Below are 72,089 nucleotides of genomic sequence, written 5' to 3' on the forward strand. Positions count from 1 at the left end.
GATTTCTATTATATATTCCGTTTTACATACTATGACTAATTACTTGAAGTATTAATTTAACCATTGTATTCTGTTATACTTTCTTCATAATGGTTCGTATTCTCACCCTTCTGTTTTAATGTTGCCCTCGTTTGGCGACATGCAGGTTCTGAAGTTTAGTAGCCGCGTGTAATCTAGCCGGAGGTTCTTCCTTGGTTATTGGAGACTAGGTAGTGAGTCGATGCTCTGGTCATGTAACACTGGGTAGACTAGGTGTATTGAACTCATGTTATATTTGCGTATGTATTATGCTATGACTAGTGAACTTATTTATTAGTTACATGTCTTTTGAGAGGTTTACAAGCCAAACCATTTTGATTATGTTTATGTTGAATTGAGATTTATTAGTCGATGTATGATCATGGTATGGGACATGAATCATTATAAATCACATGAGTATCATATATTTCCGCTGTGAATGCATATTCAGGTTAAATTGTGATTTGATATTGAGTGTTATTAAAAATGACCAGGAGTATTGTGCTGTATAGATAAATGGTGTCAGTTTTTTTAAAGGTTTTTAGTTCTTCTAAAAGCATCAATGTGACGCCCTTTTGAATTATATGCATGTTATTCTCTGATTATTTGTTAAATATTTTGGGGTATAGAAAGGGGTGTTACATTAGTGGTATCAGAGCATGGTCGACCAGTTGGTCAAGGTTATTAATGTCTTTTATCCTGTTGTATTTGATTCGTGTATCTGACACGATCGATACTGTTTTTTTTCTGGTTGTTTGGTTGTTTAGGACGATGGCTGCGGGAAGGAATGTTGACATTAATGTTGAGGCAATGATGAGGTGGACTGGTGCGATTGGACAAGCGCCGCAAGAGAATGTCGGTTATGGAGGAAAGGATGAATTCCCTGCTTTTGGGGACTTTCGAAGGTTCTAACCGCCGATCTTTGAAGGAGGGTATGGACCGGACAAAGCGCACGCATGGATGAGAGAAATCGAGAAGACCTTTCAAGTCGTGAGTTGTACTGATGTACAGAAGGTACAGTTTGGTACTCACATGCTGACAAAAGAAGCTGACGTTTGGTGGAGTAATACTGTGCGGAGATTTAAAATAGAAGATATTGAAGTTACTTGGACTCTTTTCCGTGATGCATTTTTGGGAAACTATTTTCCAGAAGATGTGCGTGAAAAGAAAGAAGTGAGGTTTCTACAGTTGAAACGAGGAGGAGAACAGTTCCGTGAGAAATCGTATGATGACATGAGGGAACAATCTGGTCTTGGCAAGAAGTCAAGTGGGGGAGGAGCTTCTACTCCGATTAAGTGCTACAGGTGTGGCGAGACGGGTCACAAAACTGTTGATTGTGGAGTTTGTTCGAGTAGGATTTGCTACAGTTGTGGTGAGCAAGGACACAATTGTGCCATGTGCGATAAGCCAAAGAAGGATCAAGCGAAAGGAAAAGTGTTTGCGTTGTCTGGTGCTGAGACTACTTCTAAGGATAAGTTAATCTGAGGTACGTGCTTTATAATTGATAATGGTGCAACGCATTATTTCATTTTTTTTGGATTGTGCTGTAAGATTGGATCATGTTTTATCTGTTATGCATGGAAGTGTAGTTATTGATGCAACTGCGGTGGCTTTGTTTCTATTTCTTTTACGTGTTTGAATTATTCGTTGAGCATCTTTGGTAGAGATTTTGAGAATTGATGTAATTTGTTTTCCGTTAGACTAAGTTGATGAGAATTTTGGTGTGAATTGGTTGGAGTTGAATCAACTAATTATAACTTTAAGAGAGATTTTGAATCTTGGGGTTTTAAGTGACTTCGAGTGTGAGTTCTGAAGGAATACTATTTTGGTTTAGTAATGATGGTTTATGTTTCATTATGATTGTCGACTGTCTATTGGCAAATTGAGGACTTGATCACCCTTAATCTATTGTTGATAGAAGACGAGATCGTATTGGACGAGATAGACTTGTCTTACTAACTTGGTAGCGTGTAAAGCGACTAAGGAGAAGTTGAAGAGTAGATTTGAAGAATTGTTTGAGAAGAAGTTCATTGTCTGAGTGTATAGTCGTAGAGTTACCCCTGTTCGTCGAGTAAGAAGAAGGAAGGTTCTACGAGGTAATGTTTCTTGAGGATATTTGATTCAAAGAGCGACGATGATCATGTTTAACATTTAAGGATTGTGTTATCGGTGCTGAAAGAGAAGAAGGTTATGTAAAGCTTTCTGAATGTGAGTTTTGGTTGGAAGAAGTGAATTTTCTTGGATATGGGATTTCGAGTTGAGGTGTGTTGATGCTGATATCGATGAGTAGTAGCTTACGCTTCAAGGTAACTTAAATTTCATAAGAGGAATTATTCGATGTATGTATTGGAGTTGTTCACAATTGTGTTTGTTTTGGAATGTAAGAGGCATTGTTTGTGTGGATCCAGGTTTGATGTGTTGAGTGATTACAAGAGTTAAATATGAGGTAAACAAGACGAGTAGAATTTCGAAGGATTTTAATCTTTGGTTTGAATTACCACCCTGGAAAAGTGAAGGTTGTGGCCGATGCATTGAGTAGGAAATGATTTTATATAAGTTATGTTGAGAATTTAAGAATTGGAAATCGTTGGAACGATTTAGAGGGTTGAGATGGTTGTGTCGACTGAATTTTCGAGGGCGAAAATATTTTAAGTGGGGGAGAGTTGTAACAGCCCGAATTTTATTATTTGGCTAATTAAATTAAATAAGGATTTATTTACTTAATTTGGACGAAGTTTAATAATTAATTGGATCGTCAGTGTTATTGAGAAACATGTTCGGATTATTAAGTGAAGTTGGAATTTATTCAGTTAATCGGGAATTAATAAAGTGGAGTATGTAGAGAAATAATATTAGAAATAATATTATTATTGGATTTTATTTATTTGAGATAAAGTCGGATTTAATTGGATTAATCGGAAAATAATATTAAGGGTAATAATATTATTTGTTGGAGCATCATTAATTATTTGACTACTCTATTTTATTAATTGGGCCTATTTATTGGAGTGATAAGCAATTGGGGGGTGTTATTAATTTTAAAGCCCAATATAATACATAAGAATAGTAAGGGAGGAAATAAGGGGTAGAGACATCATTTTCATTTTCTGGTTGTCAAGAATAGAAGTGGAGGAGAGGAACAAGAAGAGGAAAGCTAGGGTTTTGGAGGAGAAATCAAGAGGTAAGGGGGAGAATCCCAAATCATTATGGGTTAGTATATGGGGATGATGGGTAGAGTTAATATGATTAGATTTTGTTATTAAAACCTGGAAGTTTTCTGTGAATAACATGTTTGGTTACTCTATTAAAGCACTGTTTTATTATGGCTGTATATAATGGAACCGGAAGAAAAGAAAGAATGGAATGACAATAAAATTGGATAGAAATGTTATTTGACTTGTTTCCATTCTCTTGCTTATCCGATACAGTAGCTAGTTTGGGTAAAATACAAACCGCATAGAAGAAATGGTAAAAGAAAACGTGATGATGTATATCATACTCTAGTGATAGCATTGGCTAATATACTAGTACTTGGCCAATTAATAAAAGTGAATTACTGTAGCATTCGGTTCATTGTTTAAAAGAAAACAAAAAGAAGAGAATCTGCATATGCTTGGTGTTTAAAAATTGAAACGTGGCTAGCCTATTTCCCTTTAATGTGATTACTAATGTAGCTACTGCTTGGACCAAAGAAAAGTGTGCATATTCCTAATTGCTTATCTTCTTCTCAAACAATTAATATAAAACTCATGTGTAGTGCTACTTGGCAAACTTATACCATATATTGCGGTACATGCTTGCTGTTTCTTTCCTTGATTGATAGCTATTGGCCAAATAAAAGTGCCCTGTTTCATTTGTTTATTTCCTTTATTCATTCATTGGGCTGATGATGTTAATTTACTAGACACCATCACTTGAACACCAACACATTGAGTGATAGGAAGTGCCACTAGTACTAGCTATGTGGTCAAATAATATTGTGAGCCATAATATATATATTATTTAATGGAAAGGGCTGCCATCGGTTTTGCCATTGGCCAACTGAACACGTGAAAGCATGCTGAAGATATAGATATGGCTATTGTTCACCTACCATTGGCCAACTAAAAGAAAACAAACACCACTTGTAGTCATTCTTTTTACTGTAGCGATAACCTACAAATGTGTAGTTGTTATGACCACTAGTTATAGCTCCTTGAACAATTGAATGGTACAATGAACATGTGAATCCTTGCATAGGTTTAAAGATTACATACTAACACATGGAAGGTCACGTTTTTGGTCATTGAACCAAATAAGTATGTGAATCACCTTCACACTCCATTAATAGCCACATATGATAATATAGTTAGATTAATTAGTAATTAGGTATGTTGAATGGAATTGAATTTCTAGGAAAGATATTATGTTCCTAATAAAAATAGTGGTTGGAATGTATTTCTATTATGGTCCTATAATTGAAATTTAGAAATAGTTAGATGATAAAAATACTAATGTCTTGTTGGTTAATATGAAAGTGAGTAAACCTTATGAAATTGACAAATAGTGAGTTAGCATATGATAGTGTTAATCAATAGTGTTGATTGAAATGTTGGATTGGAATTGTGTGTTGACTATTATATGTGAATAATGCTTATGTGATGAGAATGTCGTGTACAATATTGTGGATAATTCATTGAGTGAATTATTGGGATATGCTAAATATTAAGATGGTGGAGATGATCTTAATTGCATATGTTTGATTAACATTGTACATACATTCATATCATGGATGCCTTGAAACAAAGGTGGTTTGCTTTGAAACATAAGCGAGGCTTAGATTCTAAAGTGAATCGGAAGCGGTAAACTATATGTTTACGTTTGGTGGGCTTTGGTCTTGTCCGGATCGGAAGCGTGGCTTGGATTCTAGATATTGAATCGGAAAGCGGTGAAACTTTGGGTTCACAATTCGGTACCACATGCATAGCGTCACATATCTTGCATTGAGTCACATTAAAATTATGCGATAATTGAGTATGTGAAGTTGATGTAGTTGTGATATGTGTATGAGTTGATAATTGAAACGAGTGAAGTTTGAATACATATTTGATTCGATGTGTGAATATGTGAGAATTATGATTGTGTACTTAATTGGGAATATAATAGTAGAATTGAAATATTATACTATTTAAGCTTGTGTATACTCGATAACATGTGAATCATGTGTTGATTTCTATTATATATTCCGTTTTACATACTATGACTAATTACTTGAAGTATTAATTTAACCATTGTATTCTGTTATACTTTCTTCATAATGGTTCGTATTCTCACCCTTCTGTTTTAATGTTGCCCTCGTTTGGCGACATGCAGGTTCTGAAGTTTAGTAGCCGCGTGTAATCTAGCCGGAGGTTCTTCCTTGGTTATTGGAGACTAGGTAGTGAGTCGATGCTATGGTCATGTAACACTGGGTAGACTAGGTGTATTGAACTCATGTTATATTTGCGTATGTATTATGCTATGACTGGTGAACTTATTTATTAGTTACATGTCTTTTGAGAGGTTTACAAGCCAAACCATTTTGATTATGTTTATGTTGAATTGAGATTTATTAGTCGATGTATGATCATGGTATGGGACATGAATCATTATAAATCACATGAGTATCATATATTTCCGCTGTGAATGCATATTCAGGTTAAATTGTGATTTGATATTGAGTGTTATTAAAAATGACCAGGAGTATTGTGCTGTATAGATAAATGGTGTCAGTTTTTTTAAAGGTTTTTAGTTCTTCTAAAAGCATCAATGTGACGCCCTTTTGAATTATATGCATGTTATTCTCTGATTATTTGTTAAATATTTTGGGGTATAGAAAGGGGTGTTACAGAGGGTAGATAGAAGACATAACATATATAAAAACTTTGTTATATTAAAATTGCGTGTTTACATAAGAAAAGAAATTCCCTTTATATAGGGATACAAAGGATTACTATTTAAGCCGGTAAGAGCTACCTATGATAGCCCGTTACAACAGACAAAGATGAATTATTAATGTCGGGTACACATTGAGCCCCATCGACACATTAATAATTCACAAAAAACGAAAACTTTCTTACAAAAAGAAGAAAAGATTCTTTCCTTTCTTCAAGATAAGATCCTTATCTTTGCATGTTCCTTCTTCCAAAATAACATTCTTTCTTATCTTTGCTTTTGTCTTTTGCATTGTTTTTCTTTGAAGATAAGATTCTTATCTTTGAAATTATTGCATTATTGCTTTTGAAGTGGCAAACAAGATAAGATTATCTCTTGTCTTTTCTCTTTGTCTTGAGATTCTAAGATTCTTTATTATCTCTTTGCTTTGTCTTTTGCTTTCTGAGCCATGGATTGAATCATTGCATCCCAAAAATCTTCAGCATTGGGGTCATCCGTTTGGGCTTGTCCTGTTAAACAATCAAAGTTGTTGGAATCCATTGATCCCATAGAAGAGCTAGTCTTCATAGATGAATTCTCATCTTTTGATGCTTTAGTCAGAAAAGTGGAGAAGAATTGGTTCTTCATATGATCCAAAGTTCTAACCATAATTTCTTCTTCCGATTCATTTAGACATTTTCTCTGGAAGAAGTTCTTTAAATTTCCCAGAGACATTTGTTAGGAGCTTTGCTCTTTGGCTTTATTATTTTGGTCTTCAGCTATAGCTGCTTGAATAATTTTATTCGAGATTTCTTCAGAACTCATCTTGTTCCACCATTTATAGAAGAAATTTATTTTTAAAATGGGTATGTTGAATTTATCTTGAGATATGGTGATAGACCATCTCCATATCATGGAATCTGAAATTTGGTAAAGAACCAAAATGGACATTATCATGTGATTAAATTATCAGATGAAATATTTACAATAAGTGGGCTATTATCACACTAGGGATTGTATAAATCAAGTAATTCTTTGGGTAATATTTCCAAAGACGGACCAAATTTAGTCCACTATTCGTAAAACCAATTTGGTATGGGTTTATTAACCATTTTTGGATTAATAGAGAAAAACAAAAAATGCTTGTTCTTAGGATTTTGATAATAAAAAGCTTGAGTAAAAGCTTGGACATAGTCCTAGTAAATAAAGTAGATATACTTTCCTTCAGCAATCCTTATTGCCTTTTCACCATTTGGGTTGAGACCACATTCTCTTGGTAACAAGATTTTATTAATATGGCATTTACTAAAGTTTATAAAACTTTCGGGATTATTGTTTTGGTAGTGGTGAGTAATCGTTACCGATTTGGTAACAGTCAAAAGAATCTCTAGGTGATGCCTAGATTTTCCATGAAGACCTGGATATCCTCTTGATTCGAGGTATCTGGTTTTGATAGACCATCCATCATTTGGATTTATCTTAATATCTTCTTCATCAATATACATGATTTTTTCAGTTACTGGATTTTCAAAATAATCCATTTGTTCTTGAGATGGATTATTAACCGCAATTTCCTTGTAGGATATATTTTTATTAGTAGAGGAGGAAGCAATAACTTCCTTTTTTGATGAAGATGCAGGTGAATGCTGCATTTTTCTTCCTTTGTAAAATGTAGTCCAATCCCCTATTAGAGGGATGTTTGATTGTGGTTGGGGTAACATATTGTTACTCCCTCTTCCACCACGACCATAACCGCGGCCTCTTCCCCTATATGGGGTCATTATTTTTTCCCTGCAAAAATTCACGAGTTAGGTAGTCAGCAAGTGAATTATTTTCTCCTTTAATTTATTGAATGTCAAATTCAAACATAAATAATTGAGATTGCCAGCTAGCAAAGATTTGCTTAGCAACAAGATTTTTAACATCCTTTTCAATAATTGATTTAGCTGAGCTGCAGTCAATTTTTAATAAGAATTTCTTATTAAGAAGATCATCTTGAAATTTTGAAATACATTTTATAATTGAAAGCATTTCTTTCTTGATAGTAGAATATTTAGATTGAGTAGAATTCCATTTTCCAGAAGTAAATCTGGCCAAAACTTCTTTTGATGTATCAGGTATAAACTGTTTAAGGATTCCTCCATAGCCTAAGTCTGAAGCATCAGTTTCAACAATTTTGAAATACTTAGGGTTAGCAAGAGATAAACAAGGCAAACATTTAACCTTATTTTAATTCTTTGGACTGCCTGAGAATGTTCGTTAGTCCAAGGGCCAGAATTTTTTCTAAGCCTAACATGTAATATGGCAGTATCTTTAGCAAGATTTTCATAATAATCTGCTATGTAATTAAGACTACCAAGACATCTTTGTAATTGTTTCTTATCTGTAATAATATTGGGGAATTTTGAAGCAAATTCAATACTTCTTTGTATAGGAGTTATTGTTCCTTGGTCAATTTCATGACCCAAAAATCTAACTTTTGTTTGAAAAAGTTTCATTTTAGGAGCAGATATAACTAATCCATTATGTTTAATTAATCCTTTAAATTTTTTTAAATGTTTAACATGTTAATCTATAGTTTTAGAAAAAACTAAGACATCATCAATATAAACAATTATAAATTATGTATAAGGATTAAAAATATCATTCATAATATTTTGAAATTCAGAAGGGGCATTTTTAAGGATAAAAGGAAGGACATTTCATTTATAATGTCCAAAAGGCACAATAAAGGCTATCTTATACTTATCAGATTCATTAATCTGAATTTGCTAATAACCAGATTTCATATCAAACTTTGAGAAGATTAAAACATTATTTAATCTATCTAAAAGGTCTTAATATTAGGAATAAGATTTGTAATCCATCTTAACACCTTATTAAGAGGCTTGTAATTAATAACAAGTCTAGGGACCCCACGTTCTTTTTCAGCAGTATTATTGACATAAAAAGTTGTGCAACTCCAAGGAGATTTGGATTTTCTTATCAATTTTTTCTCTAAAAGAGATTCTATCTCTTTTTTGCATAACTCCAAATACTCATGGTTCATTTGAGCAGGCCTAACTTTGGTGGAAATCTGACTTTCATTAAAGTCATCAAGATAAGGTAAAGAAATAGCATGTTTCTTTCTATCCCAAAAAGCATTTGGTAAATCATTGCACACTTCATTTTTAAACTGTTGCTCAATCAATTTGATTTGTTCTTTTATCTCATTTTTATTAAGTTGTTTATTAATATTTAATAAACTAACTTCCTCTATAAGAAAACCTAATTGTTTTGCGTTATTTAAGAGAATACTTTTAACTTTATTAAGCATTTTAATATGAGGGTCAATAATAAATTTAAAAGTGACAGTTTTACCATTAATCATGGTAGTGATGCCTTTAGTGTCAACATTAATTAAAGGCATAATGCTATTTAAAAAAGGAGTTCCAAGAATAACTCTATGAGTCATGTTTTTAACTAAGATGAAATGAGTAGGTAAACAAATATCTTGATTACAAACATATGTATTAGGTAATTTATAATTAACTGTTAATTTGTCACCACTAGCCTGAGCAAGGGTTTGAGTGATTTTTGTATAATACTTGGTAGGAACAATTCCTTCCTATAGACAATTAAGGTCAGCGCCACTATCAATAAGGGCAACTTCGTTTTCTAAAATAAACGTTCTATTAATAACTAAAGTTAATTTAACAAACCATTTTTGAGAAATTACTCTATCAATAAGAGTAAGAAACCTATCATTAGTAGAAGGACTGCTAGTAGAAGATATTTCTTCAACTTTAAGGTTACCTGTTTCAAGTAAGGAGACCCTTTGAGATAATTTTTTATTATCTTTCTTTATATGAGTAATTTCAGATTTCAAAAAATTAATTTCTCTATGTAAATCAGTAAGGGAAACAGGAGTTTCACGAATATTGGATTGTTGAAATCTGGATAAAACCTCACTTAATTGGTAAGGGGCTTCAGTAATAATAGGAGATTCTTTTTTAGAATTTTCTTGAATTAAAACTTCAAGCATTTTTCTTTTAAGATTATTATCAGAGATAGACTCAATAGCCTTTATGGCTTCATCTTGTTCTGTAGTAAGAACATTAAGACCGTTCATGTCAACAATAGACTTCCAGTAATCTATTTGATTACATTGGCAATTATTATTGTCAGAATTATAAGAGGAATAATCTGATGATGATTCATAGATCATGTCAATATCTTCATTAGAAGAATTAGTCTCAGAGTCAGACTTAAGTAAACAAACTTTCTTAAGTTGAGAGCGTAATTGTTCATCCTCAATTTCATTGAGAGCTTTCTTGGTCCAACATTGCTTTGCATAATGACCAGCTTTACCACATTTGTGGCAAGATACATCTAGCATTTTAGCTTTTCTTTTGCCTTTATAATTAAAAGTCTTATCTTTTGGTCTACCTTTATTAAAGTGACACCTTTTCTTATTCTTCTTATAAGAATTTTTATAGATATCCTTACTATTCTTATGAGGTTTATTCCTGAAGATTTTTCCTTTCTTCTTTTTGGTCTACCATTGGTGCTTTTCAGAAAGTTTTTGTTTCTTAAGCTGATTTCTAAGCTTAATATCATTACATAAGGTTAATCCTTCATTAACACAAGTGCTAATAATTTGACCATAAGTAAGATCGGGGTAATTAATATTTATCCCATCATTTTTACTTCTTAAAGAATATCTAACCTTTTCAGAAAATAAATGGGGTAAACCATCAATAAATTTGGCTTTCCAGTGAATAGAATTAGGGTTGTTTAATTGGTAAACTTTGGACAAAAAGGTATCTTTATACCATCTAAAATGTATAAGAGAAGGACATCTTAGATTCTAAAGTAGAGTTTGAAGTTTTTCTCCAAGAGAGATATTGGTTCCAACAAAATTTTGAAGGATAGAGAGACACAGTGTATAAACCGCATCTTCTTCTCATGTGGTGGCAATACCACTTGATCCGATTACAGGAGCTTCGGACTTAACTATTTTCTTATGGTGAAGAATATCTTTTTTCTGACTTTCAGTGAGATAATGATCCCACCAGCCTCTTAATTGACCAACAAATCTAGTTGATATGAAGGAGGCAATATCTCTATCAAAATTTCTGTGCTGTTTACAAACAATTGAGTACATAATTATTCTATGTATTGTATCCACGATTTGCTTGTCATTTAATCCATCAATATTCCATTCATAAATGGCTTTTCTAGAATACGAATTTTGGAAGGGTTCAGGTTCCTCAAAAAGTAAATCTTGAGGAGAGGGACGCTTATAATAGTATTTTTCTAAGGGTTTAGAATTATAAACAGGGTTTATGTCACTATTATTTTGATTACTAATGTCTAAGTCAGCAAACATATTTGCTAAATCATTAATGTCTTCTTCATTGGAAGAGTTTTGATTAGACATAACAGTTAAATGTAAATCTTTAAGCTTTTTCTCAAGAATACGGACAAACTCATCACCGTTGGTTTCCATTTTAAATCCTTCTATAGGAATAGGAGGTTGAATTATAGAAACATTTGAAATATTAGATGTAGAAGCTTGTTCCTGAGGTTTAGGCTTATTAATAAGGTCAATAATTGATGAGCTATTTGTTTGTTTAAAAGGTCTTTTATGGATAAAAGTTCTTTTTCTAGAGAAATAAATTGTTCTCCTAGACAAACAAGGTAGGCATTAGTATAATTGTTGGATCTAATTATGAAATTTAACTCCTTAAGAGTAATCTGATTTTGTTCAACCCTTTGTAATTGAAGGGTAAGATAAGGTGTAGTTTCTGTATGAGAACCCAAACTTATTGTCTGTTATGTGGGAAAAGGAGATTCCATTTTTTCTCCTTGGATATTTTCCCAAGGCTTTTGTAGGACTAACAGTTCGTCTTGTTTCATGAAAACGAAATCTTCTTTCTGTTTACTTATAAAGTAACTAATGAACCATTTGACAAAGGGAATGAAATCTTGGTTCATAGACATTTGAGTATAGTACTCATCTTTAAAACTTGCTAACACAGGAGCCGAAAAAGTTTTAAAAAACCATTCCCTAAATTGGGTGTATCTTTCATGCTGAAACTCGTCATTGACAAGGTTTCTTAGATTACTATCTGGAGAATAATCTAACATTATAACGGGAAGTCCATATCTGAGAGAGAGGTGATTCTACCTTTAGGGGGTTATATTTACTCCAAGTGTAAGTTATTATAACTTACTCCACATGTTGAACATTAATTATTTTCAATCTAATGGTTAAAAATAATAAGGAATAGTTTTCTCTCTCCACATTTAATTACTTATTATTTTTAACCATTAGATTGAAAATAATAAATGGTCAAAATGTGGAGTAAGTTATAATAATTTACTCTTGGAATAAATATAACTCTTTTATATATATATATATATATATATATATATATATATATATATATATATATATATATATATATATATAAATTAGAGAACGACTTGCTATGGGTAGGGGTGGCAAAACGGGCCGCCCGCCCCGCCTTATGCCCGCCAAAAAACGAGCGGGGCGGGCATGCCCGCCAAGTAAAATGGGCATAAAAGTCATGTCCGCCCCGCCAAGATGGCGGGTTGGCGGGCGGCGGGCTTACCCGCCTATTTTTATTTATATTTTTTTAATAAATTAATAGGTTTTTTTTTACCTTTTAATTAAACTTTTCACTTATTTTTTAAAACAATTTTTTATAAAAGTAATTTTTTAACAAATTTACTCAAAAAAATATTACAATATTTATAAATAAATGTATAAAATAAACCATCAAGAATTGCAATTACTAGAATTAACTAAAAAAAGAGCGAGTTTTGGAGGAGGAGCGGGCTTTGGCGGGACGGGTATGGCGGGCGGCGGGTTTTGGCGGGGCGGGCTTTGGCGAGCGGCGAGCCTAAAATCCCAACCCAACCCGTCATTTTTTGGCGGGTCCGCGGGCGGCCCGGCGGGCCCCGGCCCGTTTTGCCACCCCTAGCTATGGGTCACACTCTCACAAGGGACATTAGTAACGGATAAAGCAGTAGTCAACATAACAAGTTGAATATCGAGAAAACAATTGGGTTTGGAGTGGTTGGTTTTTGTCACTTTCTAAACCTCACACGTCATATGTTGGCTGGTGAGAAAATTGATTATGCACGTTTATCAAAAATAAATATCATTCCCATAGTATGTTGTACTTAGTTAACTATTTAATTATAAGACCAACTATACAAAAAAAAAAAAAAAACTCCCATGAACTTAATTTCACCAAAGCAAATTGCGAGGTAATCTCATAATAAGTGACTCTTTTCACGTCAGCATATAAGCACGTTACTGTATTTTTGTTTTAAGCAAAATAAAGCATTCTTCGAGAGAATCAAACATCCAATTTTAAAAAACTGTATGCTAATATTATTAAAATAAGAAAAAAAAATTGGGATGCATGAATTTAATCTAGATAAGAAACCTATAAAATAAATAAATTAAAATGAAGACAAACCAAATCATTGGTAAAAGAATTGAACCAATAAAAGACTACATAAAATTCCACCAAGTTAAAGTCGCTTTATTATAAAAAAAAAAAAAACTAACTTTTTTTTTTATCAAATATGATAATTTAAATTTTATAGACGATAATAAAAATAAATAGTTACACCATTTAGTGCGAAATTTTCCAGAAACAAGATCAAAGAATGAAAAAGATAAAATTAACAAATATGAATTATGTGACACCTTAAATTTAACTAAAAATTAACTAAAAAAAAATATGTACTCAATTTATTTATGTTATTAGTAGAAATTGTTACTCGTTGTTACAAAAGATTATAATATAAATTACAAAAAAAATAATATTTGGAGTTTCTAAACTAAATCATATTTTTTATTGAAGTGATTTTCAATCTCACAATTTTTAATATAAAAATTACACAAATTTAAAGTATTTAAAGTGTTTTCCAAATTCTTTTGGTAACCTTCAAAAGAATGTCAAATGTTAGAGAATATAATCTTAATCTTAATCTATATATAAATTCAAAGTTGTCATGATAATAACTCTTCACACATGTCATTTTGATAGCAACCTAGACATAAATCCTAATTCTATTATTAATTAAGTCATTAAAAATAAATAATAATAATAATAATGATAATAATAACAATATTAATGATAATAATAATAAAAATAATAATAATAATAATAATAGTAATAATAATAACCACTAAAGAATTATCACTAAAATTTATATAAATTATATTTTTATTTATAAAACTCTTCGTTCTTTTAACTTTAATTCAAAAAATGAAAAATATTTCATTTTAATAATCAATAACCTTATAACTAATACACTACGGTGATGATAATTATGAAAATAAAAAATAAACATTGAATTACATATTAATAATCATCAAATATTAACTAATATACTACAATGATAACATTATTTTTATGAGTTTCTATTTCATTAATTTATAAAAAAAATTAAATTATTTTTATGAGTTTATACATTTTTAATGTTTTAATTAAAAAAATTCTTAATTAAAAATTAAAAAATTGCAGAGAGAATCTTCATCGATTAGATTATTATATTTGAATATAGGTATTATTAATAAATAAATTAGAGAACTTGAATTTTGAAGAATTAAATTAAAAGAAAAAATGTTAAAAAGATAGATTTGAATTTTTTGATCTATTGTTGTTGTAATGAAGATGCATATAATTTTCCGGTCTTCCGATTTAAAAGTTTATCGGTTTCTAAGAATAACAACCGTGTGTTAAAACGAATATTAAAATATATGACTTTTGTAATTAATTAGATAGTCAAATTTACAATACACATACTTTTGTCCAGATATAACTATATCAATTAGATTTTGTTGTTTAATTTCCTTCTTTCACTTATGATTTGTTTCGAATATAACCATATTAATAATATTTAATTTCTATTTAATTCTTGAAATTTTTCTTTGGTTTAATTTCATTCATCTCAATTTCAAAATGATTTTGTGGTTTAACAACATGGAATTATGTCCTTATTCTTAATAAAAAAATATTTTATTCCTTTAGACAAACTGTTTCTAGCAATCAAGATTTTACAGTATAATTAGTGCATATTGACAATATTTAATTTTCATTTTAATTGTTATAAATTTTTGTTTTTTATTTCTTTCTAATTGTAATAATCTATGAATCTACATTTCTATTCAATTACACTTATTAAAAATATTATAATCTATTTTTCACTATTTATGATTGTTTATCGATCTAAATTGTAACTCTAAAATAATTAAAACTCGATTTTACTATATTGATTACATTACTATATTAGTGACATTATCTATCAATAAAAATTTTAACAAAAAAGATTGAGTCTCGTTTTCTCACTATTAACTAATTATCTATCAATTCAAATCTTAAACCTATAATTGATTTAATGACTATTAGAAATTTTGAAATTATATTTCTTACGTATTATTGATAGACATTTTAACCATTTAAATGAAAACGAATCAAACTATTATTTTATATATTATTCAATCAATAAATTATTAAATTTTTAAGATACAAACTAATTGAAAAAATTTAATGTAATTCCTATATTATTTACAACTACATCTTTCTTTTTTATTACTCCTTAAAATTCAACATATTCTCAAATATTATAATAAACTCATATATAATAATTATTCAAATAAACTCATTAGAAAAAAATTATAAACATAATCAATTGATCCTTTATATTATTTTTAAAATTCATTTATTCTCAAACATGTGTTTATAAAATTACATATAATAATCATTCAAATAAATTATTATAAAATTACTCCACAAACAAAACAATAATCTAAAATTTTGATGAAGTTTAAAATTTCGTATACAGTGACAATGATATATTATAGGCCAACCGCGTAACGCGTGGGATAGATACTAGTTCTAAGAATTTCTACTATTTGCTTCTCACTATGATTGTTGTCTTATGTACCAAGTATTAGCAACAAATGAGAGAAAACTATATTTATCACTTCCAAAATCTTAACACACCCAAGATATGACTCACTAACAAACAAATCAGCAAACAAGTGTGAAAAGCCTGGGACCCTTCTTGATTACTGCCACCTTTCGACCTCTAACCCTCAACATACCAGTCACCCTCTGTCACCGCCGCCGGACAAATAAAATTGGCAGTACTTAAAACATGTTTTTTCTCTCTTTTCTCACTTTAGATTGTTAGTCAAATTACAAAATTTTCCACAAACCTATTTGCTCCTCTCTCCAAAACTTGAATCACTTTTCAATAAATTTGATCAAGTCTAACCAATGTTTAAACATTGGTCTTGGAAATGATTTGGTGAACATATCAGCTGCATTTTGTTCTAGGGACACTTTTTGAACTTGACTCTCTTTTGACTCTATCATGTCCCTTATAAAGTGTAAACATATGCCAATGTGTTTTGTCCTCTCATAATAAACTTCATGATTTTCTAAGTGAATTTATCTTCACACATTATTGAGTAATACCTAACTTCTCAATCATATAACCATATGGTTTTATTGACCCCTTCAACAAGGGAAATATATTATGTCTATGTAGTAGATAACACGACCATTGATTGTTGGTTGACCTTCCAACATATAGGATCAACCCAAACAACATAAATACAAAACATGATAGGGATTTTTATGTCCACATTACCGGCATAATATGAATCTACAAAATCCTCCAAAGTTTCTTTTTCTTAATTTGACTTAGTGTACTTTAAACCACCTTTTGAGAACCATTCAAATATCTTAGCACCAACCTCAAAGCTTCTCAATGAACCTCCCTAAGATTTTCCATAAACTGACTTACTATGTTGAGTGCATATACTAGGTCTAGTTTACTAAAAACCATACCATACATAATGCTTCCAACCACACTTGAGTGAGGAGTACTCTCCATTATTTTCTTCTCTTCAACGGTTTGAGGATATTTGTTAACCAAATGTTTTGTGAATACTTTGGCGCTAAGTAAACCTTAATGCTATTTTTCTAGACGAATTATAGCTCGCCCAGAAAATGAAGATAGATTTTGAAAATCTATAATTAGGGGTGCTTGGCTTGTTATTTTTATATATTAGTTTACATAGTTTTAGTGTTTTATATAGTTTAGTTACACTCTCAGTTTAAAAGCTAAAGCTATTATAATACTGAAGGTTTGTCAAGGATGAACGACTAAGGAATATCATATTGTCCAAAGAAGATTTTGCTTCTACACTTTCCATCTAGGTACCTCTTTCATGTGTAGATAAGTTCTCTCTTATTGGGTTTAAATTTGTACATTATTATGTATTTATGTACTTGATATAATAATGGCGTTAGGTCTAGATTAGTCTATCAAACATATTTGATTCTTCATCTTATTCTCCATACCTATAATATTTGTATTTTTATTGTTGATTTATGAGGTAATCGTTTGTAATGAGCTAGAGTCTAGACATGGATGTGGAATTCACATACATTGTTAAAGAAATTTCTTTCATTTTGTTTATTAAAATATCAAATTGTTAATAAAAAATACAAACGATATCACAATTTTATTTTAGACATGGATAATGTTTATGATAAATGTATGATAATATGTATTAATGGTTGAAATTAGCTTAAATAATCTTTTGATATGAATGAAATCATAGTAATTCTAATAATTAACCCCCAACACTCTACATCACTGATATGTTGGGATGAATATAATGTGTCTTATTGATAATGATCATTTAAATGTGTATGTATCGAGATGTGGATTAAATAATGATGATGCTAGACTTGAATACATGTGATTGATTGATGTGTGTTGAGTGATGCATTTTTTGGTATTGAAGTCATGTTGTGTATATTGTGAAATGTTGGAAAGGATGTGATTGTGTAGTTTAAGAGATAGAAATCGTCTTAACTGCATGATATGTTGGGATGAATATATATATATATATATATATATATATATATATATATTAGTTGAATGTGTCTTATTGATAATGATCATTTAAATGTGTATGTATCGAAATGTGGATTGAATAATGATGATGTTAGACTTGAATACATGTGATTGATTGATGTGTGTTGAGTGATGCATTTTTTGGTATTGAAGTCATGTTGTGTATATTGTGAAATGTTGGAAAGGATCTGATTGTGTAGTTTAAGAGATAGAGATCGTCTTAAATGCATGAGTATTGTTTTGTTGCACACTTACACTAACATGAGTCTTTGAAAGAGGCAATGTCGGGTAATCTTGCGAAGATTATTTGTTTGTCCCAAACCTATCGGGAATGGGGTTTGAAAGCTTAACGAGTATGGGGCTTTGAGGTATTTGAAAGAGGCAATGTGGGGTAATCTCGTGGAGATTATTTGCTTGTCCCAAACCTAACGAGTATGGGGTTTGAAAGCTTAACAAGTATGGAGCTTTGAGGTGGTTATCTAGTATGTAGAGAATGACAATCGGCTTGCCGGAAATAATAACAGAGAGATTCACATGCCTATCGCATAGAGTCACACTTGAGCCGCACGTGTTGACGTGAATTGTGTTTTGTGTGATTTTGTAATATGTCTTGTGTAGATTGATTATTTGGTAAGTGATGCATATATGTGGAAATTGGTGAATTGATAAATGTTGTACCTATGTGGGTAATTGTTGGATGGATAATTGATATGATTACTTGCTAAGTGGAATCTTGGATGTTTGATGATAAATATGTTAACTTTATATTGGATATAAAAGCATGTTGTTATGGAGAGTGATGAATGGTTAAATGTATGCTTGTTTAGATTGTGCATTTCTCATTATTATGTTTTTTATAATAATTTGAATTCTTTCCCTTCTGTTTGAATGTTATCCTTCGTTGGTAACATGCAGGTTCCGACGAGTAGTAGCTTGTTTGAGGATTTAGCCGAGGAGCTCTTGAGTTTGTTATTTGATTAGGTAGTGAGTCGATGCTCTGGTCATGTAACACTTAGGAGGAGATTTTTATTTGAACCCGTGCTATTTGATGTTTGGATTTATTGTTATCCTTATTGTGATTAACATGATAATGTGGATGTGTTATGTTGATGGCTATGTTGCCTATTGTTGGATTCTTATGACATTTAATGGTATGATATGTTATTAAGAATTTGGTAGATGATTATAGTATGGGATATAATCATTGAAAATGTTTTGAGTTTTAATTCTTCCGCGTGCGATATGCATAATTGTGAAAGCATGAGATTTCGAATCGTGTTATGAAATGATCATGTGCATGTTTGTGCGATTGTTCTAGGTTTTCATTGTGATGAAAATAACATGTGACGCCCTTTTTAATTTATGCATGATTACTCTGTGAATTGTATGTTATAATTTGGGGTTAGAAAGGGGGTGTTACACAACCCAATTCGAACCCCCATTTCTTGTGTTTCTCGCACCTTCAAAAATAACAATAACTAGAATATTACTCGCTCGTTGCGCCGATGTGTTTAATCTATTTTTTAAATATTTTATGTAATTGAAATAATAAATATGAATTATATATGTGTTGAATTAAATTGTCTCTCAAAAAAAAAGAAAAATAGTTATATATAAATTATATATGACTATTAAATCATAAAATTTATTATTCTAATGTTAAAAACAAATAAAACAATACACTTTTGCATTTGTGAGGATTTGAACTTGTGACCTTAAATAGAAACTCGATACATGATTTTGTCTTTTGAGAAGTAAATTTTAAAAAATATACTCAGTTAACTAAGTATATTTAGTTGCAGTGATTCTTGTGTTGTTAGAATTTTTAGTTCAAAATGAGTTTTAAATCCATATCTTTCAAAATATTTCTTATAACAAGAATAAAATATTGTAATGAGTTGAATCCCAGGTATTTATTTATATATAAAAAAATTATATAACTATTATATTGTATTTGAATTTTTGCAAAGTAATTAATATCAAATGTTAAAACCAACAATTGCCTTGTCATAAGAGTATTCTTTATTGTAAATAATATGATCAAAAAGTAATATAACATTTTATTTTTAAAAAAAGAAAGATGCTAACACTATTTTAGATATAATATATGGAAAAGATGTGTAAAATTTCTTTTGTTTTAGTTTTAATAATTAAAAATAATTGCAAGAAAAATAGAAATATTTATTTATAAGTTTTATGAGAATATGTAAGTAGTTGTTAGGTTAATATATTTTTACGTATTATAGTTTTATAATCAAAAAATTATTGCAAGAAAAATAGAAATATTGCTTTATAAGTTTTATAAAAATATGTAAGTAGTTATTAGGTTAATATATTTTTGTGTATTTTTTTGGAATTCGAAGTCGTGACCTCACTTAGAGACTCTATGTGATTTTGATTTTTGAAAAATGAAGATAAATTTAAGGGTTAACTAAGTTTCTGGTCCCTCTAAATATTCCAAATTTCATTTTTAGTCCCTCCAAAATTTTTCTTAAAGAAACTGTCCGTTCAAAATTTTCCGTCTGAAGAACTGATCCCTAACATCAAATGCCACTAACGGCTGCTTATGTGACAGTGCACGTGGTGGTATCTTGTAATCTAGATAAGAAAGTCAAAGACCTTTACAACCTTTCAGAATCCCTAATTGTCTTCGTTGTGGTCCTTTTGTTCCCTCTCTCCAAAAACACTTCGTGAAATTGTGTTCTTTGTGGTTCCTCAATTGACGTAGTTTCAACTGCATGATGCGGTCCCAAGAACGACAAGGTAAGTCCCACTTTCTATTGTTTATTGCTTTCAGTATTGATAGTGAAAACGAAAGTACTTGTCTTTTCTTATTGTCTTGGTTTGCTTTGTTGACTAAAAAAACGGGGGTTTTTAACTCTGATGATAATGTTTAATGTACCCTTTTTTCCTTGAAATGTGTAGGATATGGGATTATTTAATGTTGTTTTTTATATGAACGACTCTTTTGTAAAGGATGTAGAGTTAACATATGAAGGGGGACGTTTATGCTATAAGTGGTCAAGACTCTGATTATTGGTCCTACTTTGAAGCTTGTGACTTAATTAAGGGCATGGATTCTTTGTTTAAAATCGAAGATGTTAAGATGTGGTGGAAGGATGAAAAGGAATGTCTTGAAAATAATCTTAAACCCTTTGTTAATGATGATGATGATGCAACAAAGTTAGCTTTGTATGCTAACGAGACTAAGTGTGATGTTGAGATATATACAGAAGCAAGATTATCTGGTGGTGAGAAGACTTACATGGAGAAGTTAATAGAGAAAGAAAAAGGCCATGCTATTGCTGAGAAAAATGAAGAAGTTAAGGATAGTGAACCATTTGAAGACTTTTTTAATGGTATACACTTTGAAGACAGTGAAGGGAGAGAATGTACGATTTTGATGAAATCATTGGTGAAGGGTTAAACAATGCAATGGACAATGGTAGTGGTACAAATCATGTGGAAAAGGGTGCTAGTACTAGTCAAGTGGATGATGGTGCTGGTACAGGTCGACGGATTCATAAGGGGTTGACTACTATTGAGATGGATAGGGAACATGTAATTGGTGATGATTACATGATTGATGAGCTTGATAGTGGGGCTGATGATGATAGTGCTGATGAGAGGCCACCAGTGATCAAATTTAATGAAGGTGAAAAACTTAGAAAAAAGTTCTCATTCAAGGTGGGAATGGAATTTGCATTTCTGAAAGAATTTAAGAAGGTTGTACTTGAACACAATGTGTTGAATGGTAGGGAGGTAAGATTTACTGAAAATAATTTGAACCGGATGTGGCTAATTTCAATGGTTCTATGATGATGTTGAGGATGAAAAAGATCAGTTTAGAAATCAAAAGAGTAGGTTGGAGAAACTTGAACGCGAAATTGAGGCTGTAAAAATGGAGGTGGAGTGTTTAAAGAAAAAAGATTAGAGAATTACAAAATCAATTGAAGAAGATCATGAAATTTGAAATTTTTTGGAAGAGATTGTTTTGTCTTCTTTTAGTCGTTGTTGTTTTTAGGATGTTGTAAAGTTGTTATAGTTTTTAGGATGTTTTAAGATCATGAACCTAGCTGTTGTAACATAGTTTGGGTCAGATGCTACAGATGTATCACTTTCCATTTCAATTAAAGGATGATTTAAGTGTTTCAATAATGAGTTTCAATTTATGTCACATGTTCAATAATCAGTTTCTATCAGCTGGTGTCAAAATACTTTAACAACAATCACATGTTCAAAATTCAGACATGACATAGTTGCTTAAGGTTCAAAAATGCAGAATTAACATAGTTGATTAAGGTTCAAAATGCAGAATTAACACAGTTGCTTAATACCAACATTACTTGTCCAAAAAGATCTTACATAACACTGTTGCTTAATACCAACATTACTTGTCCAAAAAGATCTTACATAACATTGTTGCTTAATACCAACATTACTTGTCCAAAAAGATCTTACATAAGGTTCAAAATGCAGAATTAAAATAGTTGCTTAATACAACACAAGTTCAAAACATAGGTCTTTGAAGTCTTACATAAAAGAAACACAAAAGACAACCCAATTTAATAGTATGGAGACATATCATTTCATGAACTTGACTATAATAACTTCATGATCGCAGACATATCACTTACCTGAAAAACAATGTTGTCTTCGTTTCAACTTGACTTCGTCTTCGTTCCTAGAAAAACTTCAGCTTTGCTTCGTCTTCGTTCTACAATGGCTGCCGCGATGCGCTAGGGTTTCTTTGTATCCCATTTTTCTAATTTTGTGTTACTAATTTTAAATCCCAATTAAGTTTTGAAGTTATATCCCAGCTGGACAACAATCAATAATCTATGTGACAATTTAATTAAACAAATATAACACGTGTATGCCACTTGGTTAAAACCATTGACTTTGACTAACGATTTAGACGGAAATGACAAACATGAACCTTTTTGAACAATTAAAAGATTACTTTGAAACTTTTTAAACTTAAGGAACCAAAATAAATACAGAGATACTTACGAACAAAAAATGATATTTAGCCTATGAATGATCGTATATCCTATTTTATCTTTAAAAGTATTTGTATTAATTAAAATTTAAAAGTAAAACAAGAGGGATTACGTTATTCATCTCATCTACTCCACTCCATCCTATGAGCTGTAAGCCTCTGACCATTCGTCATTCCATTAATTAAAACAACTTCTCTCTCTCTTAACCCCATACTCCACTGTCTTCTTCCTCTCCACCATGTTCCCTCTCCACCACAAAAATCTTCACATTCCTCACTCCTCAATCATCTAACTCTCACACATAAACCATGTCCAGCAAATGGAGAAAAGTCAAACTAGCTTTCGGATTCAATTCCTGTATTCACATTCCTAAACAATTACATGATTCCTCCCCATCTCTCAACACCGCCGCAAGATTCTCCGGTGCCATCCCATCCTCCGGTGACACCTCCGCCTCTAGTCTACCTATTCAATCACCTTCCTCCTCTGCTCACCGATCACTCAAATCCCCCAAGGTTAGCACCACTTAACAATTACCCTTTACTCTTTTTCTATATAAAGTTTCAATTTTTATTGTTGGGTCTTTCTAAAGTTACCCTTTTGGCTCCTTCTACAATTCACCATTGAATCTCCATGCTAGATTCATGTCTATTACTAATTACTATTATTTTTATTTATTTTATTTTAATTATTTATGTTTTTTTTCAATTCCTTTTGGTAGTGTAAGAACAAAGTTACCATTACAATTTACAATTACAAGCACTTTTAGCTTGTAATGAATGAACATGATTAGATGTACGTCAATTTCAGCTATAATCAAAGGGGTAATTTTTGCTTTCAATTGGGTGGTGGAGTGTGACTCATTCTTTTTGACTATTCTGCATAAGTTTTTATTCTTGATTGTGTTGTTTTTAAACCCATTATTGGGTGGGGAATGGTTTTTAGTGGAGAGGAGGACCATTTACTTGAAATGGTTTGAATTTAAGACACTTCTTCATGTGTTGTCCATTACTTATTTAGTGTTCAAGTTTGTGGATGTGAGTGCAATATATCCTATCCTATAAACTTCGGACATCTAGACACCAACACCAGACACAACACTGATAATAATTTGAAAAAATATGCGTGATTGAATATAATTACATCTAGACACCAACACCAGACACAACACTGATAGTAGTTTGAAAAAATATGCATGATTGAATATAATTACATCGGTTAGATACCAGACACAACACTGATAGTAGTTTGAAAAAATATGCATGATTGAATATAATTACATCGGTTAGATACCAGACACGCTTTCAATTTGAAGTGTCGGATTATTTTTAGCTAATTTCCATTCTAAGAATGAGGACATAGACAAAACAAAATGACCCCATAACCATTGATTGTGAAATTTAGGTTTGTGGACAAAGTAAAAGTTGGAATTTTGTAAGATAGACAATATAAAATAGTGTACTAAAATAAATTAAAATGCTACATCATTGAATAAATCATCTTTGATTTCTCCTTCTTTCGATGTCATTTACTATATTTTATTAGTCAAATGTCTAGAAAGCATCAATTTTCTAGAGCTGTGATTAGAGACTTTGTCTTTTTGATTTTTTTAAAGTATTGTGGTTATTATGTTGATTATTATCCTTTGGTGTACTCAAAGGTTTTGACCACTAAACGTTGACCTTAATTTAATCTTTGTAGTATATGTGGTAGATTTGATTGAGAATCTTGGCATCTAAGTGGGAATGTGTGGTAAAGATGGGTTATATTCTATTTCATCTTTTTATGCATTGGTCTTATTAGTGGGGTGGACCTACTTTGAGACAAGAAGGCAGTGTTAGAGACACTATAATGTGCTAATAGTGACCTTTGCAAATATTGCATTCTTTTAAGTCCACTTTACTGTGCCACTGTTTAGATTTTCCTATTTTGTGAACTTGCTTCTTTTTCTTTTCATTATTTTAAGTTAGAATGGACATGTTTTTTTATTAGTGAAAGTGAAATTTCTTTGCTTACTAATAATGTTTTCATTCAAAATCAAATTTTGTTACCGCAAAACCAAAATAACGCTTAGTAGTTAGCTATGAAGCAGAGACTCCAATCCAACACAGACACTAGGACACGACTCATACACTGACACTGATAATGTAAAAAATATAGGACATCATAATGGCAGTTGTAATATTTTCTTGTACTGAGATTTGTATCCATATGATCTGCAGGGAAATTGTGCAATATGCCTGAACTCGTTGAAACCAGGGAATGGCCAGGCCATTTTTACTGCAGAATGCACTCACTCTTTCCATTTCCACTGTATCACTTCCAATGTAAAACACGGGAACCAAATTTGCCCTGTTTGTCGAGCAAAGTGGAAAGAGGTTCCTTTTCAGAGCCCGGATTTACATCCTCGAAGCAGTCAATTAACAAGAGATAATGGGTGGCCGGCTGCCGTAAGGAGGCTTCCTTCTCCGACTCAAGTAAATGCAGGCGGACAGATTTCGTCGCTTTATCATGTTTCCGAACCGGCTATATTTGATGACGATGAAACTATTGATCAACACACTTCAATTCCTTGCAACAATAATAGTAACGAGACTGATCGTAACAATATAATGAATAAAGTTGAGATCAGAACATATCCTGAGGTTTCATCTGTTCCAAAATCAGCCTCTCGTGATGGATTTGCAGTGTTAATTCATCTGAAAGCTCCTCAGTCGGAGAGTAAACTAAATATTTCTGGAAACAATACAGATTCATCACCACCTCCGGTTGAAAATTCTCGCGCTTCGGTTGACCTTGTTACGGTCCTTGATGTAAGTGGCAGCATGTTAGGTACTAAGCTTGCATTGCTAAAACGAGCTATGGGTTTTGTCATTCAGAATATGGGTCCCTCAGACCGGCTGTCTGTCATCGCCTTCTCCTCCACAGCGCGCCGCATCTTTCCTCTTCGGAGGATGACTGATATCGGACGGCAAGAGGCATTACAAGCTGTTAATTCTTTGGTTTCAAACGGCGGAACTAACATTGCCGAAGGCTTGAGGAAAGGTGCCAAAGTGTTTTCCGATCGTCGGTGGAAGAATCCAGTTTGTAGCATCATATTACTCTCGGATGGACAAGATACATACACAGTTAATAGCAGACCAGGTGTCGGAGCAGATTACCAGTCACTTGTCCCTAACACCATTCACCGTAATAATAACAGTCTGGGCTTGCAGATACCTGTGCATGCATTCGGCTTCGGTGCTGACCACGACGCTACTTCAATGCATTCAATCTCCGAAATATCAGGAGGTACATTTTCTTTTATTGAAGCTGAGGAAGTAATTCAGGACGCGTTTGCGCAGTGTATCGGTGGACTGTTGAGTGTAGTAGTGCAGGAGGTAAAATTAGATATAAGGTGTGTTCATCCTCGGGTGCAACTTAGTTCAGTAAAAGCAGGAAGTTATCGAACAAGTTTGACGACCGATGGAAGAATGGCTTCGATTAATGTCGGAGATTTGTATGCCGAAGAAGAGAGGGACTTTTTGGTGACAGTCAATGTTCCAATTGATAGTTCCAATGATGAGATGTCATTGTTGAATGTTAAAGGTTTTTACAGAGACCCTATAACAAAGGAAATGGCAGCATTGGAAGAAACTAGTGAAGTAAAAATCGAGAGACCAAACATAAGTAAAGAACTAGTCGTGTCAATTGAAGTAGACAGACAGCGGAACAGGCTTCAAGCAGCCGAGGCAATGTCCGAGGCAAGAATCGCAGCTGAACGCGGCCAACTATCTTCTGCAGTTTCCGTCCTAGATACCTGTCATAAGACATTGTCCGAATCTGTTTCAGCTATATCGGGTGATCGGTTATGCGTTTCACTTGCCGCAGAACTTAAAGAAATGCAGGAGAGAATGGCAAACCAACATATCTACGAGCAATCCGGAAGAGCTTACGTTTTATCAGGATTGAGCTCACATTCAGCGCAAAGAGCAACAGCGCGAGGCGATTCAACCGACAGCACAACTCTTCTGCAATCGTATCAAACTCCTTCGATGGTTGATATGGTGACACGTTCACAGACTATGGTGTTTGGTGCTCCACTGAGGCGAATCCTTCAACCTGCTAAATCATTTCCTGAGAGGCACAAAAGCCGATGATAATAGCAATGGAATTCGAAAATTCTGCTTAGCATATACATAAACTTGTGGGAAGGAAGACCCTTTAAGATTATTGTTATTTTATTTTTTAATTTTGGTTAAGGTGAGGGGGGGTATAATTAACAGGAAAGAGATTTTGGGGGGATATATAAAAAAATTCCTGATTTTTGCCAAGTATAAAGTGTAAATGCATAGGTGGGATAATTGGGTTATGCAGATAATGGCGAAAAGGGACAAGTGTGATTGAGTGATGTGTATATAATTTAATGTTTTCAGTTGAATTGCATTGCATTGCACACTGGTGAGTTTTTTCACTTGATTATTATATGCATATTGATATGATATAATCTTCCTCTGGCTTTTTACTCTTTTATATTTTGTTACTTTAGTCTCTTTCAGGTGCATAGCATTAAGAGGAATGACTATTCTTATAAAATCGTAAAGAAAAAACGACATACTCCCTCTGGCCATTTTATAAGCAAATATTTTTTTTAAAGTACGTTAAATAATGAATGTATCTAATATTTTATGTAGACTAGATACATTCATTATTTAATGAACTTACAAAGAAAATCATACTTCTGGAATAAATTCAGAAGTATACTTTCAGAAACATTTAATGCAGAATAAATTAGGCATGGTTGGTATTTGTGCATTGAGAAAGAATAAATGAATTAAGACATTTGTAGGTTTATGTAGATTTATTGTGTCTTCCCTCTTATTCTTAAGATTGATGATTCAGCCATAGTAAAACACTTGCATGTCAGCAGATTTGGCAGTTGAAGAGGATGAGTTTCTCTCTTCCATCTATGTGCAAGAGACAGAATAATCTTCGTCTCATTTGTTCTTTTAATGTCAATACGCATCATAGATTTGACACTGGTTGGGGTCAATTTAAACATTATGCATCATAGATTTGACACTGGTTGGGGTCAATTTCAATATCAATAATTGGGATGATGTGAATAACATATGTGACAAATCTCGGTCTACACAATGTGCTCTGGTAGTTAAAAGTTTCCGGAAGTAAATTTTCAAGACTATTTTTTTTTTTTTTATAATGTGAATAACATATGTGACAAATCTCGGTCTACACAATGTGCTCTGGTAGTTAAAAGTTTCCGGAAGTAAATTTTCAAGACTATTTTTTTTTTTTATAATGTGAATAACATATGTGACAAATCTCGGTCTACACAATGTGCTCTGGTAGTTAAAAGTTTCCGGAAGTAAATTTTCAAGACTATTTTTTTTTTATAAAAGGAAGGGGGTGTCTCATTTAAGTATAGATTTGGGGTAAATTAATATAGGGTGAATAGAAATGTATCTTCGGATTAAGTTTTAGAATAAAATGGTGTGAGTTTTGATGGAGCAATTATTGCATGGACATGACCCTAAATCCACATTCTTAGGAACAACCAATAAGAAAGAGTACTTTTTAAATTTATTTTAATTTTGCTTTTAATTGAATTCATGGAGTGGTTGAGATTATGAAGGAGCGAGAAAAATCAATATTTATTTTTTAATTAATTAAAATTCTGTGATTGGTTGTGTGTAAAACAATTTCTTAGGTATGTGTCCACCTAAGAATTTTCCGTTTTGTTGTACCCAAAAATTTTCCTTATTGATTTCAATCGCAATTGACTTATGCTTCACATTCATCTACATCTATCTATTAGGGCAATAACACCACAATCATGCATACAAGGCGTGAGATCACATTATGTTTCTTGTGATTTGAGTTTTCCATTTAAAAGAAGAGGACTTGTCTCTCAAGGTTTGATTCATCATCATCATCATCATCATCATCATCATCATCATCAAAAGGATCAATCTCTCCTCAATGCTAGAGTTTCATCAATTATTTCACCAGATGCTTCTATGGAACTGGGGTTTGGAATCTATCAACACAATAAGACACCATTGATTGGATTTAGGGTTCTCAAGCACCTCAAGTTGTTCTTTGGCCAAGTCTTTGGTTCATTAAGACATTGTGTGTGGAGATTAGGGTTTTAGCCCTTCATCCGATAAAATCATGATTAAGGTTTGAGCATCAAGGTACAATACTCAAGGGGATCTTCAAGGATATCATTTCATCGGCGTTTAAAGTCTCTCAAGGTGTTCAACATTACTTCATGATCACAAGATTCCAATTGGTTAAAAATCACTTGATTCATCTGATACAAAGTTAGTTGCTCAAAGTCAAAGTTTGACTTTTGAGAGTTTTGATCAACCATGGACTTCTCAAGTCAAGAATCATGAAACTATGGCCAATATGTGCATTTGATCAAGCATAAACAAGAAAACCAAGCAAAAGATCAAAATTAGGGTTTTGGTAAATTTTCGAAGTACAAAAATCTATGTTCATCTAGCTTACTTTTCAAGATCATAACTTGCTCTTCAAGTATCCAAAAATTGCAAACAAGAACTCTTTGGAATGCTATCTTGACATAATTCAATGTGGTAAGAAGATTTGAGGTCAAAAGGATCCCTAAAGTGCTCAAAATAGTTGGCCAAAGGTGATATTCCAAGGTGTTGAAAATCTCAAATACTTAGAAAAATTTCTAAGTGTTTTGACCTTACCAAGTACATGACTTTATGGCCAATTTGTGATCAATTCAAGCCACCATTTTTTTCATGCTCAAGGGATGTATTTAAAGATGACATTTGATATTTCATTGTTGTGGAAAGAATGGTCTAAAAAGCTCAGGGAAATTGGAAGATATGAAGTGTTGAAGTTGAGGTTTCAAAGTTGTCAAAATGGCCAAACTCTTAGAAAATTTTTCTAAGTGTTTCACAGTCTCAGCATCTCATTTTGTTGGTCAGTTTTCTTCATGGTCCAAGATGATTCAATGAAAGTGATCAACATGAAAGTTGTAGTGTGTTATGTCCTCTTTCCAAAGAATACAAGAGTATGAATTTATCTTACTTGAGCTAAGAGTTTCGAAGAGGGGAAGATGGCATGTTACAGCTGTATTGAAAGTCCAAAACATGTTGCATTTCATGTCCAAACATATGACATACCTCAAGATCTTTGATTTCAGACCTACATTTCTTCTAAATCTCAGCAAGAAGAGAGTTTTACAAATACCTTTGGTGCATTACACATTTGGTTCAAGCATTATCCAAAGATCCATTCCACTTAGGGAGCATTTTATATAAACTTCATATCCATTTCCATAAAGGTCACTTTAATCACAAGTTAACTTTGTGAAAAAGCTTAACCTCTGATTTCACTCCATCTTAATCTCTGAGCACACTCCTCTACTGCTCCCTAATCTCTTCAACCACCCTAAAAAACTCAAGGTTGTGGCTTAAGGACATGATACATCATGAAACCAACTTGTTCAAACTCAACCGAACCAAACAGAATGGAAGCGCATCTGATCACAAACCCTCCCTAGGACCTCTATAAATAGAGATCCAAGTTCGAGACCTCAACACACCTCAGTAAACACAACATTCCACTCAAAAAACTCCATTGAAGCTCTCAAAATCCATTTCTTTGAATCTTGCTTCCCTTGCAAGTTTTTGTTGAAATTTTCATCCAAAGACCATCCACACACCATAACCAAGCTACTGTATGCATTAATCCATCACTGTAACTATCTAAACACTTCCCCCAACCTCGCTTTAAATAGCTCTGTAAGTTGACTTGGGTGGAGAGATTCAACGAGTTTCAAAACAAACTAAGCATACCATTACACTCCTAGAACGTCAGGGAAGCTAATTGGATCGTTATTTCATTTGAAAAGTACCTGTAATGAGGCATTGGACCTTCTCTAATAGGTAACTTTCTTTGCACCTCGAACTCTCATGTTCATGCATCATTTTAAACACTTCTCGATACCACAATGCCTGCTTTGATGTGGGGAATGAACACCCTAACATATTACTGATTAATTGATATTGTGTGCTATTTAATTTAACTTTAAAATTTTTAGGGTTTACAAGTTTTTTATTAAATTCTTGTTATTATTTAAGTTTCCATTTAAGTTAATGGTATATTTGGAATCCTTATGAAATTCTAAGCAAGATAGTATATTTACTTTTCTTTTTTGGTTCAAATTCGTGAAACCTCCATTGTTGTGTACAAGCTTGATCACGAGGAAGAAGAAGGCAGGTTGCGGGCATGTTTTTTTTGAATTCAGTGACTTGCTTTGAGTTATATTTTATTCAATGCATATTATGTATGAATGCGCCCCATGTAACGTAGTGGTTGGTGTGTTTGGTTGTTGACCTGAGGGACATAGGTTCGACCGCAACGCCCGCCCCCCCCCCCCCCCCCATTTTTTTTCTTTCTCTTCTTTTCTTTTTCCATTTTTATTTTGTTTTTCTTTTTAATCTTTTTTCTTTTATTTTATCAAACTTGATTTTTTTTCTCCCAAATATTTTTATAAACTCAAAAATAATTATTTTCATCTTGATTTTATTTTCTTTTCACCATTTATTTTAATTCATATAAAAATTACAAAAAATGTTTAAATTGATATAATTTAATTAAAAATTAGGGTTTTCTTGATTTTAAATAACCGAAAATTGTCAAAAATAATTTTCTAATTTATTCTCACCACATAGAAATGTCCCAAAATATTTTTGATGATTGTTCACATACTTTTAGTACTTTGATTAAATTATGTTGGTTACTTAGAAAAACCATAAAAATATAAGTTTGTTCTTGATCTTTTTCCAACCTTTCCTTGATGTTTTATCTTTATGTTGCTAAATGCCATGTCATAACATGTCCTTGATGCTTTCCATCTTGATGCTTGATTAATTTAATTGTGTTTAGTACTTGATTGCTCTTGATGCCTAAGTTAGGGTTACAACTTGAATTTGCTTGAAATGATGTCTTTGAATGTTGTATCAACCCTATTTGTCTTGTTGCTTTGTCTTGGTTGATGTAGTGATCTTTGGGTTTTTAAGGTTGACATGCTTTAATGTTCATTTCATTGACTTTGATAATTGATTATTTGATGCATAACTTTCCTCTTTTAGGGTTTAAGATTGAAATTTGTTTTAACATGATCTCTTTGTTTATCCTTGAATTGTATGCATATTAACCCACATTAGGGTTTAATCTTGATCTCACCATGTTTAAATAACCCATGTTTTATCTTTCCTTGTCATTATGTGGATGTGTTGATCATTACTTCTTGTTTACTCACATACTTGATATGTTCACACACACATCTATGCTCACATACTTGACATATTCACACACACACACACACACACACACACACACACACACACACACACACACTTATGCTCATATACTTGACATGCTCACACACATACATCTATGTTTACATGATTACTAACACATGCCCACCATGTTCACACACCTATTAATTTATTTGAATTACGTTGAGCCATACTTGATCTTTCCATACTTGACTTCTTGTTAGACCCATTGTCTTGACTTTGCTTTATCTTGTTTGGGTACATGGCATGATTACTTGTGTATACTTGTATTTGCTTGATCATTGTTCTCGATGTTATTGAATACTTGTTTAAATGTCCATCTTGGGTATGATTAGATGATTAGGGTTTAGATGGTCATTCCTTTTACTTAGGGTTTTGATGTTCATCCTTGAGATTTGTATAGTCCACTTTTGACTTTGTCTTTTGTTTATCTACTTGTTGATTGCTTTCTTGATTCACATGTTCCCTTAGGTACTCATTCAAACTTAACATTTGATTAAGGATGAATTTGAGGTAGACTTTAGGATTCCTAATCCAAGCATGACAACATTAGGATATTTATTCCCATTCAATCCAAACTTTAGGACCATTAATGCATGATAACATTAGGTTAGTCCTCCCTCTTCAATCTCAACTCTAAGTTCATCATACATGAGAACAATTAGGATCATAATCTCCTCTTAGTCTCTTGAATTGCACTCTCTTAATACTAAAACATTTTCATAATCAAAACCTCAAAACACTTAATCATATCCCAAACACTTTCAAAATTAAAGGAGGAAATGTTTAAGTATCCCTTGTTTAAGGGAGCCACTTAAGATAGTTCTCCTAACAAAAACACAAACCAAATCCAAATCATTTTTGCCCTCTTGGGCTTTTCTCTTTAAAACCTTTCCAAAAAGGGTATGTTAATTCCATTCTACACAATACAACAACACGTAAGTCTCCAAAGGTCGAGTGGTAAATGTTAACTGTTAGAATGCGAACTTAACATCATCCATAAGAAACACCAACAAACAAAACCTTCTTAAGATGAACTACAAAGCTCTAACTTCTTCATTGCACCATGAAGATACGTAGGCACAAGGTTTCACGACTGTGGCGAGTTCAATAATAAAAAACTTTTCTTTTTCCCTTAATTAAATGATTCATGCATTTTTCCCTTAGCAAGTAAGTTATAGATATACACACCCATTGATTAGAACAACAAGAGTGGATCTTGTGGAGTACCACAAACGTGAGGGGTGCTGATACCTTCCCCTTGCGTAATCGACTTCCGTATCTAGATCTTTTATTAGGGTTTTATTGATATTTTCCTTTGTTGGAAACAATAAAGTTCAGTGACGACTCTTACTCATTCGAGGTAAGTTAATCAATAGCTTAATCTCAAAATTTCCCGCCGCAACAAATTTCAATTAGGACGTGTTTTGGTGAGACTCAGGGTGCGTTTGAAAATGCATTTCCAAAATCAGAAGTACATTTTAAATTTTCATAGGGAGATTTTCCACCACTTAAGGTGGAATTAGCAATTCCTTTGACATTTTAGTTTTATTTTTGTTAAAAAATTTTAAATATAAAATTTAAATTGTCCAAGCTCAAAACTAGTTTGGTTTCTGGTTTTATCGGTTTCTTTATGATTTTTAGTTTAAAATTTGGTATTTAATAAAGGCAATTTTTAGATTGAAACAGATCGTAAATAAGTCTGGTTCCTGGTCCAGTCGGTTGAATCGACTGGCCTGGCCCGATTTTGATAACCTTAATAAATAGAGAGCTTCGCTCACTTTTCGAATCACACAAAAAAATTCATAATTTTTTCTCTTCACACTCTTTCATGCTTTGAGTTATTGTAACCCTTTCTTCCTTTTATAATCGTTCAATTGTTTGAATGTTTCTTGAAATTCCCTTTGAAAATAGTTGTCTTTTGAGAAAAATTTATTATATCTGAAAAATTATTATGAGTTATCTCAACTATACTTGAGGGTGTATTTTAAAACAATGCCTACAACACAATAAAATATCGTTGAATACAGTTCAATTTGATTGTGTTGTTTTTGTTAGATCTAAGTATTCCCTTATTCAATTATTGAGCATAAATGCACTTATATACAATTTATGCATGGAGTTGTCATCATTACTTGAACAACAAGTAATTTGTAACTTACTCTTAACAAACTATACAACTGACTAACAACTAACTTAACTAGAATATAATACAAACCTTCATTACTTTGACTTCTATCACAAGAAGTCAAGTAATACACGACAATTTTTAATTCCTAAACCCTCCCTCAATTTGACAAATGACTTAAGCTTTAATGGCTTAGTAAGGATGTCGGCCAGCTGTTCACAAGTGTTGCAATGCTTCAACTCTACAACTCCATCATTGGTCAGGTTCCCGAGAAAATGAAATCTAACATCTATGTGTTTACACCTTCCATGCATGATAGGATTCTTTGACAGCTTGATTGAGGAACAGTTGTCACAAAAATTGATTGAGCGTTACTTCTAAGGAACCTTCAAGTGAGCCAACACATTTCTCACCCATACTCCTCGGCAATCACATGAGGATACAACTACAAACTCTCCTTCAGTTGTCGATAGAGTGACAATCGAATGCTTCTTTGAGGACCATGGAACTGCTCATGAGCCTATCTTAAACTCATAACTCGAGGTGTTTTTCCTACCGTGTATCTTGCAACCAGGCACATTGAGAATACCAAGTCATGTCTTGTTGCTAGAAGATACATCAAACTTCCTACCACCTGCTTGAAAACTGAGGCATCAAAAGCTTTACCTCCTCCAACTTTAACCAACTTGAAACCTTGAACAATAGGACTGCATACCTTATTTCACTTTTCCCAGCCAAATCATGTTAGAACTCCTGCTGCATATCTTTGTAGATGGATAAAAATTCCATCATTACCTTGCTTTACCTTAATTTTCAAAAAGTATCTCATCCTTTTCAAGTCGGTTATTGCAAATTCTCCCTTCATTGATTGCTTAAACTCATTCATCATTTGAAAATCACTGCCTGTATAAATAAGATCATCCACATATAGGTTGACAATGAGAATTCTTCCTATAGTACCATGTTTGACAAATAGGGCATGCTCATAGGGACATTTCAAAAACTTATAGTAACTGAAATATGATTCTATCATGCTATACCAAACCCTTGGAGCTTGTTTAAGGCCACACAATGCTTTCTTTAGCTTATACACCATTTCAAACTTGCCTTTGTGATATCCTATAGGTTGGCTTATGTACACATCTTCAGTGAGCTCACCATGTAGGAAGACATTCTTCACATCTAGCTGGAATACACACCACTTTTGATTTGCAACTACAAGTATTGTTATGACAGTTTCCCATCTAGTCACAGGTGCAAATACTTCATTGAAGTTAATACCATGCCTTTGAGATTACCCTTTAGCTACCAATATAGCCTTGTGCTTGTCTACCTCACCCTTTTCATTATACTTAGTTTTGTAAATCCACTTCAGTTTTTGAAAATTTGGGAAGTGTGGTCAGTTCCCAAGTGTCATTCCTCTCTAAAGACTATATTAAGATCCATAGCTTTTCTCCATACATCAAACTTGACAACTTCCTCATAGCTAGTAGGATCATCATTTGAGCTAAAAGCTGCATGGTTATGTAGTTGATTCTCTTCTTCATTTTCTAAGTTAGTTACGCAGTCATTAAGATACCCTGGAGGTCTCCTAATTCTATGGCTTGGCTCAGATTCTTTAGTTGCTTTTGTTCCTCCATTGTTCTCTTCATTACCTTGATCATAAGTGGGTGCTTCAAGTGTATCTTCTGCTACTCTTGTAGTAGTTACATCTGCATCTTCTTTTTGTTCAACTTCAATTTCTTCCTCAATTTGAACCTGTGAGTCTTTTATGTTTGCTTGATCTTTATTACTCCAATTCCAACTCTTTTCCTCTTCAAACACTACATATTTTCTAATGATGAAATTTCCTACATTTGGTTCATAAAATTTGTAGTCTTTGGACTCTTCACTCACACCAAGATTTATACATTGAACACTTTTGCCATCCATTTTCTTCCTTTGTGCATCAGGAACATGAGCATGTACCACACAACCAATTACTCTAAAATGATGAATTGATGGCTTTACTCCACAAAAGGCACTAGATTCCTTTTCAACCAATGTTTTGAATAATCTAAACACACAAAAGGGACTAGATTTTTCTTTAAAAAAATAGACCCGTGTCTTTTTACTGAAATCATCTGTGAAGGTGATGAAGTACCTATTTCATCCAAGTGATTTAAGCTTGATGGGTCCATAAATATCACAATGAATAAGTTATAGCTTTGCACTTTCTATCCAATTTGCTTGTTTAGGTATTAGTTCTCTATGTTGCTTGCCTATCAAGCAATTGATGCACTTTTCTTTTGTGTTCACCAGGCTTGGCGAACCTTTCACCATATCCTTATTATTAAGCATCTCTAGTCCCTTGACACTCAAATGTGCATACCCGATATGCTATAATTGAGACTTCATTTGTTTGGTGGTATAACTCTGAAAAACACTTTGGCATGATGATTAGTGCATAGATCACATGCGTCATATTATGGGGCATAGGAGTAGTCAAGATTATGTCCTTCTTCATGAAAGATTTGGCAAGAGTCATGTTTGAAAATCACTCTCAATCTCTTCTGTTGAAGTTGTCCAATGCTGAGAAGATTGTTCCTCAACCCCGTTTCCAAGATTGACCTATCAATGACTTGAAACAACTAATTATTAGCCTTCAAATCTTTCAATTTGCTTTCCTCCACAACCTTCAATTGTTCTTGAGTAGCATCTGCAAGTGCCTCTATGATTCCATTTTCGATCAATCCCCAATACTTATTTGATCAAAACAAATTCTCCATTAACATAGATCAATGATCATAACAACTGTCAAATCTTGGAATGGTTGGTTAAATGAATATATCTTATGTAGGTTTAATCATGATTGCATGGAAGAATAAACAAAATGCAAGAAAAATTATGAAGAAGAAATACAATGGTGATGGTGCTTAATGAAGGAGAAGGGATGATGGAGAAAGAGAGGGAGAAAAGTGGTTGTAACTGAAATATTGCGATTTTTAGTTAGAGATGATCATAACCCGACTCTGATACTACTTGTTATACTAAAATATTCTCTTATTCAATTATTGAACATAACTGCACTTATATATAAAATCTATGCATGAAGTTGTCATCATTACTTAAGCAGCAAGTAATTTGTAACTAACTATTAACAAACTACACAACCGACTAACAACGAACACAACTAGAATACACTAGAGTTTTATTCTGTAAACTGTGTGCTTGATATTATCTTTGTACAATTTTAAACAATGCTACTAAATACCTTTAAAGAACTACCAAAAAATACTACTTCCTCCATCTTACATTAGGCGTCTTCTTTTTATTTTTATTTGTCTTAAATTATTTTTCTATTATAATATTTATTATTTCTTTGCACTAATTTATCCTTAATTATTTCTTATTTATGTATTTTAAATCATATAACTACTCCACCACTTATTATTAATAAAATTATTTTAATAAATAACATTTATTTAATCATTGAAATCAACACAATTAATCATTATTTTAAAAGTGTAAAAATTTCAAATAAGATACCCATTGAGAGCCTCAACAAATAATCTCTTAGCAACATAAATGAGTTTTTAAAACTTATCAAAATTAAAAACAAAAGACAACCAAATTATTATTTACGGTAGATTTTAAAAAAAAAATACCTGTCATTTAAGAAACCTCGGGCTAAGTTAAAAAGCTTGTTTGGTTCTGCATGACTAGGGGTGGAAATAGGCTGGGCCGAGCTAGGCTTTGCCAAGCCTAGGCCTGGCCTGTCAAAAAAAATCGAAGCCTAAGCCTGGCCTGTCGTAGGCTTATTTTTAGGCCTAAGCCTGGCCTTTTCGAAGGCCTGGTTAGCCTGTTAGCCTACATAAAAGCCTATATGTTTTGACATGCTAACTAAAATAATGTTTAAATAAACCAACTAACTAAAATACCAAGAGACTAAAAATTTATTTGCATTGACTTATTTTAACTTACCTATTAGCATAAGTTAGGAAGACTATTTGTTTAAGAGAACATATGAAAACAATGTTCATCATGTGTTTTCATCTTATTTTCAAAAGTTGTTTAAGATAACCGAGTTTTATTTATGTATTTTAATTCAAAGTACAACACATAACATAATGATAATAACAAAATTATTCATATTTATTTAAATAGGCCGGCCTGATAGGCTTAAAAGACTTTTTTTTTGGGCCTAAGGCCTAACCTTTTTAACTAAATAGGCTTATAAAAAAGTCTAGACCTTTTCTATTTATAAAAAATGTGTGGCCTGGCCTGAGCCTTTATAGGCCAGCCTGTAGGCCCCTGTTATCGGTCTGGCCTATTTCCACCCCTATGCATGATATCAACAAAAGTCACGTTGAAAATCTGCATCACCACAAAAACCCAGATTTATAGTTTCAGGATTTTCCCATTGCATATCCATTGTCATCGCAATAACTGATTTAATTGTGGCTACTTAAATATATATTTTTTGGAAAAGATGGTGATTTAAATATTGAATTGACCATATTTACAAATTGTCTTTCATTTTATATACAAAACTGAAAAACAGCTGATATTATTTATATATATGCATCCATTTTCTTTCTACCAGATCTAAACTTCATATCTCTCATTTCAAATCAAACTTTGAACTCCAGAGTTTTCTTAAATCACGACCTTACTTTTTATATATTTTTCTCTCTTCAAATTATAAAAAAAATAAAAGAAAAGAAAACATGCATCGCGAAGAGTGCGACGAGTCACGTGATATTCAATGCTTCGTTATTTTAATTTATTTAATTAAATTAAATAATTTCATGATATACATGAACGTATAAGCAAACGAATATGACCCATACGAGTTAAGAACTAAGCCAGCACTGTATGCCACGAAGCACTCTTGTTTCACTACGCTCTAAACTCTTCCATTAAACCAGTCTCTTCTTCTTCATCTTCATCATTTTCACTCATCCATATTCTACCTTTCTACCTCTATCTACCAGATCTCATCACAAATACCACAACCAAATATTCCTTCAATTCAGGTACCTTCTCTTTCTACCAAAACAATGTGCTTATTTACTGCTCCATCCCCCCCAACTCGTACTTTTTTTATTATTATTCTTTCTAAAAGTTAGTTAGAGTTTTTTCTATGTTAGGCATGATTAAGATTAACATGAATCAATTGCATAATTGCATTTTTAGATTGGATTAATATATATTTTCTAACTTCTAACTACTCCATTTAAATCCAAATTCTCAAAGTCGCTGCTGATTAAGAAAGATCCTAATTTCGCTAATCAGCTTCTTAATTCGCTAATTAATTAATTAACGCTCCAGTGGACCCACCACAACACCGACGCTACTGTGTAGCAGTTCAATGGGTCCCGCAATTCATTTCTATTAGATTAGATTATTATTTATTTTTCATCTGGAAATTAACTGAGATGAGATGGTGATGATACATTATATATTAGTATAGATGTATGAAATCTTTTAAGCAAAGTTAAGTGGTGTACACTATACGAATCCGTTATTAGAAATTTAGAATCTACCTTCACTCTTTCCTTTTCTGATTTTACTTTTTTGTCCCCACCAATCTTCTCACTCAAGAAATTACAAAACATTACTTTACTTTATCTTTCTAGCCGTTAGCTATATACCATATCCTATTCTTTACATTTAAGTAATATTTGCTGCTTTTAACTTTTATTTATTATAAATTATCTATCTAGCACAGCACAGACATCTCAGAAAAAATGTGTCTGCGTCACTTTCTTTAAAGTCGACACTTTTTAAAATTATTAATAAGATCGACGTGTCAGTGTAGGAGTCGGTACCGTGCTTCATAGTTAATTCAGAGTGAATTTATTCATTCTTCCAAAACAATTGATTTTTTGTTCTGGCTATAAAATGGTGGTTAAGGTGTTGTTTTCAGTTAGCAAAGGAGTTATTATCAGAGAGAGGTAGTGTACTTATATAGTTCCTTTCTTAACCTTGATTTCAACTCTAAATGTTTGTGGCATTTATAACTATTTGGAATGAGTCACTATCTTCTTTTATTAATTCTCTGATATTATTGAATCCTTAGGTTGGTGAATGTTGATCCCATTCCTCTAATTTTCTGCTTTTTTTGGATATGGTTTAGTTTATTAAACTAGCTTCTTTCCAAACCAATCAAAATCATATGTGATTTAAGGGGAAAAAATCCAAACTTTGAAAAGCCCTTTTACTTACATATTATTATTACACATTGTTAGTATTTCCTTTCTCATATGCTAATCAATAATCATAGCTCCTTTTTCTTTTTCTTTATCTTTATGCTGCTTTGACTTGGTTCTAATTATACAAATTTCAGAATTAGCTTTTATTAGGTCATGATTCTGAAAACCTATGCAGAATTATAGGTGGAATTGGAAATCATGATGGTTACTTTTGGTAGTTGCTGAATTTAATCCATTCAAAGACTGCATATATGAATTTGGAAGCTATTAATTCTCAAGCCAAACCCTCAAGTGAGTTATATTATATTCTACCAGTTCTCTGAGTTGCATTTATTGTGTGATTTATGATGCAACTATACCATTGGTCCATCTCTAACTACCTTTAATTGAATGTTTATGCGAATCAGTAGTTGGATTTCCTTGCTTGCCTGCCACTCTCGATGTTCAATACTATTGCTATTTCAGACCCTGTCTAGCTACTATCTTGGCTATTAAATGTTCAAGTTTTCAATGTTTCTGTGTATACGACAATGTTTTAAAAAACCACACTGGATGTTCAATGAATTAAACTGTGAGTCATTACCATCTGCATAGCTGGTTATTTGAGCAGGTTGACAGTGGTTTTGTCCCGGTTTAAAGTCGTTAAACTGTGTTTTGTAGGTCTCACCAGTTCGATGTCTAGTACAGTTTTGAAAACGCTGGTATACAGTACTTTTTGTCAAAATACTTCATACTACGGTCATTTTCTATCTGTTTCAGTACTTGGTGTTAATGAGGATGGATAAACTTGACTATGATATGATATTTGTTGGCCAACCCTGTATTTGTTCCTTCCAACCCTCTTTATTATGTTTACCGGTCACAAAATCTTATGTCATGAAAAATGGCTTCCTATTTCTTTAGTAAGCAGGAAATTGTTGATCGACATTCATTTGTTTCGTGCAGCATAGGATATAAACTGACAAAGGGTGTGCAGTTTTTGTTTTCTTCTTCTGAATAACTGTTTGTCTGCAGGTATTTTTTGGATTAGTTCCTCCTGTGGATCACTATACCTTTTTATTGATGATTGTACTAGGGACTTTTGAAGATTTACCTTGTTATTTAATTCAGGTTTACCAATTGATGCTACTTTCATTCTTTTTCTTTTTAATACATGATCTTTAACTTGGCATAGATTTTAATAGTTGCTTCACAAAACTTGATTTTTCTAGGATTTGTATAATTTTTAGAGTGTGTGCAATATGGAACTTAAAATATATTTACATTCATTCTAGCCATTAACTTGTTAAATCTACTGCCTTCTCCTCTTCTCTCTGTCACACAAATATATTTGAAATGATGTAGCCCCAGTTTCTCGTGATTTTGTTTTTCTCGGCACATAAAATTTCTGTCTTATAAAATTTTCGAAGATATATGCTTTATTTCTTGAGATGAGGAACATTATTGCCCAATTATATGTACAGTGGATAAACGGTTTCCTTTCATTTCCTTGTAGTGTATGGAGTTGAATAAATGAAGTCACAGATCAAAATTGCTCTTGCTATTATTATTAGTTTGCTCTGGATTCAACACTCCTTTTGTGGTTAGTATAACCTTTTAAATTATATTTGTTCTACTTTATGCGATGAAATAGGTAAAGCCAAAGACACCGAAAATCTTGCTGTTTTTGTTTATTTAATTTTCCTTCATTGTGTGGCATTATTTTTTGGCAGATGAAGCATCTGATACATCCAGTCTAAACAAGTGGAAATGTAGATGTGCTTCTTTCGAAGGAAACCAAAGCAACTTACTTGCTAATTGTTCGAAATCATGTGATTGCCATTCAGGTATGTTGTTAGTTACTTTATTGGAACAGGTCCAGGAGCCTCCTGCCGATTTTTTTCGTTAATCTATCTTTTTAACATCTTTTCTATCAGTTATGGTTACTAACGATATGATTATGGAAGGAATTAGGAATGCAATATGCTTTTGTTTCATGTGAAATGAAGCGATAGTAAACACAGCCTGAAAATCTGAAAATTATATGATAGTACTATTTTGCCTTCCTTGTAGATTCTGAAGAGGATGCATCCATATGGACATGCATATGTGGTCCCAATGGATTTCCCCAAGTGGCAGAAGATGGTCATAGCGCTATGTGCTTTCATGCTTGCAACTGCACCTGGGGTATCTTTCTAGCTTTTTCATGCTTGCTTCACAATTAGTGCTAAACCTGTTATTATTGTACACCAAAGCTAAATGCAAAAGTGGGAGGAAAAAGTGATTATAGACATAAAATTGATTGATATATTTGTGTAGTTTGAAGTTTTTTCCTTCAACTTTTACCCTCTTTTCAGATTATTTGTGTATTATTGATACTGATAAAATTGTGTGCTCTTTCATAGTAAATCATTTGTTTGAAATTAAATTTATGACTTTTTGAGTGCTATGCAGGAACTGTCAGCACATCATTAGGTTCAAAGAAACACATTTCAAGCAAGGTTGTTGTAATTGTCCTATTAATATGTGTTATATGCACAACCATTGCGTTGATTACCACAATTGTATGCTACGTCTACCGAAGGAAGCAATACTCTATTCAATCACCAATATTCTCAGTAGATAAGGAAACAAGTAGTGGTAGTACCGCCAACCTAATCAGTCACCGGACAGGAACTTCTTCAGTACCAGAAACAACATTCTTCGTGAATTCTCCTATTTGTCATATCACGGGTAAGTTTATTGTTACTCACTGTCCCTTGTACAAGTGTCTATGCTTACTCTAAAATTATGTTTATTTTTTATTATGTATTAATTCTTTAGTTTTTTTTCTCTTTATATAGGTTGCTTTAAGAAACCCTCTTTTTTGTTTGGGAGCCAAAAAGAAACTTTTCATGGAAATATAATTCAATTTTCATATGGTGAACTGGAAAGTGCTACTGATAACTTTTCAGCTACCAACCTTATTGGACTAGGCGGAAGTAGTTATGTATACCGTGGTCGCCTGAGAGATGGTAACATTGTGGCAGTTAAGCGATTAAAAGATCAAGGAGGGCCAGAAGCAGACTCTGCATTTTTCAAGGAGGTCGTACTTGTACCTAACTTTGCAGTATCATTGATTCAATATACTTTGGCTATATTGTAATGTTTTATAATATCTAGCTAAAAAATGTCCGTGCGACCTTTTTCTTATTGCTGTATAACAGTCGTAATGGTTTTAATAATGGGTTGTTTGTTTCTGCAGATTGAATTAATATCTCGACTTCATCATTGTCATTTGGTGCCTTTGCTTGGATACTGCTTAGAATCGAAAGGAAAACACATGCAGAGGTTACTAGTATTTGAGTACTTGATTAATGGAAGTTTGAGGGACTGGTTAGACGGAGTTTCTGGAAAATACCTGGATTGGACTACTCGTGTTACGATTGCAATAGGAGCAGCAAGGGGCTTGGAATATCTCCATGAAGCAGCTGCTCCAAGAATTCTTCATAGAGATGTGAAATCAACCAACATTCTTCTGGATGAAAAATGGCAAGCAAAAGTATGAGTCTTGGATAAGAATACTAAGGTTTAAGTTAAATAATCAAATGTACTAGTACATAAATGATCATATTTATATAATTTGTTTTCTTCAAATACTCAACTTGCAGATAACCGATCTTGGTATGGCGAAAAACTTGAGATCTGATGACCTGCCAAGCGGTTCAGATTCTCCAGCAAGAATGCAAGGAACATTTGGGTATTTTGCACCCGAGTATGCAATTATTGGTAGAGCCTCACTTGAATCAGATGTCTTCAGTTTTGGTGTGGTACTTCTTGAGCTTATCAGTGGTCGACATCCTATTCATAAAACTACCGGCAAAGAAGAAAGTCTTGTTATATGGGTACGTTCAAATTAAATTCATAAAGATAAAATTAATCTGAACTTACAATTTTAATCGTCATTTCTTTTGCAATCTTATAATGTACCGAGTATTGATATAGCTTGCCTGAACTTCTTCTGTTCTAGGCTTCTCCTCGTTTACAGGATAGCAGGCGAGTAATATCGGAGATAGTTGATCCACAATTGAAAGGAAACTTCCCAGAAGAAGAGGTGCATATAATGGCATATCTAGCAAAGGAATGCTTGCTACTGGATCCTGACACTCGACCAACTATGAGCGAGGTTGTTCAAATTCTTTCTAGTATTTTACCAGGCAAGTCAAGGAGGAGAAGAAACATTTCCACCAGCTTGTTTCAGGTGAACACATGCACTCATGTTTTCATTTCTTTATAACAGTATTTCTAGTTTAATAAAGTTTCTTAACTTTCAAATTTTTTATGAATATTTTACTTGCCTAATAGCTATTTGCGTCACGCATCACGCTGCCATTCAAAGATCATTCTCCTATTGCATTAAAAATAAACCTTATACTGAATTTTTTTTATTTATGGATATGTAAAGGAACCAGAGGATGTAGAAACAAAAAGGCAAGCTCATTCCAGTGAATTTCCAGCTCATAATTCATCACCACTAGATACCGATTACAATCCGAGTCTTGGAAACAAAAATAGAGAAGAAGATGCAGTTTCAGCTGAGTATATGGAAAGTTTGATTCTCTTAGCATCAAAATCTAATAGCTCGCATTCATCAGAAGAGGAAATGGTAGACATAACAGAGCCTCGGTTCGAATCATTTTGCATGACAAATGGCACTGTCACTTGAAAACACAAACCATTAATGCCAATATTTTTTTGTGCATTGCTCAACGGGATGCTGCAATGAATTATGGTTGAGATTATGTTCTACATTTGTTTCAGTTCTGTTTTGAATTGAAATGCACATAGGTGGTGTTATTAGATTATAAAGCAGAAAAAATATATCAAATGTATTCTTGTACAGAAAAGCTTAGGAGGACTATAGGTGCAACTGATTCTGGTTCTTTTACTTGGAGAAGAATCCAATTTCATTATTTAACATCCTATATTTTTTAGGAGGAATATACACATGTTTCCTCTTTAGGAGTATACTTGTAGGAGTTTGTACCAATTCCTTCTCTTAAAGTGATTTTTTTTACAGGACCTAAATTAAGGAGCTCTTTACTTTAAGAGTAATATTGACAGGACATGATTGTAGCTTGTCACTTGTTCATTGATGATGAGCTTGTTATTTCGTGGCTAGGAAATAGATGTTTTTATTTTAGCTTATAATTAGCTGCTAATGTGTCCCATGTTTTGTCAAATGTTTGAATGGGCAAGTTGTTCAAATTCAAACTGGATCAAATAAAAATTACAGACCGATTTAAAAAATCTAAAATTACAATTGAAAGTTTTTAAAATCAAATTAAATCACATGTATATATTTGAACTAGTAAATCACATTTATTTGATATTATATATATAATTTGTTTAAATATTTATAATATTAAATGATAAATATAATTGTATAAAGAATAATGATATTCATGCATTTGTATAGGTTAGAATAATTTTGTATGGTGGTTTTATACTCAAATGCTTATTAAAAGCAATATTTATAAAAAAAAGTTGCGTGAATTTAACTAATCGTGTACCGTTAATATATTATGATATAGATTTTATTTAAATAAACATGTAGATATTTTATTGATAGTTTCCCGTGAGAAAAATAAAATTTTAACAATTGCTAAATAAAATATGTATTTTGATGATAGTTTTCAGTGAGAAATAGAAATATTAAAAACAATATTTATAAAAAAAAAAATTGCGTGAATTTAACTAATCGTGTCTCGTTACAAATTTATATATTATGATATAGATTTTATTTAAATAAACATGTAGATATTTTATTGATAGTGTCCCGTGAGAAAAATAAAAATGTTGACATTTGAAAATAAGAATTTTGTGTCTCAAATAAAAACAATTGATAAATAAAATATGTATTTTACTTATAGTTTTCAGTGAGAAAATAGAAATATTGAAAGCAATATTTATAAAAAAAAAAAAAGTTGTGTGAATTTAACTAATCATGTCCCGTTACAAATTTATATATTATGATATAGATTTTATTTAAATAAACATGTAGATATTTTATTGATAGTGCCCCGTGAGAAAAATAAAAAATTTGACATTTGAAAATAAAAATTATGTGTCTCAAATAAAAACAATTGCTAAATAAAATATGTATTTTGCTGGTAATTTTCAGTGAGAAAATAGAAATATTGACATTTGAAAATATTTTTTTAATAATTATGAATAATTTTGACATTTGAAAATAATATTTTTAAAAATTATGTTAATTCAATTTATTAATTAATTTATGTTTAAAAAATAAAAAAGAAAAGAGAAAATTAAATCACAATTGAAAGTTTTTAAAATCAAATTAAATCACATGTATATATTTGAATAATTATTTATTTTATACTAACATATAGTATGATATATTATATATAACATGTTGATTTATTATTTATTGATATTTATTTTTTAAATACTATTTATTAGTTAAGTTGTATCTATTTATTTTGTTACTTTATTTGTTTCAATCACAATAAATTATTATTAGTATATTAGTATCTTAATAATAATAATTAAAAATTATAATATGTAATTTGGATATTAAAAAATGACGGGTGGTAAACAAGTATGCCCAAACGGGACGGGATGAGTATAGTTGAAGGTGACGATCTAAAATCTTGATTCGTGCTAGAAAAAATGAGGGTGAGACGAGAAGGCAGGAACTGTAGTCACAAATGTTAAAAGTTACAAAAATTCTTGTTAATGCATTGTTGGCAAATAAAAATGGCGGAGCGAGGCAGACATATTAGAGAATGCGGTGTTAGACGCTAGGCTTAAGGATCTAGAGGGGGGTGAATAGATCTCACAGAGTTTTTCGAAATTATTTCAAACTTAAGTGAAAGCGGTTCTGAATCGACTTGCGTCTATTCCGGACCGCTATTGCAAGGGTTGTATATGTGATAAAACCACGAAATAATTGGGATTAACAATGAAAGGATAGGTTATCGAATCAATTCGTTACACTGAAGAAAATCGATTAACTTCCAATTTGTTAAACCTTGGTTTGCAATGCAGTGATAATAGAAGAAGCAAAAAGACAAACACTTGGTGATAATGTTCAAATTGATGGTGATTCAATGTGTGGTGAATTGTGATGTTTATGCAAGTTATTAATTCACAATTTTAACACTTGAATCGTTTATCAATTTGCAATTATAACCAAATACGAACATAACGTAAATGAAAAGATAAAAGCGACAAGAACACGATATTTGTTTAGGCAGTTCGTCGATCGTCCTCGCTACGACTACGTCTGCCCCCAATTCCAAACTGAAATTGGGAAATCTTCCATTAATGTTGAAAGTAGTTTATACAAAGAAGATAACAAAGTGATAAACAATAAACCAAATTTGTCGATCCTTTGAATCTTCTTCCCCCTTAATCTTGAGCCAGATCAAGGTCTTCCAAGAGCTTCACTTTGATCCCTTTCTGCAGTGTCTTGAATTGCTTGAACACTTGTTCTTCAATTTTCACACTCAGCTGGATCCTTGATGAAGCCTCTTGATAAAAACCCCCAAAATTCACCAATCTTGGAGGACAAAACCCTCAGATTTTATTCACCAAAAACCCCAAAAATCTTCACCCACTAGGAATCTTCAATTCCGTTCCATGGACGTTGTCGATCTTGAACGCAAACCCTCAACACAAAAATGATTGTGTGTAGTTGTGTTGGAGTTGTGTCGATGATCGAAGATGAGAAGCCTTTGTGTATCTTTCAGTTGTTGGTGTTGGAAAGACAATAATTAACATGAAGGAATATATATATATATATAGGAGTTGGGTTTGTGATGCAGGAAAACACATATGATTTGGCAGTTTTTGAGCAGATAGGTTGACCTGTTAGGTTGACCTAACAGATAGGTTGACCTATTAGGTCGACCTAACAGAAGCAGATTTAGTTGAGTTGAAATTGTTCCCAGTTAGGTTGACCTGTTGAAGATTTAGGTCGACCTAAAGTCAGTTGCTGCCAGTTAGGTCGACCTGTTGAAGGTTTAGGTCGACCTAAAGTCAGTTGAAATACGTTTTTGGGACATTTCTTCAGTTTAGGTCGACCTAGGAGTGTGGGTAGGTCGACCTAACAATGACATGTGTAAATTCCTTCAGTTTAGGTCGACCTAGGAAGGTGAGTGGGTCGACCTAACAGTGGCATGTTTGTATCTTCTTTATTTGCCTTAATTTGAGTCGACCAAATGATGCACTGGGTCGGCCTAGTTGATGCAAAACCATATGTTGAGTAATTTGAGCTTTATAGGATAGTCAATGCTTGATTTTCCTTGAGCCATTCACTTGTGCTTTTGTTGTTTGTTCACTTATGATGTTTGCCATGAATCGAAAACTCCTTGGTGAGTATAGGCTTGTACTTACATGCGGACCTTTTTCGCAAAATTTTACATGATTTTGAAAGAGTTACTCTTCATGCATCAATAAAAAATAAAAAAATATGATAGTTTTTGAAAATATTCAGTAAAAATTATAACTTTTTTTAACGATCCTGTAAGAATTTAAATGAATTTTTATAAAAAATATAATATCTAATACGTGTTTTTACCGTATATTTTGAAAATATTGCGCGTATTTCATGAATACTAGATTTATGAATATTTGACATATTATGTTTTTCTTACCCCCTTAAAAATTTAGTAGGTTATTTTTTTTTATTATTTAAGTTATCTTAAATGAAACAAAGATGGGATGGATGAAGCTCGGTAGGATTTTGCACTAACACTTTTGTATCGTCGAGATTGCACTAACACTTTTGTCTGGTCGACAATGACTTAAAACTTATATAAATATGCTTGTGATTTTAAAAAATTAAAAAAAACAGACTCAATATTTGTATCCTGTATTTCTTTTAATCTTTACTTTAATGGTATGACTCCTCCATTTGAATTTAGAATTGTTGAAAATAACATATAAAATCTAAGCTCGAGAATCTCTTACACCATAACGACAATCGAAGAAGGGTTAGCTTGTTTACCATTCACCAAGATTGACTTTGACATAAAGTTTAATAAATTTGAGCTTTAGATGGAGGATGATATAAGACTTATATGGATTACATTTCACTGTTACGAACCTAACGGATCAATCGAGTTAGATGCAACATTTGCAAGATGAACAAATGATATTTTGAAAATGCTAAAACATTCCAACACAACATGTGAGGGTGACATGTTATTTTAGATTTATATTAAGTTTATGATATGTGGTGCTATGTTATGTTATGGCAAGATGTTGTTAAGTTTATGTTACACTTATTCAACAGTATATTATGTTATGTCAAGATGATGTTTAGTTTATGTTGAGGTTATGCAACGATAAGTTATGAATAAGCAATAATACAACAACAAAAATGCATGAAACAAGTTATGGAACATAAAATCTGCAATAACAAATAGTAATGACACATCTATAACGGCTTATCAAGCATCTACACAGTAAGAAATTTCTCCAGCTTTATTCCATGAGTACCTTTAACCGAACGTGGTCCTGTCAAAATTAATTTATATAATATAAATTATTTTAAATTAACCACTAATACATAAAAGAAAACTAAATTAAAATATTAATACATTTCCTACCATAATTGGAAGGCAACATGATCACGATACTCTGTCAGCACTATCAGGTTCAAAGACCCTTATGAGAACGCATCTACTGCGAGACTCTAATGATCGTCAGTTGGATCATGCTCAACATCAGAATATGGCCAGATACCTCAACATTTTCCTTTGCATCATGATCATTCACCTCAATATTTCACCAGGTTATGCCCACAAACCTTATTACAATCAATTGAGAGATTTTCACAGGTTGATGCCTCAAACCAAAATGGAGCTTTTTACAAGCTAAGCTCATGAACCAAGAACGATATTTTCACCGTATGATATTGGAAACTAAGTATAGGTTTTACCATGATAACCTTAACAACCAACCAAGAAAACTTCAAGAGAATCATACATTTGATAAAATAGTTGAACACCAGTACAACTAAAATTTCACAAATGTATTTCACTCACAAAGGCACTAAGACAACTTTTTACTTAAAGCAAAAAATAAAAGAGATATAGATGTTAAAATGAGAGAAGAATGATTTAAAATTCAATTATGGTGTGAGAAATAACGAGGAGGCTCCCTCCTTATATAGGAGAAAATGTAGCACAAAAGGAAAACGATCCATGAGATTTTTAATGCTCTTAATCAACTATGTGCATCATATAATCGAGATTATATAGTGCAGAAAGGGAAAGTTTTTAAAGTGTGTCGTTACTAATCGACTACAAACCCTAATTGCCGATCATGAAGTGAAATAATCAATTAAGCATAAAGGAAATCGATTATCCAATAATTGATTAAGCATAAAAGATAATTGATTATCAAGTAGTTAATTAAGAATAAAGGATAATTGATTATCCAATAATCGATTGAGCATAAAGGATAAATGATTATTCAATGTAAATTTCCCTCATAAATCACTATTTGGGATAGAAGCCAAATAACTACACCTCAACAAAATCATTTCACCAAAGAGAGACCCTCGTTTTCAATCTCTGGATATACCCTATTAAAATTCAGATTTCAATCTCTAGATACACCCCACACATTGGCTTGAGTATGTGTTTCATCACAAGATGGTTCAGTTGAAATATAAGTGTATATTTTATAACAATGAGGTTAATCTAGATTCAAAATTTAAATAAACCCCAAGACAATTTTCGCACCATTTGACAATAACTTTGAATAATTTTTTATTATTAATAAACCATACATTATAAATCATACCCATAATAGACCATACACATTAGTCATTCATTAATAGTGTGAGATATTGGATCGAACTCTAGTATGATCGAAGGGTAGCTTCTTGGTTCGACAGTTCAACAGGGTTAAGCATGACGTCGAAGGTTGCTCATATGCTGGTGTCAAAGTGTGCATGCTGTAGTCGAAGATGGGTCGAGCATGCAGGTGTCGAATATGCTAGGGTTGTTAGCATGTTAAATTAGGTTTTAGTGTTTAAACCCTAATTTGTTAAGTTAGCTTGTTTATTAAGTTGGCTTGTGTAATGGGCCTTGCTGAAAAAGCCCATTAGTTAGTATGTTAGGTTTTATTATAAATAACATACTAGTCTCTCATCATTGTAAGCTGCAAATCCTGATTTAGGGTGAGAGAGGTTATTTGTTATTCTTGTAAACTTGTAATCTTGTTTTAAGAGAAAGTAAAAGAATAGAAGTTATAACCAATTCTTGTGTTCCTCTTCTTCCTTGTCCTTTATTCTTCCCTTGTATTATACTTTGTTCTTGGCATTGACTTCACAACAAATTGGTGCGGTGAGCATGGAGAAGATGCCTTCAACAAAGTATGAGATTGAAAAGTTCACCGGAGTGAATGATTTCGGTCTGTGGCGCTTGAAGATGAAAGCCCTACTGGTTCAGCAGGGTTGTTTGGAAGCGTTGAAGGGAGAGGCAGCCATGAATGCTGCATTAATGGCAGCGGAGAAGATAACTATGATCGAGAAAGCACACAGCGCAATTCTGTTGAGCCTTGGTGATAAGGTTCTACGACAGGTATCAAAGGAGACGACGGCATCAGGGTTATGGGCGAAACTTGAAAGTTTGTATATGACCAAATCGCTGGTAAATCGAACCACTTACAACTTCAGCCTCAAGGGTATACAAGCCTTGTTTCTTCACGCCTCTCAAGACTTCCTTCGAACCCTTCCTGACTCTTAGGATACTTTTCTCTCCTTGGAAAACATATCCATTCTTGTCGAATTCACCAAGAGAAAGCAGATTTCTCTTCAAATCAGGAACATACCTGACTTCAGTCAACAACCTTATTGACTCATCATGGAGTTTGAACCTCACAGATCCAACACCTGCAATCTTGCAAGCCTTGTTGTTTCCCAGCAATACTGATCCACCATCTTGATCACATAATTCTTCGAACAAGTCTTTGTTTGGAGTCATGTGCCAAGTGCAACCTGAATCCATAATCCACTCTCTTCTCGAGCCACTGATTGAAACCACAAGAACATCAGATGATTCAAAATCATCTTGAACAATGGCTGCATTGCCATTATCCTTACCTCCATGATCTTTCAGACGTTCAAGGCACACCTTTCTTGTGTGACCCTCCTTCTTACAATGATAGCATCGAATGTCAGATGTTTCGCCACTGTAAGACTTCGACTGACTTTTGCCCTTCTTGTCGAACTTACCATTCTTTCGCAAGAATTTTCCTTTAACGGCCAAACCTTCACCAATAGTCGAAGGTTTATGCTCCTTTCGTTCATTCAAGTCCTTAGAATACAAGGCTGATTGAACTTCTTCAAACGTCAGGGACTCCCTTCCATACAAGAGAGTTTCTTTGAAGTGAGCATGTGATCGAGGCAAAGCGCACAATAGTAACAACACTTGATCTTCATCATCAATCTTTACATCAATATTTTCAAGATCAAGAATCAGCTTGTTGAACATATCCAACTGCTCAGCCAACACTTTGTCTTCAACCATCTTGAATGAATACAAAACCTGCTTCAGGTAGAGTCGATTTACCATCGATTTGGTCATATACAAACTTTCAAGTTTCGCTCATAACCATGATGCCGTCGTCTCCTTTGATACCTGTCGTAGAACCTTATCACCAAGGCTCAACAGAATTGCGCTGTGTGCTTTCTCGATCATAGTTGTCTTCTCCGCTGCCGTTAATGCAACATTCATGGCTGCCTCTCCCTTCAACGCTTCCAAACAACCCTGCTGAACCAGTAGGGCTTTCATCTTCAAGTGCCACAGACCAAAATCATTCACTCCGGTGAACTTTTCAATCTCATACTTTGTTGAAGGCATCTTATCCATGCTCACCGCACCAATTTGTTGTGAAGTCAATGCCAAGAACAAAGTATAATACAAGGGAAGAATAAAGGACAAGGAAGAAGAGGAACACAAGAACTGGTTATAACTGCTATTCTTTTACTTTCTCTTAAAACAAGATTACAAGTTTACAAGAATAATAAATAACCTCTCTCACCATAAATTAGGATTTGCAGCTTACAATGATGAGAGACTAGTATGTTATTTATAATAAAACCTAACATACTAACTAATGGGCTTTTTCAGCAAGGCCCATTACACAAGCCAACTTAATAAACAAGCTAACTTAACAAATTAGGGTTTAAACACTAAAACCTAATTTAACATGCTAACAACCCTAGCATCTTCGACACCTGCATGCTCGACCCATCTTCGACTCAGCATGCACACTTTGACACCAGCATGTGAGCAACCTTCGACGTCATGCTTAACCCTGTCGAACTGTCGAACCAAGAAACTACCCTTCGACCATACTAGAGTTCGATCCAATATATCACAAATCTCCACCTTGGATCTAACTCTACTACATCAAGGGAACAAACTAGCTTTCTTCATGCAGCTTTATCAACTGCATACAATGGAAAAACTTGCAACTCGGCAATGTCTTGGTGATCATATCAGCAGCATTGTCTTCAGTCAAAACCTTCAGCACTTGGACTTCTCCACGCTCGATTACTCCTCTGACGAAATGCAGCCTCACATCAATGTGCTTAGTTCGCTCATAATAGGCTGAATTCTTCGACAGGTGTATTGCACTCTGACTATCACATTTAACAGTGATACCTCGACCTTGAAGTTTCAGCTCCTTCGCAAAGCCTTCAAGCCACAATGCTTCTTTCACAGCTTCAGTTAGGGCAATACACTCCGCTTCAGTGGTTGATAGAGCAACAACCTTCTGAAGTGTTGCTTCCCAACTAATTGCAGTGCCAAACATAGTGAAAACATATCCAGAAATAGATTTTCTGAAATCCATACAACCTGCATAATCAGAGTCGACATATCCTTTTATTACTGCTTTACTATCTTCACCCAAGGCTCCACCATAAATTAGGACTCTGTTCAGAGACCCATTTATGTACCTTAAAATCCACTTTAATGCTTTCCAGTGAGCCTTTCCAGAATTCGCCATGTACCTGCTTACAAGACTTACTGCATATGCTATGTCGGGTCTAGTACAGACCATAACATACATCAAAGAACAAACTATATTAGCATACGGAATGCTATTCATATAGGCTCTTTCAACATCAGTACTGGGACACTGATCAATACTCAGCTTGAATTGAGGGTTTGTTGGAGTCACAACTGGCTTCGAATTCGACATACCAAACTTTTCGAGAATCTTTCGTAGATATGCCTCTTGAGATAAGCATAACTTCGACTTCTTTCTATCTCTTTGAATGTTAATTCCAAGAATCCTGGAAGCAGCTCCCAGATCCTTCATATCGAACTCCTTATTGAGTTCAGCCTTCACCCTCGTCACATCTTCAACATTGTTGCTTGCTATGAGAATATCATCCACATAAAGCAACAAAATAACAAATGAATTACCAGGTCGAAATCTGAAGTAAACGAAGTGGTCGAACTGACTTCTAATGAAACTTATGCGTGCCATGAACTTGTCGAATCTCCTATTCCACTGTCGAGGATATTGTTTCAGCCCATACAAAGATCTCTTTAACTTGCACACACAATCTTCCTTCCCCTTTTCGACATACCCTTCAGGTTGCCTCATCAGGATCGTTTCATCTAAATCACCATACAAGAACACAGTCTTCACATCCATCTGTTCTAGTTCAAGATCGAACTGTGCCACCATGGCAAGCAACATTCGAATGGACCTATGCTTTACAACAGGAGAAAACACATTGTCATACCCCAATTTTTGACCCTAAGATCATACCTCATTTGCATATCAATCATCAATCAAGAGTTTCATCTTAAAGCTCTGCTCTCGGTGTTATGCTCTTTTCATCTGCAAGGGAATCATCGAGCACCCATGTTTTAGTCTTGTATATATTGTTTTACTAACCAAAATACCAAAAATATTGCCTTGTGCTTTTGTGTATTTGTGTTTTGTAGGTACCAAGTCAAGATATCCATCAAAAGAGCATTTTTCAACAATTTCACTGTGCAAATCGATTTGCATAAGGTGTAAATCAATTTACACAACTGTTTCTGCACCAGATTTGCTTCTGCCATCAGTGAAAATCGATTTGCATAATGTACAAATCGATTTACATAACTGTTTTTGCCCCAGATTTTTCCTTTTTTCAGCAATGTAAATAGATTTGCATAAAGTGTAAATCTATTGCACCAGTGCGAATTTAGAAAAATGAAGGCAAATTTCAGCTTTTGAAAGTGTTGACATCATTTGCAAGCATGGGAAGCATGACTTAGCTCTTGTATTTAATTACCTACATCATTTGATCATAAACTCTCATGTGATTGCATCAAGACCATTGGATCTCTTTTTTGGCTCCAAATCCATCTCCCAAGCCTAATTCTATTTTCCAATCCTAACTCCAAACCACAAAAATTCCCAAGCCTAGCTCCTATAAATTGAGCCATTCCCCTCTTCATTTTTTCAAGCTTTGATAGCCAAGAAAACTCTTGCTCTTTCTCTCCTCACCCCTTCCAAACCCCTCACTCAAAGCTCTCTTCTTCTTCCATAAAAATTAGTGAGTCACATCTTGAACCTCACTAATTTAGAGCTAAACCTCCATCTAAACATCACTTTCTTCATCAATTGTGAGAGATCAAGGCTTGTGGTTGTGTGTTCTTGAAGAAGATTCAAAGTTTGTGGAAAATTTGGTAAAATTCTAGATCCTTTCCATAATTCAAGATGTGATCCATTGTTGTTTATGTTTGATGCACCTTTGGTGCTACATTTATGAGTTTTGCTTGCTTACTTGATACATTTTCGTGCACAAATTGATCTAAGATCACAAGGTGTTTGGTTTTATGTTTAAACAAGTTTTCTTCTCTTTATTTGCTATTTTTTTTTGAAAAGCTGTGTTGTGCAAATCGATTTACATCTGGTGCAAATCGATTTACACAACTGGAAAACTGCGCAGATTTGAAAATAGAGTTATGCAAATCGATTTACACTCTGTGCAAATCGATTTACATCCGAGCAAAATGTGTTTTTTGCCTTTTTTTGACTTGTTTTTGGTTCTAACTCATCTTCTACTCCATTCTTTTGATTTTTTCTTTGAATCACAAGTTAGAGGCCTAATTTCTCTCTAATTTCAATGGACTTAGGGCGTCGATAGGATGAGAATCCAAATCCGCAAAATTAAGTGATTGAAATTATGGATGAAAGGAGCTTTTAATGTGGTTCCATCTTTTGTTTCTCTTTATTTTGGTTGATGAAAGTCTTAATACCTTGAGAATTCTTATGGATTTTTGGTAAAGACTAGATCACTCACCATTTTTCTTTTCGTGCGGTATTGCTTTCGGAGAGTGATCTACATATCGCTTCTCTCGAATGCATTAGCACATAAAGTTTTGACCGGCCTCGTTGTAGGGTGATTTCTACATAAATCACTTGGCGATCTGCTTAACATAGCGCAATATTTCGTGTCCCGAATAAAAAAGATCAAATATGGAAGAGAATTGTATGCGGTTGATTTAAGACTTATGGAAGTTTATCGTGTGGTTGCTATGATTTTATCAAACTTCTGATAAATTTCTATTGAATTTAAGTCCGAGAACATCCTTCACTCACCATCGATCTTTCTTACTAACTTTGATAACATACTTGACAAGCTTCAAGATGGTTATCTTTAACATCTAACAATTGACTTTAATTTCCACAATTTATTATATTGCTCTTTATATTTTGCTTTATTGCTTTACTTTATCATTTCATCACGTTTATATTCCGCTATTTTTTCTTTGTCCATTTGGACGTATTGTTTATGTTTCCGCTATTTTCTTTTGTCCACTTGGACCATACTTTAATTTTATGCTAAAACACTAATAAACAACAAAAATCTAAAAAACGTTTAAGGCTCTCTTTTGGACTATTGGTTACTACCCCGAGCATTTTGGAGATGTGGACTTATGGACTTAGTACCTCTGGACCCTTATTTTGTTATTACTCTGTGATTGTTCTGTCTGTCTGGCATTGGATTGTTGTCTGTTTGTGTGTGCAGGTATTTCCTTGAAAGTCCTTGATGGTTAATCCCAAGGCATTGATATAAGGATTTTACCCGAAAATAGTCGTTACTCTGCCCAATTTTCGTTAGAATTTTAATGTGCTTAATGCGAAGTGGTGCTAAGATAATAAGTTCATCTGGATCCCCAAGTGGTAATGTGTTGGTTTGGTATTGATAAGTCCAAAGGATGGGCAATCTACCTTGACTCATAATGTCAAGTGTTGGCTTCTTCTTCGGTTAGACCGTTATTTTCCCTAGCTTTTATTTTATGCACTAGGTTAGCCTCTTCATCTCCTCCCACTTCTTAGATTTTCAAAATCTTCTCCCTTTTTCAAAAACCTTCTTATGTTTGTAAAATCTCTTTTAAAACCTTTCTTTAAAATATCTTTTGCCCTTAGTGGCCCTTTTTTTTCAAAAAGTTTAGACACGACTAATTGTTGAAACGAGTGGCGATACCCCACGATTTTGAAATTGATTGATATAATGAGATCTTTTCCGCGTGAGAGAGCTAGTGGCATACTCGTTTATTTCTATCCGAGTTGGAGCCCTTCTTTCATTTGTGATGCAAAGAACTCGTTTGTTCTCATGCTCAAGATCAATGGCTGAGTATTTCTCTCCGACGACGATAAAGTGTTTATTCGTTTTAAAAACGTTTTTCCCTTTTAGCGGAACTACATTAGCTCTGACTTCTCCATTGCATCGAGGAGGTATGTAGGCACAAGACTTAACGTCTTTCCGAGCTTATTTTTTAAAATAAAACAAACCCTTTTTTAGCACACACGACTCAGATTTTCAAAAAGGTTCCTGTGGAATACCACAGATATGAAGGGTGCTTAAAACCTTCCCCTTGTATAATCAACACCCGAACCTGAGTTCTCTTTTTGTTTTAAAAACAAACTTTGGGTTTTACGTTATTTTCCCTTTTCTTTTGGAAACAATAAAGCGCGGTGGCGATTTCAAACGAAATATTGAGTCAAGTCAATCCTATGGCTTATATCTCAGATTTTCCCCGCTACACACATCATTGAAGTCGACACCTTCTTTCTGAGTGAAACCCTTGCAACTAACCTTGCCTTGTATCTTTTCGACGTCACTCCTTCAATTCCTTCCTTAACTTTGAAAATCCATTTACAGCTGACTAGCCTTGCCCCAGCAGGTTTCTTGATTAGTTCCCAAGTATGATTATCATGAAGAGATTTCATCTCATCATCCATGGCCTTCAGCCATTCAGTCTTATTTCGACTCCTCATAACTTCCTTGTAGTCTCTAGGTTTTTCATCTAGAACCTCACTTGCAGAGATTAAGGCATAAGCTATAAGATCTGCATATCCAAATCTCTGAGGTGGATTGATGGCTCTTCTCGACCTATCTCTTGACAATAGGTAGTCATCGACAGTTTCCTCAATTTCCTCAGCATCTTCTGCTTCTTCTTCGACTTCATCAGGGATATGCAATTCAGCATCAACATGCTCCACCTCAATAGGAATCTCTACCTGTTCCAGCTCTTCGTCAGATGTTTCTGTAATTTGACCAACATCAGTTTTCTTAAAAGCCATTTCAGCTTCATTGAAAACTACATCTCGACTGGTGATACACCTCCTGTGACCCGGCTCTAGGCACCATAGCCTATAAGCTTTGACTCCTTCAGGGTATCCCATGAACATGCATTTCAGAGCTCTAGGTTTGACCTTGTCTTGCCTAATGTGAGCATAGGCTACGCAGCCAAATACTCTCAGTTTGTCGAGATCTGGTGGATGTCCCGACCAAACTTCTTCAGGTGTCTTCATATCTAACACTGTCGAACGACATCTGTTTATCAAATATGTTGCTGTCGAAACAGCCTCAGTCCAGAACACCTTCTTTAACCCCGCACTAGTCAACATACATTTGACTCTCTCCAAAATAGTTCGATTAAACCTTTCAGCCAAACCATTTTGCTGTGGAGTACTTGCAGTAGTTTTGTGCCTTGCAATACCAGAGGCAGCACAAAAACCGTCGAATGCCTCGTTGCAAAATTCAAGGCCATTGTCGGTTCTCAACCTCTTGACCTTTCTGCCAGTCTGATTTTCAACCAGAGTCTTCCAACTTTTGAAATTCTCAAAAGTTTCATCCTTAGTCTTCTGGATGAATATCCATAATTTTTTGGAATAATCATCTACTATGGATAGAAAATACCTCGCCCCAGAATGTGATGCACACCTTGGAGGCCCCCAAAGATCAGCATGGATATAGTCAAGGGATCCATGTGTTCTTTGTTTGCCTTTGTTGAACTTCACTCTGCAAGATTTTCCAAGTACACAGGGTTCACAAAACTTTAGCTTTTCGACTTTGTCTCCACCAAGCAGATTTTGTTTCCCTAATTCGACCAGACCCCTTTCACTGACATGGCCCAATCTCATGTGCCATATTTCTGTCTTCGACAATGGTTTCGTGGATGCAACGTTTGTCGAACCACTTACAACTTCAGCCTCAAGGGTATACAAGCCTTGTTTCTTCACGCCTCTCAAGACTTCCTTCGAACCCTTCATGACTCTTAGGATACTTTTCTCTCCTTGGAAAACATATCCATTCTTGTCGAATTCACCAAGAGAAAGCAGATTTCTCTTCAAATCAGGAACATACCTGACTTCAGTCAACAACCTTATTGACTCATCATGGAGTTTGAACCTAACAGATCCAACACCTGCAATCTTGCAAGCCTTGTTGTTTCCCAGCAATACTGATCCACCATCTTGATCACATAATTCTTAGAACAAGTCTTTGTTTGGAGTCATGTGCCAAGTGCAACCTGAATCCATAATCCACTCTCTTCTTGAGCCACTACTTGAAACCATAAGAACATCAGATGATTCAAAATCATCTTGAACAATGGCTGCATTGCCATTATCCTTACCTCCATGATCTTTCAGACGTTCAGGGCACACCTTTCTTGTGTGACCCTCCTTCTTACAATGATAGCATCGAATTCCAGATGTTTCGCCACTGTAAGACTTCGACTGACTTTTGCCCTTCTTGTCGAACTTACCATTCTTTCGCAAGAATTTTCCTTTAACGGCCAAACCTTCACCAATAGTCGAAGGTTTATGCTCCTTTCATTCATTCAAGTCCTTAGAATACAAGGCTGATTGAACTTCTTCAAACGTCAGGGACTCCCTTCCATACAAGAGAGTTTCTTTGAAGTGAGCATGTGATCGAGGCAAAGCGCACAATAGTAACAACGCTTGATCTTCATCATCAATCTTTACATCGATATTTTCAAGATCAAGAATCAGCTTGTTGAACATATCCAACTGCTCAGCCAACACTTTGTCTTCAACCATCTTGAATGAATACAAAGCCTGCTTCAGGTAGAGTCGATTTACCAGCGATTTGGTCATATACAAACTTTCAAGTTTCGCCCATAACCCTGATGCCGTCGTCTCCTTTGATACTTGTCATAGAACCTTATTACCAAGGCTCAATAGAATTGCACTGTGTGCTTTCTCGATCATAGTTGTCTTCTCCGGTGTCGTTAATGCAGCATTCATGGCTGCCTCTCCCTTCAACGCTTCCAAACAACCCTGCTGAACCAGTAGGGCTTTCATCTTCAAGCGCCACAGACCGAAATCATTCACTCCGGTGAACTTTTCAATCTCATACTTTGTTGAAGGCATCTTCTCCATGCTCACCGCACCAATTTGTTGCGAAGTCAATGCCAAGAACAAAGTATAATACAAGGGAAGAATAAAGGACAAGGAAGAAGAGGAACACAAGAATTGGTTATAACTGCTATTCTTTTACTTTCTCTTAAAACAAGATTACAAGTTTACAAGAATAACAAATAACCTCTCTCACCCTAAATTAGGATTTGCAGCTTACAATGATGAGAGACTAGTATGTTATTTATAATAAAACCTAACATACTAACTAATGGGCTTTTTCAGCAAGGCCCATTACACAAGCCAACTTAATAAACAAGCTAACTTAACAAATTAGGGTTTAAACACTAAAACCTAATTTAACATGCTAACAACCCTAGCATCTTCGACACCTGCATGCTCGACACATCTTTGACTACAACATGCACACTTTGACACCAGCATGTGAGCAACCTTCGACGTCATGCTTAACCCTGTCGAACTGTCGAACCAAGAAGCTACCCTTCGACCATACTAGAGTTCGATCCAATATCTCACAAATAGTATCAAATTATCAAACAAAAATAATGGTAAACCAAAAATATTGGTAAAACATACATCGATGTTCATAAGATACAATAAACCATACAAATTTTCAAAATGTTAATATCAAAATACAAATTAAAATACAACTAATGGATATATCTAATGTCGTTGTTCATCCCCTGCCTCCTATACTACAATGCATGTCATGTCTTTGCCAATATTGCTTGTAGAGGGACCATATGAGGTGTGCCTTCCTGAAACTCTCATCTAGATATGACTTATATCCCAATAGTCACTATACTATGTCATATAGGCAATACATCCACGACATGGTTCATTGTAAAGAAGTAACCTAGGGAGATTTCCTTATGCATCTGGTGTCATGTAAAGAAGTGACACTATATAAATTCATTGGATGTAACCTTATAATGTACTCAATGGGCAAGGAGCTAACACACTACATACATTCTTTGGAATAAGATGCTCATCGTAGTCTGCACATATCCCATCAACATCTCTTTGGAGGATATATAGCGGTAGGAGAACCAACTATGGGGTCCCTAGGTATACCCTTCCGATTGTAGAACTGTCATAGTAGGCGCTCAGGTAGTATGGATACATAAGTTGAGACCCACAAGCTAACAACCCAAAGTACTAAAATATCACCTCTAAAGGCCATGTTTGATGGTGCTCATCGTACGATGTTAAACCAATGTCATTTGGCATGATGCGGTGAAGCATAGTTTGGAACGACTCAGACACTTAATTACCCTCTAGTTGGAAAATGAGGCATACATGTGGCAATTCCTCAAAGTAGTCTTCAACATATTCCAACCGGAGATACATATAAAATGTTGGTGGATTTATGTCAAAATGGTTCAGATGAATTATCAGTAACGATGTGGCACATGTATTATGAAATTAATATCAGTAAGGGTGAATTTTTTACCATAAATAGACAGTTGTTTCTTAACAACTGTCTCGTCTTACATTGACTACCTTCAGTTAAATTGGAGTAGAGGTAGACAAAACAAGATGTTCCCGAGTTGTACTCGTGAATCCTTTCCAAGTCAATGAAGTATTTAATATAGAAAATGTCGACCTATGTCGCACGTTTGTCCACAAAAATGGCCGTGCCAACCAAAACCATGAAATATGACTTCAATGCTCATACTTTAAGATATGAAACCCGTGCATCATCACCCGCATCTTCCATATCTGCATTTAGGTGTTCATCATAACTTTTCATGAGGAAAAAAATTTGGCATGACAATTTCTAGTGTCATCTATCTCCTATTAGGCATCACCCGAATCAGTTCCTAAATATATCATCATTAGGTCATGTTCCTCATGTCTATGGATTCTAGAGTGATATAATAATTTTTTGTGATCAAAAGATATAAGAGTCATGATACATCATCAAGTGTGATAGTCATCTTATTGATCGAAAAATGAAATAAGGATGTCTCTGCGTGTCATCTCTAAACAAACACAGATAATAACCATGGTTAATATAACTGTGTCAAGTAATGCAAAATCCTTCAGCCCAGATACCTCTAATACATCTTGAAACCATGGTTCAACAGGGTGCAAAAACTTTGTTACATTTCTGCCATAGTTGATACTTTTCAACGTTTCACGGTATTGCAAAAATAAACACTTTATCGTCAGACAGTTCAATTATTATAACACAGATGTTTAACAAAAATAATTCAATTATTTATGTTACCTCTATATCTGACACGTGCGTAGTAGCATCGTGGGTATATTGAGGAAATAGTGAAATGCATGAGGTGCCTCCTAGAAAGCTATCATGCAGGGTAACATTAGGTACAATAGTATGTACTGGAGAATCAAGGGCTTCATATTGAGCCAGAGATACATGACTCCAGGGAAGACGATCCGTTAATAGCAAATGAGGATCCCTTACAAAGATTAGCTTGGTTTCTAAAGTTAGACATTTCATATTTTAATGCTTCATTACTTTTTATAAAATTCAATGTAGTCTTTAATATCTAGATTGCGCTCTTTAATTTTATTATTTACTTCAATTAGCTTAGCGCTTAACTTAAAAAATTACTTGTATGATAACTTTGTTACCTTGCATTCATCTTCTTCATGAGAATATTTCAAGAAAACTTCGTATTCCTCGTTGTAAGAGGATTCTTCGAAGGTTCTATCGGAGGTTAACTCTTCAAGAGTTCTTCTTGATGTTAAATCTATGAATGTATTGCTTGTTGAGACTTAATTCTCATTTCTTCTCTTGAATATATCATAGGATGATACTTATTCTTCATATTTTCTTCTTGATGAAGTTCCTTCATTTGAAGTTGAATCTTTCGAGGATCGTTCAACCACCGAGACTGTTATTTATAAGGAGATTACTAGAGTTGATTTAACTTCACATGAGTTCATTGATGAAGTTGCTGGAGATACATCTAGATTTGAGCTTATTGATTCATACTTTAACAATTGAATCAATTCTGTTGATGTTTTTATTGGCTGATTGGCATCTATGTTTGGCTAAAATACAATAGCAGCAAAATGTAATACAATGTATAAGTCTTGCAAATATAAAAGAACAAAACAGGTACAAGCAAGATGTTATATGGAATGTCATGACATGAACTCATGACATCGCGCCTGCAGAACTGGAATGATGATTCAGTCTGATACTCAACAGATACAGAATATTCTATGGAATATTATGTAATCCTATGTGGCGCAGATTTAAAGGTCAATAGAATCAAGTCAGAATATTGAAGAATCAAATCAGAATATTGAAGATTCAGCAGTTTCTAATTTAGGAGATAAATTAGGAAACTTGTGATTGAAGACCTTTGTTTTAGCATAAGATATCTGCAGATTTGTAACAGCTAGTAGTGCTGCGACTTGTAAGCCCAAGTCCAATTGGGAATAGGTTATAAATAGAAACCTTTGTAACCTAGTTTTAATAGAGCAAACCGTGTAGGTAAGAGAAGTTATTGTTCTCACTCGAAACCTGTAGGTAAGAGAAGTTATTGTTCTCACTCGAAACTTGTAGGTAAGAGTTGAGTATTATGTTCTTGATTGAAGCTGTGAAGCAAGATCAAGTTAGTTTTTATTATTAATTGTTTAAATAGTTGTTACAGGGTTGTAACAGTTAGGTATCACTAGGGAGTGAGAAAAGGTTCTCTTGTCTTAGATGGAGTTCTAAGATAAAGGTTGCATTGGGTAGTGACTAGGTAAACCAGATGTTGTTTATCTGTAAACCAGAGGTTGTTTACATAAAATAGTACTACTGATAGTGAAATCTTCTTCCTGGCTTGGTAGCCCCAAGACAAGAGTAGGTAGTTAAACCGAACTGGGTTAACAATTCACTTTGTTATTTATCTTCTGCATTGTATTGTCTGTTCAGTCTTGGATGTTATAACATCGTGTATAACATCAGGTTCAGGTTTGACAGCTTGTCCATTTACAGAACCAATGAAGTGTACAATCTGGTTATGTTGACTAAACAAACATGATCCCAGTACTCATGGACTCCTTCTTCTTAGGGGTAATCAAAAATTGGGGATTATTATGTTCTGCCTTTGCTAAGATATTAACAGATCAGATGTCTTGACATCGAGAGTGACATCCTGAGTCTGTCATACCAGAATTTCAATTGGTATCAGAGCAGGCATCCTGTCTATTTCTGGATGAGATCCATGGGGGATACTTTCTGGTTGTGCTGAAGGTAGAAGATTGTTTCAACAAGGAGTGTTCATATTGTATGATCCCTTGAAGTGGAGGATGGACCTATATGTGGAGGATTAGACCAACCTGACCAGAGCTGTTGATGCTGGAACAAAGAAAGCTTAATCCAAAGGCTTCATGCGGGAGTGAAGAATATGAATTGAACTAATTAGTCTGCATCTATGTACAGAGAAGAAATGTATCAAAACCTTCATGCGGGAGTGAAGATGTTGATAAGATATCCTTTGTGACTATGTGATTTTATCAGGTCAGGAATTTGGTTAGGTCTAGTCTGTTGCTTGGTGCAGAAGCAAGCATTTTGCAGGGTTGAGTTACATTCAATCCTTGGATGTCATGCTTACAATTGGTTCATGGAGTAAGCATTGTGTAAGTTTTGTTGATATATGGCTGTAATACGGTGAACTGACTTTAAAGAAATGTCGCGGATAGCAAGAGTCACCACCGACTTTTATTTTATCCAATTTATAGAAAGGCTAAAAGAACAGAAAAAAACCTTTTTGAAAGAGATTGAGTTCGGGGGGTAAGTTATACAAAGGGAAGGTGTAAAGCACCCTTTGTATCCATGGTTATCCATGGGCTCTTAATTGCTTAGCTCACTTTTTATTTTCAAAATGTTTGAATTGTTTGAAAATGAGGTGTGAATAGAAATAAGAACTTTAGCTTGTAAATAAGCGTAGTCTTTTTGAATTTGATTTTGAAAAGAAGTGGGAAAATATTGATTTGAATTTGAATTTGAAAAAAAAAAGATCAAGCAATTAAAAAGCAATTACCCTAAGTTTTAAAATTCGTTCTTTTAGCTTTTCAGGCGAAAAGGTCTATCCATACCATGAGAGGGCAGGAAGTCTTTCAATTGGATGTTGAAGGGTCATCGAGATTATCGTTCGCCACAAGACTGTCCCATGCCATAAATAGGGCAGGTAGTCTAAGGGAAGGATATAATAGTCATTAATTTTTTAGGCATCATGCGAGGATACCTTAGCAATTGGGACAATCATCTTATAAGGCAACCTCGAGGGAGTTTCAATAACTTTAAAGGCAACATTTGCTTTAGGTATCATCGGGATCGAGGGACTTGACTATTATTAGGCAACAAAATTAAGGCAACAAGGCAGCAAATAATAAGGTAACAAGGCAACCAGAGGGATTACCCTAAAGGTGTGTGGGTGCACAATCACGTGGTTAACTTCGATGATATTTATCTTGTAAATTAGTGTTCTATATTCAGTTAACAGTCTTGCACTCCCTAAGATTACTAACCACGCAGTTTAAAAATGCAGGAATTAAAGGCAGAAAAATAAAAGTCCTACGCTATTACAATAAACACCTGCGGGGAAGGGGGAATAAAGGCAAAAAATAAGAGGGATCAATAATTAGTATAAACATCTTCGAATGCCTTTATCTTCCTCGAACCCTCGATTGACTCTGAAAATTATGAGGAAGATAAATAAGGGTTAGTGTATGAATGATTCATGGACTATTGACGTAAACCCTATTTTAATCAAGAGGCGAAATAAAAAAAATGATGTTTAAACAAAAGGAATTAGAAACTTAGCTTTTTTTTTATCTGGTAGGGCGCGTGGCTGAAAGTTCTTTGATTAACCCTGAAAATTGGGCACAAAGAAGAAAAATGTTAGTGCATTAAAGACCTCAACAATTATAACGTGGCAGATAATAATAATTTAGGCAAACAAATGAACAGGCAAAACCCCAATTGGGGAGCAAGTTAACTAGGGTTAATGGGCAACACCCACCAATAAACCTAAGGCTATTAGGGTTCATAAATGGATCGAGGTTAACAAACCTAAAAATTAATTGATTAAAAGTATATACAAAAATAATAATTTTTATTATTTAAAAACAATTATTAATAAAATTGTGGAAAAATCGAGTTTCCGATTAAAAATAAATAATTGTCAAGATGCAACATTATTTAGTTAATAAAATGTTTTAGAAAAATAATTAATGAGTAAAAGAAAAAAGAAAATAGTTTAAGAAAAGAATTATGTAATTAAACTAAAAAAAGAAAAATTAAATTAAAAAACTTAGCTTCCGATCCAGTGTGGAGAAGCTCTGATGGTCCATGGTGAGCCTTCGCTCCAGGTGTGTTGGATCCATCTTGGAGGTGATCTGATGGCTGTAAGATGAGGGTGTACGTGGACTTGTGTGGGCGCGCTACGCTGGATCTGAAAGAGGAATTCTTGTTAAAAATATGTTGCTGGGTGGGATTCGAACCCTGATTTGATGTGTTGCATCCCTCTCCCTTTGGTCACTCAAGCTGCGCTACAAATCTGCTTAACAAACATACAATAATAAATAAATATAAAAAGATAAATTAGAAAGAGATATTTAAAACATGGTCAAGCGTGGGCCCGGTGCAGTTTGAATAAACCAATGAGAGAGAGAGAGAGAGAGAGAGAGAGAGAGAAACAGAAGGCTTTGACTAGGGAATGAAGTGAAGCCACGCGTAAAGAGAGAGGGCGTATTGGTTGACCGTCCAATGCAATGCTTCCACGTCCAGTCAGCCCTTCGACGCTTCTGGTCTTCTTTTTCAACCTTTTATCCTTCGGAATTTCCTGCGGATTTATCCGCAGAATTACCTGCGGATTTTTCCTCCGGATCCTGCAAAAATAAAAAACTCCACAAACACGCGTTAAACAAATTCAAGGAGTACCCAGATTACCTAAACAAACCCTTCTGAATCCAAATCCCTCATTGGTTTTCGCTAAAAACTCCTGCATATTGAAACTCGAAGAAGAAAGGTTTGGAGCCCTAATAATGGCACATCACAACCTGTACGTCTGGGCTTCAGTTTATTAGTTCTAAACCTCTATAAACATCATCATGAATTCATAGAAAGTATTAGATTCGATTAATATGCATTGAATCATGGAAAACGAAAATAAAAGTGCATGGGTCAACATGAACATGAAACTACCATTCCACACGTTATGGGGCTCATGTTTGGACACATACTTACTCGTTAGCCCCTGATGAGTAACTTGGGATGATTGGTTGATCGTGGAAAGGACTCCAAGTTTCAAAATGAAAATTCAACTTTCTTGAGATTTTTGGAACTCTTGGAGGCACTTCAAGGGCTAGGGTTTTCCGTCCCCTTTTAGTCCTCATGGCTTCCCCTTATATACTAGAAGAGATTAGGGTTACATGTTTGATTCCAATCTTGAGCAATCATGTTTGAATATTTGATTGAAAAATCTCATGAAACTTGCTATTTTTGGAGCATAATTTCCTTCCAATCAAATTCACATGATTCCTATTAATTTGGAGATTTGATTTTGGGTGAAAAATAATCCCACACGCATGAATACAAGGTTTTGTGTTTTTATTTTAATTTATTTTGATTCATATTGAATAAAAAATAAAAATAGCAACATTAGCCATGCACCAATGAAATTCCTTGGCCCTCAAGATCCTCTTTGACTGATTATATTATGATTCATGCATCTAAAAAGATTCATTTGTGATTTATTTAATTTATTTTGATTTTATGTGAACAAATTCAAAATTAAATAAAATAAAATCACAAAATAGATGGGGATTGGATTATGGGCCTCCTATAGGCTTATAATCACGTGGGAAACTCAAAGTTATGGGCCCATTACTCAAAAGTATGAATTTTGTCAATTATGGTTTTCATGTATTTTCCAAATTTTGACCAACTTCTGAGCCTCATATCTCTTTCAATTTTTGTCATATGAATATGTTCTAGGACTTTTTGGAAAGCCCAAGATGTCTTCTACAAGCCACTTTGGAACATATTTTTCATTTGGATATTTTATCTTGATGATATTTCTCCTGACAAAAAACGGCTTTTTACGATCTTCTAGAAGGACCTGTAATGTATTAGCTTATATCTCTCAAATGAAGCATTTTTGGACTTGGCTTGTGAGAGACAAAGTTGTAGAGAATTCAATTTCCTTCAAATTAAGCTTTGGATGGAAAATTTCTGATGCTCCATGTGAAAGTTATGGCTGGTCAAAGTTTAGTTGACTTTTCCTCCTTAAACCCTAATTTAGAAACTTTTCTTTTTGATGATTTTGGAGTTTTCCTTGAGGAGTCATGATCAATCCTTGATCAAATGATGAATGTGACTTCAAAATAAGGATGTTGACCAAAATCAGGAATTATGACTGTACTTTGACCACAGTTGACTTTTAAGTCAAACTAGTCGACTATTGATCGTTTGGGCCATTGAGTGAGCAATCTTATGAATCAGAGCTTGAAACTTGGCATGAGGATTATTTGAATCATATGAGAGGCCATGGGTTTCATTTGAATTGTCAGAACTTGATTTCTCTTGAAGAGAAGCAAAAACCCTAGTTGTGGGTTGTTTGTTTAGGAGAGTGTGCATCCACTTAGATCTTGAGCTGTTGATACTTCGATGAGCTTGAGTATAAAATGTGATTGGAAAATTTGGGGGTATGACAATGGCTATTTTCCGCTGCATAGCTTCTGGTGCAACCCCTATTGTAAAAGAAAGATTCTAGGGTTATGCATATTCAACAGAATGTATGGTAGATCCTTACAACTATAATTAAAGTGTCAAAGATACTTGAGTAATCTCTCAAGTCCACTCATAATGGCATGGTTTATTAGAGCTGATGAATGTCAAGTTATCAATGATATTCATAATCATCTGCAAGTGTGAACCTTGAAGAGTTTCAAGGCTGGAGTGTTCCTAGAAGGAGGAACAGATGTCCTACTGAATGTCGGGACATTAGTACTGGTACGCAGCTACCAGCTAAAGAACAGATGTTCTGGTGCTAAACTAATATAGTGTGAGAACATTGGTTTGGAACCTACTCCTGGTCTGGAAGAGGAGACATCTAATTGTAAGTTGACCAGGACACGATCAACATGATCTTCTACTCCAAATCTTATTTTATGGGAGTTTAGAAGTAAAAGCTCAGTGTCAAAGAAAACTCATGAAGGTATTCTTTTCTGATCCTTTATGTTTATCTCAAGATGAGCTTATATCTGGCATCTTCTTCTGATCAAAGGAACCAGATATGTGGATTTTCATTCATAACCATAGAGCAGTTGTTGGAGCTGAATACCGTGTCTCAACCACAGGGAAATATGGTCACGAATGTTGACTGCCCTAGTTGTTATCCAAAAAGGATAGTGTTATTTGGAATCAAGGAAGTCAGATGGCTCAGAAGAATCTGACTAATTTAGTTTTATGCTATAACTAAGTCTGTTCCAGAAACCTAAATGAGGGAATCTCCTCTATAGGTACAGACTATAGCATCCATCATCTCAAAATCAGAATGAAAGTCTGAAGAAAAGCTTATTGAGATGTTGGCTATTCTATTCCTTGATATGTCTGGATGTTGCTGATAATTACACTCTTTTGTTTCCACCCCAAGTGCTATGAATTAGATGTTAGAGATGTTAACCAAGAACCATGAAGGATGATGTCATATCAGATGTTTACAACATCATCTCAAGGTCTTTAGTGTTTTTGTGGTTATTGCCAAGAGTAAGCAATGAGGTGTTCAGTCAGAATATTCTAGTGTGAGTAGTAAATTCTAACTGACTAACTAATAAGTACTTTGACGAGAGTCTTAGTACTTATTAGGTTTAGAACCTGGATGCAAGACTGAGAAGAAGAAATCAGTCAAGATGAACTAGTGTGAGTAGTAAATCTTCCTGAGTAACTAATGAGTACTTTGACGGGAGACTTAGTACCTATTAGATGAGAAACCCTTCCAGTTGTGTATTCAATATTGTTCAATGTTATCCTCACAAGTTCAGGAAGTATGGCAATGGTATCTGGTGAAAGCATACTGATTATGTTAAATATCTTGATGGGAGCTGGATATTTGTAATGTCTGTATGAAGAGAAGAAGTATCTGATGAAGGAAAAAGATCTACATGAAAATACATCATCGCTACTATTAAAGATACCAGAGAGATAAGGTTCAGACTTACCTGCTGAAGATTGATTTATGGTTATACAATTATAGTTTCTTCTACTTCAAGTTGCAGAGTGTGGCAATCTGAATCTTGTGTAGCAAGCAAATTGAAGATTCTAAATTTGGAAACTGTGACAAATTCCAAATGAAGGGTGCTTCAAGGACTAACATCAAAGATGTCCTAAATTTGTATATCTCCGGGGGACTAAGAGAGTATGAAGATCAGCAAGGACAATGTTATTATGCTTCTAATCATATGGAAAGTCTCTCAAAGACTAATCTTTAAGCCAGAAGAACAAAGTCACACAAGATGTCAGAACATAACTCAAAACATGTTTCATTCTTTGTATTATCATCTAAAAACATGTATTGATGGTGTGTATCACTTGTTCTGACTTAGTGCATGTTCCAACCTATGCACAAATTCTCCTGATGTAGTTCTTCTTCAAATAACATCTCTTGATCAAGACATTTGTTAAAATCTAGGTATATTGTTTAAATTGCTTAGGTTTCTAGAGTCTGTTTCGTTTCATTTTTTTTTAGTCTCTCATGTTCTTCTTTCGGATATGAGTAAAGTATAAAGTCAATGTTATGTTTGTCAAATTGTGACAAGCATTGGGTATAAGGGTAATGTTCAGACATTGCTAACTCTGAGGTAA

General features: G+C 33.8%; 2 protein-coding genes across 11 annotated transcripts; both read left to right on the top strand.

The window, feature by feature from the left end:
- Nucleotides 1–22,989: 22,989 nt before the first annotated feature.
- On the top strand, nucleotides 22,990–27,363 carry LOC131601879 (E3 ubiquitin-protein ligase WAV3-like). The gene is made up of 2 exons (XM_058873791.1): nucleotides 22,990–23,392; nucleotides 25,100–27,363. Exons 1-2 carry the CDS (start codon nucleotides 23,186–23,188, stop codon nucleotides 27,014–27,016), a joined length of 2,124 nt encoding a protein of 707 aa, XP_058729774.1. The 5' UTR covers nucleotides 22,990–23,185; the 3' UTR covers nucleotides 27,017–27,363.
- An 11,821-nt stretch (nucleotides 27,364–39,184) lies between these two features.
- LOC131601880 (receptor-like serine/threonine-protein kinase NCRK) lies at nucleotides 39,185–45,613 on the top strand. Of its 10 annotated transcripts, none has more exons than XM_058873796.1 (12): nucleotides 39,185–39,367; nucleotides 40,722–40,837; nucleotides 41,561–41,656; nucleotides 42,042–42,128; nucleotides 42,259–42,372; nucleotides 42,599–42,712; nucleotides 42,980–43,258; nucleotides 43,369–43,610; nucleotides 43,770–44,066; nucleotides 44,176–44,409; nucleotides 44,535–44,765; nucleotides 44,970–45,613. In XM_058873796.1, the coding sequence occupies exons 4-12, from the start codon at nucleotides 42,059–42,061 to the stop codon at nucleotides 45,228–45,230; spliced, it is 1,842 nt and encodes a 613-aa protein (XP_058729779.1). In that variant the 5' UTR covers nucleotides 39,185–39,367; nucleotides 40,722–40,837; nucleotides 41,561–41,656; nucleotides 42,042–42,058; the 3' UTR covers nucleotides 45,231–45,613. The 10 variants fall into 10 exon arrangements, with proteins under 10 accessions (XP_058729779.1, XP_058729776.1, XP_058729784.1 ...); XM_058873799.1 differs by lacking the exon at nucleotides 39,185–39,367 and adding an exon at nucleotides 40,396–40,413; XM_058873793.1 differs by having other exon boundaries at nucleotides 40,681–41,656.
- Nucleotides 45,614–72,089: the final 26,476 nt, after the last annotated feature.

This window comes from Vicia villosa, linkage group LG5 (genome assembly GCF_029867415.1).
Source record: "Vicia villosa cultivar HV-30 ecotype Madison, WI linkage group LG5, Vvil1.0, whole genome shotgun sequence".
In the NCBI taxonomy this organism is placed as follows: domain Eukaryota; kingdom Viridiplantae; phylum Streptophyta; class Magnoliopsida; order Fabales; family Fabaceae; genus Vicia; species Vicia villosa.

What these genes read in the sequence shown, in the direction of transcription:
- LOC131601879 (XM_058873791.1), top strand. Translation starts at nt 23,186, where the DNA reads ATGTCCAGCAAATGGAGAAAAGTCAAACTAGCTTTCGGATTCAATTCC. An exon ending in GATCACTCAAATCCCCCAAG is followed by an intron (nt 23,393 to 25,099) that starts GTTAGCACCACT and finishes TATGATCTGCAG; the next exon opens with GGAAATTGTGCAATATGCCT.
- LOC131601880 (XM_058873793.1), top strand. Translation starts at nt 42,059, where the DNA reads ATGAAGTCACAGATCAAAATTGCTCTTGCTATTATTATTAGTTTGCTC. An exon ending in ATCATGTGATTGCCATTCAG is followed by an intron (nt 42,373 to 42,598) that starts GTATGTTGTTAG and finishes CCTTCCTTGTAG; the next exon opens with ATTCTGAAGAGGATGCATCC. An exon ending in ACTCTGCATTTTTCAAGGAG is followed by an intron (nt 43,611 to 43,769) that starts GTCGTACTTGTA and finishes TTGTTTCTGCAG; the next exon opens with ATTGAATTAATATCTCGACT.